At 39.6% G+C, this 72089-nt stretch overlaps 3 protein-coding genes across 3 annotated transcripts; all 3 read right to left on the bottom strand.

The window, feature by feature from the left end:
* Positions 1-1085: 1085 nt before the first annotated feature.
* rnf208 (ring finger protein 208) lies at positions 1086-9064 on the bottom strand. Its single transcript, XM_062435114.1, has 2 exons — positions 8323-9064; positions 1086-2976 (listed from the first exon to the last, which is right to left on the bottom strand). The coding sequence occupies exon 2, from the start codon at positions 1911-1913 to the stop codon at positions 1137-1139; it is 777 nt and encodes a 258-aa protein (XP_062291098.1). The 5' UTR covers positions 1914-2976; positions 8323-9064; the 3' UTR covers positions 1086-1136.
* A 5089-nt stretch (positions 9065-14153) lies between these two features.
* Positions 14154-23732, bottom strand: slc5a1 (solute carrier family 5 member 1). The gene is made up of 15 exons (XM_062434019.1): positions 23551-23732; positions 22960-23031; positions 22435-22539; positions 22158-22217; positions 21447-21551; positions 21225-21330; positions 20658-20738; positions 20341-20549; positions 18962-19097; positions 18735-18842; positions 18499-18649; positions 18251-18419; positions 16614-16829; positions 16376-16481; positions 14154-16286 (listed from the first exon to the last, which is right to left on the bottom strand). Exons 1-15 carry the CDS (start codon positions 23692-23694, stop codon positions 16072-16074), a joined length of 1983 nt encoding a protein of 660 aa, XP_062290003.1. The 5' UTR covers positions 23695-23732; the 3' UTR covers positions 14154-16071.
* A 20421-nt stretch (positions 23733-44153) lies between these two features.
* gnaz (guanine nucleotide binding protein (G protein), alpha z polypeptide) lies at positions 44154-54639 on the bottom strand. The gene is made up of 2 exons (XM_062434223.1): positions 53917-54639; positions 44154-44498 (listed from the first exon to the last, which is right to left on the bottom strand). The coding sequence occupies exons 1-2, from the start codon at positions 54637-54639 to the stop codon at positions 44154-44156; spliced, it is 1068 nt and encodes a 355-aa protein (XP_062290207.1).
* Positions 54640-72089: the final 17450 nt, after the last annotated feature.

Here is a 72089-nt window from a genome sequence, read left to right as displayed (position 1 = left end):
TGCTTGATAAATTATATGAACTGCTGATTGATTATCAAAATTCATAGTTGATTGACCTATCAATGAATCACTTAAATGTTTCAGATATGGAATAAATTCATAGATTATCAATGGATTATAATACATTTTTTGGTTTTCTGCATAGATTATGATTTTTTAATGGGTAAAAATCTTAAAACCTACCTAAATGCAAAGTATCCCTTACTTTGGACCTCTAATAAGTAACCCTCAGTTTTTAAAGCATTAAAGGACTAATGTTTAGGATTTAGTGGCATATAGTGGTGAAATTGCAGATTGCGACCAACTGAAGACCCTGCCCCTCCCCCTCTCCTTCCAAGCATGTAGGAAAACCTATTGTGGCTACTAAACTTGTGAAAAATGCAGACCCTCACTAGAACCAATATTTGGTTTGTCCCTCCTGGGCTACTGTTAAAACATGGCAGCCATCATGGAAGCGGACCCACCCGGCTCCCTATGTTGATATATGGCTAATTCTGACTTTTCTTAGTTTCAGTTGATATTATTTAAACAGACTTATTAATTTCTGCCAAGTCTGTTCCACTAAATGCTACTAAATGCTACACACTGCACCTCTAAAGCCATTAAATTTCATCTTGGAATTGAAAAAAATAAATAAATGAAGGCTTGGCTTTATGGTGATTGGTAGGTTTTAAGAGGTTTTTTAAAACCAAAATCCTTAAAACTACCATTAAACTGTGCTGAAGGACTCTGCAGCCATTATCACTCTGTAACTTAACATAAAACAAGTGCAGGCCACACAGGAGTACTTTTATCATTTATTTAATCTTTATTCACCTAGGTTGGGGGGATAGACCTCCCCTGGCATTCCCATGTAAAGAGATGTCAATGACAAACACGTCCAACCAAACGAGAGAGGGTGAATAGGATTCCAGTCCATACATAAAATACATTTATTTACTATTTATTGAACCACCAGCATCCGTTAGTCCCACACAGCATCCATCTGTGCTATTAAATATATAGAGATACATCTGTGGAGGGATTTATTTACTGTATGTGTGATAGAGGAAGGACTGGCAGAGAAAGGAGAGCTTATAGACGAGAAGAATGGTGGAGGAGCAGCATCGAGTCATGCCTGCAGTGTCCCCCCTTGTCTACATGATGCCACAGGAGGACAAGGGGTTGGCGATCTGGCAGGTGCAGGCTGACTGGCAGTATTGGCGCACAGTCTGGTAGCAGCTGCGGTCTGCCTCCCCGCCCCACTGCACGGGCCCGTTTGGGTCCGAGGGCAAGCGGCTCAGGATGCTGGTGTTGATGGCCAGAGCAGCCAGGCCATAGTCAGTGAACAGCACTGTCTCGCGCCGGCACGTGGGGCAGGAGATGAACTTGTACTTGGGACAGGACTCGTAGAGGATCTGCAGGCACTCCTCACACACTGAGTGCAGGCAAGAGAGGATGCGCGGACGCTTTCCGGCGAAGTTGTAGGTGTGGCCGCAGGTGGGGCAGTCCAGGGGCTCGCAAGGCATGACCGGCCCCGACGAGGATGAGGAGGACGTGGAGGAGGAGGTGGAAGAGGAGCGTAGCACGTACTGGTTGACTATGACGTCTTCCATCTTGTAGTGGAACTGGTGGTAGCAGATCTCGTTGGCACTGGTTTTGCGCTGCGCCAGGAAGCTCTGCTCCCTGCGCGTCACGGGGGCCGGGGATGACACCATAGGCCGGGGAGAGCCCGTTATGTCCAGGTTCAGGTCGCTGCAGGCCTGGTTGACAATAATTTCACCTTCACCTCCACCGTCCCACGCCACTCTGGGGGGCGGGGCATAGCGCGGCTGGGTGACGGGCACAGGGCACTCTCTGGGGAACTTCTCCGACTGGATGATCTTGACGGTGTCCATGGGGATGGTGACGGGCTGACGCCTGAGGCAGGACATTCACACGTTGTTGCAGGTGGAAAAGAGAGAGGGTGTGGCTCTTATCAGCGCTGGACGCCCCTGCCTGGTTCTGGACTTAGGTTCAAGGTTGGGCTCTTTCTGTAAAGTCAGCCATTTGAGGGAACATGAGGACGGATGGTTGCCTCCATGTTTCCCTCAGAGATCCTCCCTTGTTGGGCGCTACTGTCAGCCTGAGTCCTTATGAGGGGATGACAGATAGAGCAGCTTAGCCAGAGCACCTTATTCTGTCACACTGATATGTACAGATGATTCAACAGTCGAGCTTACAGTATTTGACCAGTGTTGACTACTTAAAGGTAGTTTTTTAAATGTTGTTTTAATTCACTAAATGCTGATGTTCCTGTGCTGTCTTTAATGGCTATTTGCAAACATATATTCACACACAAGGGCAGACAGAACTGTAGCACAACGTTATGTTCTCACTCAGTGATAACACCAATAAATAATCTCATATGCACACTGATGCACACCTATATACATACACTACAGGTTGTTGGATATCTGCATTCACAGAGTGGGAGGGGGGGGGGGGTTGAGTGCAGGTAGTTGAGAAAGGTCCAGGAGGTATTGTCTTAAACTATATCCTGTGGCCTGCAAAGGGAAACTCTTACATTCTCAAACTAGCCTTTATATGTTTCTTGTTTAAACGCCCCCGCTTGACTTCCTGTTTTTGGCTGCGGTTAAGTTACACCTCGACTTGAGTGCGTGAGAAAGAATGAATAACCTCCAGTCTTTCTCTCTCTTTTGTCCAATTTGGTCAGGTGACCCTGTTTGACCCTCTCAGTGGATTGTTGATAAGAAGGTGGGAGGAGGTCTTTTTTTGGGAGGTGTCTCCAGAAGGCTGCTGGAATGACTCCTTTGCTCCAAGGCTCCTGAATTCCTCAGAGGTGGGAGTTAGAGTTGTTTTTTCTCGTACTTTCAGACAGTCCTCCCAACTAAGCAGAAGAAGTGATAAAAGTCTGAAGTATGCGTCTGTGCTTGTCTCCCTTTTTCAGTTTGTCAGACTCATCACGTCTCCTCAGGTTTCCTTTGGTCCATCTACCTGTGAAAACAGAAAGAAATAGGGATATATAAATATTCTCTTTAAGATAAAGTAGATCTTGATACATTTAATATGGAAAGTAAAAGGAAAACAAATGTAGAGGCAAGGGTCAGCCTCTCGGAAATGATATATATTTATATATATATAATTAATGTTATATTTCGGCGTATGATTTCATATTTGTCATTGGATTTTTTTTTAATGGAGATGAAACAGCCCTGTACAGTAGCATTCACTCACTCCAGCTGTATAAAGATCCGTATCTTTGTGTTTATCTGATTACAGAGGCCGAGTAGCAAGGTTCACTCGGGGGTGGGGGTGGAGGTTTATAGTCTATTTCCTTTTGCTTTTTGGCTTTGATCCAGGTGTGTTTCTTTGAGGGTTAGATGATTATCATGTTGCCACTTGCTCGTGGGCACAGCACAGCACAGACACTACGCCTTTCTTTTGACTAAACACAATCAGTGTGCTACAAAGTCTGAAGATTATGGTGATATGTGTGGTGGCGTAAGAACACAGCACACCCACTGCTCTTCTTAAGTCTGAGTACACCAATTCAGAGCACTTAATAATACTTTAGAGGCAGCTAATAATCATGCATAGTAAGGCATTTATCTCTTTTTTAATCACTTATTTTATAAAATTGGACAGAATAAGGGAAAACAGAGATTGCATGCTCCTGGAGCTGCTGTCTTCCCACATCCAAACATGTTTCTTTATTGAATGTTGTAAACAACGTGAGTGATGTCCTTTGTTATGGTGCATACACTAATGCAACACTCAGTTTTATATAGACATATGAAATTAATACGAAATAAAATATACATAATTCAAGCTAACAAAATTTGCTTCCCATGTCGCTTTTCACTTCTTTAAATTTATAATATACAGATTGAGAATTTATTTCCAAAAATTCAGAAGAACTTTTAACATGACAAACAAACAAACAAAAAACTGCCACATTGTCTGGTCAGAGGCGGTGATTGTGACACTTTTGCAGTCCTGCTCTTGTCATTTCACGCTTCCTGTTAACACTCACTCATCTTTTCAGTTGCGTCAATTCGACTCTAACATGCGTAGGAACAGGTTGCAATCTGTACTGTATGGAAGGTTTGTGTCATACTGTGTGTGGGTTTTAATCAAAAAGAACAAGTGCATGGTTGAACATTTTTAGCTTGACCAAAACAATAGCTGCCAAACAGCAGAAGAGGGAGGATGACACACGGCTGTCGACAGCAATGATTCATTAGAAGTGGAAAAAAAAACTGAGCAGAGGAGGCGACCAACATGGTGAGGAGGAAAGAGAGAGAGAGAGAGGAAAATAAGAGGAGAGAGAACACAGCACTGGTCCTGTTTTCTATTTATGGTTTGTTTATCTATGCACCTCTCAGTGGTTTCCTGCCCCCAACCTCTGCTGAAGATTCACACTGAACATGGGGAGATGTGCCAAACAGGCGGAAGTGCTTTTACGTGATGCATGTGAGCCATATTCTGTGCAAGCAGGTAGACATTTCTCTCCTTCATCCTTTCTCCATGACTCTGTTGACACATTTGTTCACTCCACACTCAAACACACAGAGCTATTAGCAAGAATCACTCACAATCTCACCAAATGTGTCCCTCCAGCAGCTGCAGTGCTGCAACACTTTTCCCAAAATAGCCTCTGTTTCTTTCTCATCCTCCTGCACACACAGTAGATATTCATACATGAAGGTTGGACGTTAGCAACAAGATAAATTATTAATGGGTATCATACCTCAAATTCTTTCATTTGTTTGTTTGTTTGTTTTTGTGGCACTGTGTATCTAAAACTGTGTCGTACCACATGGTCAGATTCTTCGTCTCGCTTACTTATTCCTTGATCAGATATTCAATGATTTAAATAACAATGTTGACACTTATAAACCATGTTTTATGAAGGTAAAGTTTTGCTTGCGTTTAGACGTTTAACATTTGCGAATTTAGGCTAGATTATTTAATTAGAAAATGTTTTCTAGAAAAGCATCAAAGATGAGATTGCTTAGATTAGATTTCCAAGCCCTATACACATATACATGTTTTGAATGAGAGCTAAACCAATAAATCATTCTGGAGGATGTATAAGCTGGTATTAGCTTACTGCAGGTGTGTTTGTGTATATTTATATTGCATAAGCACTATATAGGTCAATAAGAAGAAGTCACAGTTCAGGCATACCAAACATATGTTTGAGGTTATTCTGAAATGCTGCTGCTGTTTGTACACAGACAAATCCAAGTAACACATATAAAGAATGTCTGTCCATTGCATGTGTTGATGCTAAAAGAAATCGGCCAATACATCATTATCAGATTTTTAAACGTATAAACTTGTAATATCACTGTTGACCTCACACAAATAATAAATGTACAGACTCATTTTGTGGTTTGAGAAAATGCTCTGGTCTGATAGCAGCAGGGGTCGAGCTGATAAAGCATCCAGTCTGCTTGAGGAGCTTTTGAGCCTGGGGGAGATGAAGCAGCTAAAATTGCCTTCTAATGCTGATGGGCAGGCTTTGGCGCAGCCTCCTCATAATCGACGGAGCCCTCTCTGGTTATGTAAGGAGCTCATCTCTGACCCAGCCAGCATATTAACAGAGTGTAAACTGCTGCAGCTTTCGCATAGTCTTTACATTTTGTGTATGTATGTGTGTTTTCTATGTGTGTGTATGTGTGTGCATAGCTTTGGGCCCTCTCCCTGCAGAGGAATTATGACACTAATGAAATCATGGCAGGCATTTGACCTCGTCATCACGACCAAGCGGAGGAAGAGGAGAGCTGACCACAGAGATGTCAGATGAGTCTCTGTCAGCAGCAAATTCCTCATTCCATTGAACACACGCAGAGTTGCATACACGGTACATCAAGTCACACACACACACACACACACACACACCCGAGAACATTCTCAGCCACAGACAACTCCCCATCATGTACACGGCACCACCCTTTACATTCCAGTTGATGCACAAACAAACACATAGCAGACTGATACGACCTTTTTAGATGTACATACTATCAGTCATGGTGTGTTTATTTCTGACTGATTAAACTGACACACACACCTGAAAAGAGGGTGAGAAGAACACACAAAGCTCCATCTCCTAGAACATTCCTTTTATCTCACCCTTTCATTAAGTAACTTCGTCTCTTTCATGCACGCGCACACACACACACACACAGGTCTGTCCGTTACCTCACAATCACACTGGATAGATTCCACCTGTGCAGATCGGAGAGCAGGGGAAGGGCACCATGTTCTGAATGAGTCATACTGTAGTGATCATGCGCACCAGTGTCCGCCAGTCTCTCTCTTCTTCTCTCAATGAAAATCTGTCTGTTTGTCTCTATCCATCCCTCCTTCTCGCTGTCCCTCCATCCATCCATCCACCCATCTGTCTATCTGTCTATCTGTCTGTCTGTCTATCTATCTATCTATCTATCTATCTATCTATCTATCTATCTATCTATCTATCTATCTATCTATCTATCTATCTATCTATCTATCTATCTATCTATCTATCTATCTATCTATCTATCTATCTATCTATATGAGCTGTCTGTTGCCCTGGAGAGCACAGAGGCTGTGGGTCTTTGTGCCCCTACACCACATACCAGCAGTGTGTTAGGTATGCCAGCTATGTTGAGATGTGTATCCACATTCATGCCTCGGCTGGTGAAAAAAGCATCAGCACATCTCTTCTCGGACCTGTATGGGATATTATGTTGTGTTTTGATTACATAACATATTACGACCTTAGCGTGATCTGAGGACAAATCCCCAGATTTACTGTATGTTTTCTGGCTGCAGCTTGCTGAGATGAAGTATGAAAACACAGTGCAGGAGGATTTGCTGTTGTGGTGTATTAAAGTTGATTTAAGAATGCTTTTTTAAAATATTCCTCAAGTCTCATATTTGTTTATCATATAGATTTATGCCATGATAATTAATCCTGAAATGACACATTTAAATGTTTTTATTTTGTATTAAATTTCATCTACTAAACAGTTTGCCTACAATTCCATAATATGTTGACATATAACATACTGATATAGTGGTTTGGTGTAAGGCTAACACAATTAAAATGTCAAGATTTAAGTGCATGTACTTTTCTCCAGGCTACAGGTCTGATATTTGACTCTAAAGGGCTAATTGCTATAATTAAAATCCGACTGTATGACGGTAGTCTGATGTATGTGTGTCTGTATGGGCAGACAGTGCTCGGCGAGTATGAGAAGGAGGTGTTGTTTTTAATAATTCAGCCCGCTGTCATTCATGGCAGACTTCGGCCATTTTGCCTCACAATTCATTACAGCCAAGTGCTCTTTGTTCTCGTCTGTGTAGCTCCCACGGCAACATGGCAGAGCTGCACACAGGCAGGAAAATAAAAGCAATAACCATCATCGCTGCACCTGACACAGACCTCATTAAAAATTTATGAGGGAAAGGTTCAGCAAATGCCTGCCTCTTCAATAACAACAGTTATTGATTAAGCCAATTTATTAATTTATTCATTCATTAAAGTGGGCTGTCTCAGCACAGGGTTTAGATGGATGGCATTGTTGATGTTGTGCAATGCTGAGGCTCAAGAGGTGATGAGATAGAGGTGAGCTGGCCAAAACATTTGGACTGTGTGAGATGGAGCAGCTTTGGTGTGTGGGAGGGGTGTGCTCAGGAGCAGCAGTTATGCAATCGCAGCATGGCGTACCCAACACTCTCACTGCAGCGCCAATGTATGGCCAATATGGAGATGCCTTAGTGCTGCTGACAGCTACAGAACAGGCCGTTCCTGCCCTGTCCCTACACCCCCCCCCCCCCCCCCCACAGACACACACCCGTCACCCCCTACCTCCCCCAACCTTTTCCCCCCTGCTTCCTCCTGCCCCCATTGTCTGTCTGTGCAGAGGTCTATTAAATGTCATAAACATTGAAGACAGTACATCCAAAACATACCAGCTATACCTCAACTCACACATCATCAGGGTCTATTCACAGTTTCTCAGCCTTGTTTGTGATCGATGCAGATAAGCAGTTGCGCAGGTGCATCTGCGTGGGTAGACATGTGCGTCTCCATTCATGCATCTCTGGGTTTGTGTGTCTGCAAAATGGACGGCCATGATGCAACAACTGTGTAAATCCCAGCTTAATGTAACAAAAGGCAAAACAGGCACCTCATACAAAGACTGTCATACAAAGAGAGCTAGCAAGAAGTGAATATTGTTGGGAACCTCAAACACTGGAGCCACACCTCATAGATCTGGAACATACAGACCTACATGCAGAACATATAGCTCATAAAACAGATGCAAAGCCTTTTCTCATCCTCACCTGTCTGTCTACGCACTTGTTTTGCTCCGGTCCTCTCTCGGCTCCTCGCTCCTGTTCCAGTTTTTTTGCGTTTGAGATGTTGTTGTTGTCGACGTTGTTGATGCTGAAGATAAACCAAAGCTCTCAGTCTCTTTGCCTCACCAGATGGGAGGATGTTCTCTCCTGTCCATTTGATTTCTAGCAGGGTGAACAACAAGCAGTGGTTAAGGGAGGAAAGATGGAGGAGATGTAAGATGGAGGAAGCTGTTGCAAGGTGTATGCGTCATGTCTTGGGCAGCTTTTATCCCTTGTTCCTCTCCTCCTTGCCTCTCTGGTACCTTTCGTCCTTCACTCTCTCACCCTTGCTCCTTCTCCTCTGAGATGTGGCTTAGCGTCTCTCTCTCGTATCTCTTTCTCCATCCCTCTCTCTCTCACCCTCCTGCTGAGCCTGTCAAATTATTCAGCTTATTCTGTGTAGTGACCTGAGTGTCTGTGCTGTTTGTTCTCTTTTTCTTCTGTTCTTCCTGCTCGGTTCCTTCTTCTGCTTCAGGTGAACATGTATCCTTCTTCTTCTTCTTCTTCCTCTTCTTTCCCTCTTTTCTGCTGTTACATTTCCTCTCGTCTCAGCCACCGTTCATTACTCTTCTTTCTCCTCCTCCGTATGCTCCAGTCAGTGCACCTCACAGTCACACATGCGCAGTGTTTTCACACATACATGCACACACACGCACACACACACGCTCTCTCGCTCTCTGTCTCTGTGCTTCTGGCTCCCTCCTTATGCATGTAGCTTGTTTTGCCTGCCTGCCCACCCTCCTCCTCTCTTCTCTCTCTCTCTCTCTCTCACTATCTCTCTCTCTATATATATATATCTTTATCTCACACACTCGCTCTTTGCTCTCTCGTTTGCTCTCTCTCGCTGCAGCACACACTGCAGTGCCTCTGCAGGCAGGATCACGTTTTCTAGTTGCCAGAGAAAATATTTCAGCCAATGAGAAACATTAACAATGCTCCCCACCCCCCACTCCCCTGACTAAACACACATATGCATACACACACACACACACACAAACACACACGCACATGCATACACAAATATGTGCACATCCGTCTGACACATAAAAGATTTGCACCCAGGGCCATGAATAATATTTCATATGTACAAACACACACACACACACGCACACACACACACACACACACACACACACACACACAGCAGCCAGGCACACAGGAAATACAGGAAGCTGGTGCAAATAGATCTAATCTACAGAGTGCGGCACAGCTCGGAAGGGAAAACAAAGCATAAATTCACAAATTAGTTTTCTATCAGGCTGCTGACTGGAGGCTTCACAATAACAGATCCCTCATATTGGACACTGATCACATCTCATTCATGTTTCCAGAAATGGATTCCTCACAAGCAGAGCCTCAAAGCGGAAATTTTTACAGCAAAGAGATGAAGTGCAAAATTGTAGAATGTTGAGTTTTTAGAAATTCACCCAGAAACTTTAAGGCAGCATCTTAAGCTCCCATCACTGATCTGCACATGCAGTAATGTTACATAATGAGGATTTTAATAAGTTTTGTATCTGCTCAAGCTTTCATGCTGACCAATAAATAATCCTCAGATCCAAATGAAAAAAAGAAGCATGAAGTGAGTTTTCATTTCAATCAAAGTAAGAGGGTTATGCTTACATAATGTGGGCATCAAAAGTATCATGTAATGAGAGGCATTGGAGCAATAAGTCACTGAGTATAACAGAAAGTCTGAACACCAAATAGCTCATATTTGAAGTAGTTTTAGCAGTGAGTATACCGCAATTATTAGTTCCAAATACTAGCTCTTCTGTAGCGCTTTAGACTTCTTAGAAAAAAGAAGTTTGAGAAAGAGATGTGGTCAACATGTCATTGCTGCAATAAAAGTTCCTCAAACTGATAATATTTGGTGTGAACTTTTGCTCTTTTAACTGGAAAATGGATGTGCATGTCATGTTCACCGTCAAGCCCCTGACAATGTGGTTTCAAATCTTAGAAGATTATCTCCAAAGAATTAAATATTCATGAATGTTTGCAGCAACAAATTAGCTACAAAGAAGGCATTACAGTAATGTGATATTTTGTTTCCATTTTTTCCAAGTACTGTAAGGGGTTATAATTTATGATTCAGTTTATGGGATGGGCTCATTTGTTGTCTTGATGGAGGTTTGATGTCAGGTTCTGAGCCTTCAGTGGACAGACAGGTCCCTGATGTGTTATCTTGGCACAGTAGCTGGAAATGTGGGGAAAATACTAGTCTTTGCAAATGGGAGAAACGCGCCTGCCGGTAACTACAAAGTCGTTTCATTTCAGTGCTCTGTTTTTAACTGGCTTGCTAACGTTAGCTAATGGTTAGCCTGCCAGTCAGTAAATACCTCAAAACTGTAGACTGGCTGCTTGTTAAACCACAAAGTTCCTCATCCTTTGACTACTGATGCTGTGTGTGGTTCGGAGTTGTTAAAAGTGACCTCTGGCAAAGCTGATGGCTGCTGTATTTAACTAAATGAATGTAACACATTATTTTTGCTGTTGAATATTAGGGAAAGGAATGAATTCACCTCTTTGGTGAGTTACTAGTCCACTATTTGAGGAATAGTGATCTGGCAATTTAAGTACTTAAATTGCATTTTTTAAATTCCATTCGAGACATAGCCTATTAGGAGTAGAGTTAGAGTGATTGTGGTAATGTTTAATCCATTTATAGATTGTGATGTAGTTTGTAGGCTATCAAAATCAAATCAGAATCTGCTAATCAACTTAATACAATGGTTCTGTTTACTGTCAGACATCTTGGGATTCTTTTGAAAGTAGTGAATCATTGATCTGAACTGGTTTTCTTTATGTGAAATTCTAGATCCTAAAAATGTATCATGAGTCACTCATTGAACATAGCGGTGTTCAACCTGTGGAAGAGCCATTATTTTCAGTGTGAGTGATATGAACAACACTTTGAGCAGGGCAGACCAAGAACTAGCATGCTGTTATTTTAAACCATTTGCAAATGTCAGGGCACAAAAACATTCTGTACGTGTGTGCAGGGGAGGTTTATGACTAAGTGAACTCAGCTGGCCATAAACTAAGGTTTATAGCAAAGTAAAGATCTTTGGATTGAGCCTGTTGTTTCCTCTTTGGAGGTGAAGTGCAGTTCAGAGGTAGCTATAAGGCACTGAAGACGTATATACTCGTAGCTGCTAGGACAACGAGACTTGTCACATGAAAAGAGCGCCAGGCGTGCCCTGAGGCAGACTTCACTCAACAAGGTCTAATTTCTACTTTACATTTTTCAAGAAGCTAATTGTCAGTTGATGGACAGACTAGGGAGGAGGAGAAATCATACTTTGTCATTTAAGAAAACATTTACAATAAGTTGTGTGCATTAATGAGAGCTACAGTTCTATGTTACAGATTTACTCTCAACATCCAGGTCATTGCATACAAGTTTGAGGACCATGACATAAGCATATATCTATAGGTGGAATATCTCAAGGGATAAGGAATATCATAAAACTGACACCAATACCAACTGATACTCCCGTCATGCCTGACAATACATGAATGGGCTAAACTAACATACAGTACTATTCGTCCAGTACTGACACAGAGATTAAAGGTGGAATATACGACATTCATCCCTGGTAGACGTCAACAAGAAACAACTTGTTAGGTAAAGATATAGTGATGCAATTCCTGAGCAGAGAATGTCTGTCTTGAGTAATCTGAATTACAACATTTAACAATTTACAAGGCATTAAAAAACACTTTGCTGTAAATCAACTTATAATGAGTGCAGGAGTGGGTCCAGCACCACAACATTTCAGTAAATACACTGTGCCACACTAATAACCATTAATTCTGGACAATTGAAGCCAAGATGTTATGTGAGATGTTACAGTAAACAGGCAATGTAAATGTCATCTCAAGAACTACATTTTCACAAAGCAGATGCATTTTACTGATGCTCGCTTGTCCTGATTTTTTTCTAATTTTTCTGTTAATAATTTTTCCTCATATTTGATTGAAATATTTATTCATAAGCTTTTTGTTTAACTTATGGCGCTTTTCCACTACACAGTTCGAGCACGACTCGGCTCGCCTCGCCTCGGTTCTTTTTGCGTTTCCACTAGGGAAAGTACCTGGTACCTGGTACTTTTTTAGTACCTGCTCTGGTGAGGTTCCAAGCGAGCCAAGCCGATACTAAATGTGACGTCGACACACTGCTGGCCACTGATTGGTCAGAAGAGTTGTCGCTGGAAGAGTCATGAGCCGTCCCACATAAGAATCAAACCCGGCATTTTTAAATACTGGTAACAGCGTTACAACCATACGGCTCAATTTTCTTGATTTGTGTGTGACAAAAAGCCTCATACAGCAGCAAGTACACCACTGCCTCAATGTCCTCCATTGTTTATGTGTTTTGTGTCGCGTATAAAACGAAATCACGGCAGTTTTGCGGATCGTGCTATGACGACCCCGCCCACGTTGAGTAGGTACTTTTTTGTAATGGAAAAGGTCTGTCCTGGAACCGTACCGAGGCGAGCCGAGGTGAGGCGAGTCGTGCTGAAACTGTAGAAAGCGCCATTACAGTAGAAGGATTTATCATTTGAAGTGTGTCTTGCACACATAATGGACTCCTGCGTGATGAGCATGCCACTGGGAGGTGTCTGTGTTGCAGCTATCTTAGCTTGTCCTCAGGTTTCACGTTTGGGGGTTAGGGTAAAAAAAAAAAAAAGACTTTAAATGTGATATTTTGTTCTGAAAATAACGCATAATTTCACTTTCAGTATTACTTCATCACTGCTTATAGGTATTCTCACAATATTACACCTGTACAGTTACATGATACCTAATGCAATAGTCCTGCCATAAGTTTTTGTGAACTTTTTTTGTTACATATTTTATGAGAATGTATCAAAGAGATTTGGATTTAAGTGGTGTACATCAAACACTTGGGGATTCATAGTGTTATTACATTTTTAAGAGGAAATGTTGTTGAAACTCTTGTCTGTCTAAATGGTTCTTTGTTGTATTTTACTTCTTCATAGAGATGTTTTGAAAGATACATGTTGAAAATGATTACGTCCACTGTGGCCATTGTGGTGTGAGAAAACTCAACTTCTTCCTCAGAAAGACTCCACTGTTCAAGTCCAACCTAACACTTGGTTAACAAAGCTTACAAAGAACATAAAGTACATGTTTAAAAAACAAAACAAAAAAAAAAAACCTAAAACTTCTTCATCGGATAAAATAACTTTATCATTATTAAAAATTCCATCCAAACTTTCATTTTATTTAAACTGTTCTTCTTCCAACAATAACCCATTGTCATACTAGAATAAACCACAATCAACAATTTCCAAGGAATTCAAAACATGTCTGATCTCATTATTCCTCCGAATGGATAAGGTGGATGACAGATGGTGTTTGGCACACAGCACTAAAACAAAAATGTCTCATCTGACTGTTGAGAGTGAGACAAGCCTCTGTGACGGTTGACCTCTGAATGTTTCCTCACACACCACGCTGGCCAGCAGAATATCAGCACCAGACAAAAAGGACATAAAGTAATATGCAGCTGGAGGAGAATCACTGAGTCAGGGATAACAGAGATAAAACTGCAGAGAACAAAGCCAGCAAGTCCAAGGCAGAAATCATAAATCATTCAGCAGTAGTGCACATATTCAAGGCCTACATTAGTGCTGTTCACTTAGTGTACATTAACCACAGAAAAGTGAGGTAATGCATCATAATGGAAATGACTCACTAGTCTCACACAGTATATTAAAAAGTGACCATGTTTGTTATTCAGCGTTTATTTATGAAGTCAATGGAAGATAGCACAAGATACCTCAGCAACAGTGAGCCACTAGAGGGAAGTAAAGACAGTCAGATGGTGCATTGTGTAATTCACAGCACTCATACTGTAAAGTGCACAGACTGAATGTGTGGCACCACACATGGACTCTGAGCACACATAATGAGAAGAATTTAAGTTTAGGTTGAATGAGGTAGCACACATAAATAATTATCTTCTATCTGCTCTCACATCCAGTATGCTTTACAGGTAATTTACAAGCATTTGTTTATCACTAGATATCTTTTTTTTCTTTATTATTTTAGGCAGAAATTAGAGTCACCCTGCAGCTCCGTTAATGAGCTACTCTAAAATATAAAGCCACCAGTGTCCTTTTCTCATCATGCTTACACACACTCATTTTGCTTATACACATAAAAGCAACAGTAAAGACTTAACACTGGAAGACCTACAAATGTGGAGTAGTCATGTGTACAGATGGGTGAAAATGTATGCACAATGAATACTTTCTTTGTGTTAATATATTAAAATATGACTCCGAATATGATTCCTTCAGAATTGAAAATGATAAATAAATTATATATCACAAAAACTCTAGAGTCTCATGTAAAGTAATGAAATGTCTTGGGAGTTTTAGATAGGCACAAACTTAATAGAAATATCATTTTTCAGTATGTCCTAGAAGAGTTCAATAGCCAAACATACATAATACATATAATAATAATAATAATAATAATGATAAGAGGCAACACTTCACAGGTTGCTTATTTTTATGCTCATTTTCTGGAAATCTTCTGAATAATTTTCAGGAATTTCATTAGTAACTTTCAGGACATTTTACTATGAGGAGAGGGGGGCACAATTTGATACAAATGATAAGAAAACAGAAAAAAGTGAATACCCAAACATTACACATAATACATCGTTTTCAGTGTGAACACTACATTATACATTATATTAGCATATTCAGAGTTTTTTTTAATTTTTAGTAAATTCGTAAAAGTAGCTGCTGTGTAACTGTCTTAGGATCTTTCTTTTAAAGAGTTATGTAATTTGGTACTATACAGGAAATGTGCTCATTATAGAAGTTTTAAGAAACAGCCTAACAAAACAAAAACTACACACTGAAAACTTAATATTTTCTATTAAGTTATTAAAGTCTTATTTATCAAGACGTTTTTGAAAATTAACTTTACACCCAAATATAATGAATCAGCACTTATTATAGTTTGGGGGTCTGAAAAGTGAGGCCAATGCGGAAGTGCCTCAAAACCTGCATTCTCTCGAATGGCCAGCAAAGGGCGATTTCACTGGCTCCAAAGAGAAGTGTGATTATATGGAAGTCTATCAGAAAATGACCCTCCTTGTCTCATGATTTATTACCACAGTAAACACTGCCCTGATGAGTTTATGGTCTCAATCTCTAGTTTCAAGGCTTCTTCAACATAGCATGATGTTCATTTTGTAAATTATAACCCCATTTAGAGTAAAATAGATAATACAGCGGGGCATGGTTTAGTGTGTGGCTATTTTGTGACTGAAAAGTCACTATCATAGCAACAATATTTATTATGTATCGTAATCATGCCATAACCCCAGATTCACAGAGTATAGGCATAGCTGTTGTTGCAATTTCAGTGTTTTCAGTTCATAAAATGTAATTGTAATCTTTTGGTTGCCTAAATAAAGTCTAAGCAAGTTCTGGCTGCAAAAATCAAAGATGTTGACAGTCAAAATGGCAAGCTGGACGCTTCGAAACAACCGTGTGTCAGTTACTTAATGACACAGAGTAGAAGAGTATACATTATATTCTATTTTTGAGGGTTAAGGGTAATAAGCAATTCTTCGGTCATAATATACATTAATATAAAATGCTGTTACTTAAATATAAATGACCTGAGAGTACTTGGAGTCAGTCTTTAAGCGTAAAAGCCATGACAGAAAACAGCCACGCAGAGGAGAATGATGGCGTTAGCGTTGACGATGTTCCTCCATAGAGGCTTCTCTGAGGTGTCTGTGAGCTTCTTCTGCAACTCCGCCTGCTCCTCTGGACTCAGCTGTGGAGCTTTCTTGTTCTCCAGGCCGCAGAAGCACAACAAGGCCTTCTTGCAAAAGCCTGGCTCCTCCTCTGGTTCTGATTTGGAAAAGACAAAGACAATGAGGAAAGTCTGCTTGTGCGTGTGTGACTGCATCTATATATGTTTTCACTTTAAATGTGCTTACCATCCACGTCCATATATTTGGAATCATCGTTATCAACCCAGTCGTCTTGTTCGAGGTCCACCCTCTCCTCCGTACAGTTCCTCAGGCCCCAGCACAGCCTATACAACTACACAAACAACACGACACATGGATGGGAACAAATTATTTATAAAGTTGGTTATGGCAGAGTCTTCCACTGAGTGGTCATATTTGCGTAAATGAATAATTAATCCAGCCTTATCTCACAGAAGCCACATACATGCTTGTCGTCGATGGGTTTGGTCATGAGAGAGACTGACAGGATGATGATACAGGAGATAACAAACAGGATGATGGAAAAGTAGAGGTAGTGAACTCCACATATGATGGTGGGACAGTTACTGGGGTTATTACAGCTGCCTGTCCCATATGCAAACTCAGCAATCATCCTGGACAGGCCGATAAGAAGGCCAATTATGAGTCCGTAAAATGCACCCTGTGGAAAGAGGAGAGGTAGGAAAAACTTGTAGTTTAGACATAAACACATAGACATAAAGGATAGGTTCACACTTCTTCAAATCTTTCTTAAAACAATAGGCAGGTGCCCAAATTAACATTGACATAGGTTTATCTTGTTGTTATCATTTCTCTTATTCATGAAGACAATTACAAGATCCATTTCAAATGCACTTACAATGTAAGTGATGGGGGTCGAAAATCCACAATCCTCATTTTTTTAGTCAAAATTTACTTAAAAGTTTTCTTTAAGATAATGTGTAGCTTAAGCTTAAGCTCTTAATGGTCAGCACACATAGGAAGAATGATTATAGCAAGAAAAACATGCCAATATTGGTTTTCCACTTAACTATTGTGCAACAAATTGGTTTTACAGGCATTTCATGATACATTAAAGTACGGGGCAAACTAAAACTGTGACCTGATCATGGTAGTAGATTAAAAATTGAAGGATTGGCAAAATTATTGAAATGAAAGTCTGAACCAATTTTTTGGCAATCTTTCCAATAGTTGTTGAGAAATGTAATTCTAAACCACAAATGTCAACCTCAAGGTAGCACCAGAGGAAAAGTCATCTAGGATTCATCCTCTGGGGACAATGAATATCTGTACAAGATCTCATGGCAATAGTCAGAGATATTTTAGTCTGGATCGAGATCTATCACTAAAGCCACATGCATCCAGACTAGTCAAAGCTAAATTGTAGTTAAGGCTGCTGAGGATTTATGGAGCAGCATCCAGCAAACATATATCACTGAAATATAAATTATACACAGTGGAGATTGCAGGACGGAAGTTGTGGCAAATGGTGGATGATTAACAACAATAAACTAGAGTTTGAGAATGAAGCACAAGCATTGGAGGGAGAAGTCAGCTCAGGCAGTAATGAGAGCTGCATTAGTGAGAGTGAGTTTGTCAAATCTTAAGAAACTTCTCATTGACTTGTTTGAATGTGAACTGTCATTGTATGAATTTGCTGATAACTGAAACTGAACAGCTGGTGGTGGCTATGACTTCAGAGGTTTTCCTCTGCTAATGCGACAATCATGAGTGTGAGAGGGTACATGTTCACACTATGTTTTTTTTCTGTTTTTTTTTAAATTAAAGGTACTTTGAACCAAGCAGCACTTTTCCATATCATATTACATGTGTCCATGTTGCCTTTTTAACTTTTTAACTATAACTTTACTGTCAGAAGACACACAATTACACAAGAACTCAGGGGAAGCAGTGAAAGGAAATGTGTTACCAAAGACCGTTGGCCATTAGTTACTTAAGATCCCTAAATTTAACTATATCTGATCACACTCAAAAGTTCACTTCACTGTTTTCAATTGTAAAAGGTGTTATTTGCAATGTGAAAAATTGCACTAGAGTGAGATGACTGAATTGGGAACTCACAGCCTCATTGACACGTTTGCAGAAGATGGCAAGCATGAACACAGCTGCAACAGGTGGTGTGAGGTAGCTGGTGATGGACTGGATGTAGTCAAAGAGCTGACCACTCTGTGCTGACTGCACCACAGGGATCCATGCGATGCTCACACCAATCAGAGCCAAAATGAACACCCTATACACAAACAAACAGACACATGAAAATAGTAGCAGGTATATATGAAGTTTAACAATAATCAGAAATCATGTTTTACCTGCCGGCAATCATGAGTTCCTTTTCACTGGCAGTGCGGCGAATCTTAGTGTAGATGTCCATGGTGAAGAGAGTGCTGGCACTGTTGAAGATGGAGGTAAGGGAGCTCATCAGAGAGGCCATCATCACAGACAGCATGAGACCTCGCAGACCTGAAATAAATAGAATAATGCATTAAAGAAGGGCAGAAGGAAAATTACAGATGAGCTCATAAGAAAAAGGTCTTCAGCCACCCACCATCAGGCATAAGATCCACCACTAGTTTGGGATAAGCGATGTTGGTGCAGCCCACGCTGGCCCCGCAGTATTTTATACATTCGTCTGGGTCCACACATGCCACCTCATCTGGAATACGGTAAGCAGGATATTAAGATTAATTGAAATCCAGCATTATCTCTGTGGTAAAAATGAGTTGCATCAGCAAACACAGGTCACATGATGAGCTTCAACTACAACACACTCACTAGGGTAGAGGATCCTGCTGATCATCCCAGGGAACACCATGAGGAACATGGGCAGCAGCTTCAGGTAGCCACACAAGATGCAGCCGGCCTTTACATGAGATAAATTCTTGGCGGAGAGGCAGCGCTGGACAATCACCTACAGAAAAACAACATGTCACTGTTGCATTGACACAATAAAAGATTAAAGTCATGGGCATAAGGATAGTATGGAAAAATTGATTGAATTCAAAATTCTATTAAAAGTTCAACTTCAAATATTTGTCGAGTCAATAAAACTTGAACACTAATGAAGCCAAATTGGGAATGCTTTCTCATAAATATTCTCTTTTACTTCTTGTGCAGGTGTAAAGTAGGTTGATCACATTGTGTTTATGTGCATGTTGAATGTCAGCAGTTCAATTAGCACCTCAGTCAGGGATAAAGCTGACAATATTCTACATTTTGTTATCATCAACAAATCCAAGACCAAGACCAAAGCCAATACTGTGTTTGTCCGTCTCTTACGGACAATATGTTCCAACCTCGTCAGCCTTTCTGTGGCTCCTTAGGTCCAATTGTTTCTACCGAGAATCAACTACATTGGCTAGAGGCTGAATTTGGGCCCTCTAATAAGTGTGCGTCTTTTTGGAAATTGGTACGATTTTAAGACTTATAGTAGCTTTGATGTCTGCCCTCCCCAGCTCCAGGACTTGAGTAAGATTATTGTCCCAATATTTTGCTAAGTTTAATGTTACCTGCCTTGTTAGCACAATTTAACTAAAGTAGTTAATGTTAGGCCAAGTGTGCACCCCTCACTGTTGCTAGTAACCGTTGCTTTGGTCCAAGGTGGCAGGGCGTGTTTCCAGTGTGTGACATGTGACACCATCTTTCAGTCCAAATTTCAATGCTTTGAAAGTTTGGAAGTTTGCAGGCTATCAGGCATTTACTGGAGCAGGGTGGTGTATGTAGACAGCATCAGTGTGCCTCATCGATGTGTTTTTAATAGTGTTTAGTCAACAATGGAGGTCTATCGCACAGTGGAATAAGCTACATCTTGCTTTGGTTACCTACTGGCTTAGGTAGTAGGATCAATTCAATTGTTTTGGTCATTCATGGGATTTGTTGACAGCAAGTAAACTATAAGAAAAAAGCAAGAAATCACTAGACTTACTATACTCTAATCTTATCTGTGTGTCACATTAAAGACTAAATAAAAACACATTTATGCTTTTACCGCACAGACCACTTGAGTGCTGCTTGGCAAAAAGAGGCAAGATAAAGGTGCATAAATGAGTGTACAAATATGTGGGGATCAGTCAAATGAGTATGTTTATGACTAGCACTGATAGTTGCTAACACAAGTATAAGTGACCACGCAAATGCCTATTTGCTTAACTGACCTGGTCAGTGCACCAGTACCAAGTGGCCTGAATGGTGAGTCCAAACACCAGGCCAGGCCATGGCAGGTCTCCTGTAATCGCATCCCTAAAAAGATGGAAGGAGTCTGCCCGAGGCTCGTAACAGCTTTCACTGATGTTAGCGGTGATAGCTGGGACGGCGTTCATGTAGCCATTCTGGAAGTTTTCATAACCTCCCACCTTGTTGAAAGCTGTGAACATGTGTGCAAGTTAGACTAATTTACAGTGATTTGCCCTCTCATAATAACTGATATAAAAACAAAAAAACTAAAGGCTAAAAAAGGAAAATGCTATATTACCAAAGCCCATAAGGATGAATGACCCGACAACCATGATGATGGTCTGTAAGGTGTCTGTGTATATCACTGCAGCCAGTCCACCTGAAATACAACATGTGATGGCATTAATTTATATGTTCAGCATGCAAAATAATTATATGTTATACAATGTACATAAGTGAACTTAATGGAGAGAATAAAATCAAATTAATTCTGTGCATGATCCAATCACAACAATGTAGGTATTTACTATACCCAAGTGGGGTTATGTAAGTGCTTTTTAAATGCTCATCCTGTAAAGCTAAAGTTCAGGTGTGAATGCATTGTTACAAAACAGCAACAGAAGGCCAATTCCTGCTTATCACAGTTCATGGGTAATTAACCACAACAGCACACCACTGATAAAGCAACCAGGAAAGGAGAGGGGGAGTGTGTATGTCTCTACTTATGGCCCTGAGAAGACTCAGGTGACTCAGTGTGCCATTCATAAAGTTGATAAAAAAACCTCTTGCTTTAGTTTACGGGTGAAATGTTGATCTGCTATTAATGTTGATCTGTGGAAAATGAGTTTATCCTAAGTGGACAGACCTGTGACAGTGTACAGTGCAGTAATCATTAGTAGCATGATAACAGCAAGGTAGATATTCAACCCAAGAGCCTGGTTGATAAAAATGGCGCCAGAGAACATATCTGCCTGAGTGGAGCAGAGAGGAGGAAACATCATGTCATGTCAGTCAGTAACATACAACACTGGTAAAAAAAAAATGCTAAAATAGAAATGTGGCATTGCAGAGTTAAGATGTGACTTACTGAGATCTTGGTGAACACATACAGGAAGAGGGACAGCACAGAGAGATAGATGCGAATACGCTGTCCTCCAAACCTCTTCTTCAGATACTCAGGCATGGTGACCACCTGAACACATCCATCAACATGAGAGTTTTACTTTGATACATGTTCATTTTGTTTGTTTTTTGGTGGGGGTTTTGTCTATATTTGTATTCTGGGGCTCTGCTGGAATATATTTACATGATTTAAACGTTTTTTGCTTTCTGAAACCGGCTGTTTTAGCTCCTATCTCTTCAAGGTCCCCGTCCCAATGAGCCCACTCTGTTTACAGTGGTTAGAAGCTGCCACTTGGCTCCAGAGGCTATGTAAACAAACCATAATAGTAATATTTCACTTCTTCTTCTTCTTCTTCTTTACTCAAATGGAAACTTCTCAAAAACAACTGTACAGATTTAGGCCAAATCCAATCCAAATTATGGACCTACTATAGCAACACACTTGGCAACAAAGGCTAAAGATGGCCAAAGATGGTCGTTTATAGGCATGCCCGGACAAAATAACAATATAAAAATTGAAAATCACAATATGAAAATCACAAAAGCCATGTTGTCCCCTTTAAAGATAACAAAAAAACTTAAGAACTCATTATTAAACTGTAAATAAAGATATAAATTCAGATTTGTATAAGGGTACTAAATATGTATACATAAGTATGAGCAAGGTGTTGTTTACCCCAGCTTTAATGTAGATGGGCACAAAGAGCCATCCCAGAATGACGACCACTATTAGAGCCTGAAACGAAAGGACACAAACAATAAATAATAAATAATCAGTGTCAGTATTTGTGAAAAAAGATTAAGTTGACTCCTGTCTTTGTTTTGTGTGAAATGTAAGATAATCTACAGATTTATCAGCTTACCTAACAAAGATAACTGATAATATATGTGTCACAGGTTATAAAGAAGTGATAATGATATAATTAACATATCAGACCACTTTGATTACTCACATTCCATTCAAATCCACCAATGGCCAATCCCGAAGCTGCAGCGGTTCCAGCTATTCCTACAAAGTGCCCGCTGCCAATGTTGCTGGCAAAGAGTGACGCTCCGATCTGTGGAGTTAATGGGTATATTTGTAAAAACATGCATGCATAATTAATAATTAATAAATACAATTATTAAATAATATGATACATAATAAGTATTTTTGTTTTTTTTGTTTTTTTGAAGTGAATTTCATTATGAGAAAGATTGATAAAAAAGATGGTCCCAGCTTTTATGACTATGCTTTTATGCTATGTCATGTGGTCAGCATAATAAATAGGCATATCATTATTTACTCACTCTAATAAAACCTGATGTTACACAAATGGCCTCAACCGTTAGCACAGAACAATAAAAACTTAGCATGAGTCATAATCCCTCACTGCTTCTCAGTTACTGTAGATCAGAATTTTATGGAAGAGCTTAGTCTGGATAAACATGCAATTAACTGAGCGTATGTCTGTTATTCTGAGCGGCTAGATACCCACTGGCCACCACACCATACTCCTCCCTGCAAGGAAAAAGCCACCAACTGTGGACCGGTTGGTGCGGACCATAGCCTGCAAAAGAAGGGGACATTAAATTGTCTTTGAATGCAATTATGCAAAACAGCACAGATTTTCACACACTGTTCCAACAGTCATTGCATATCTGTTAGTGATTGCATTTCAGCCACTCTAACAGTGAACAAAACAGTAAAAGAAAACATCATAAAAGTTTACATATAATTTAATATTATCACTGACTGCTCTGACATATACAGTAAATGTAATTTAAGTAAAACCTGAAATGTAAAAATCTGCTATCAAACATTTGTGAACCAAGTAATTGGTTCGAGTGCACAATCTATCAACTCGATTACGTCTCATTTATTCCAAAGTGCTGCTGTAAAGAGGCTAAAAAAACAAGTGAGATGCCTCTTTTAAATCATCATTAAATTTCCCCTTCTGGCTCAATACAAACAAATGTTATGTGTATTACTAAGTCTGAAAACAAAATGACAACTCTCATAACCATAAAATAATTTCACAGGCAAGAAGGATTTAGAGAATGGTCAACAGAAAAGCTGAACGACTCACCCATATTCCCACAGCCAAGACAACCAAAAAGTAAATTACAATAACGGATATATCCGCCGCATTGTTAAGGGCCACTGTTGGAGGTTCTGTGCCATTTCTTGCCATTCTCCTTATAGAGGAGAATCCAAAATAATCGTGAGACATTTTGCTGAGAGGATGACCCAAGAACAGTTGGTGTGTTGGTGAAGTTGCTCCTCTTTGACCGAATCACCTGTAAAGACGCTCAATGTACCTTTGGCCCTGCAGGCAGGTGGAGGTGGGTTTATGTGAGAGTGGGGAAGATGGAGGGGGAGGGGGAGGGGGGGAAACAAAGGTGTGTGTTTGCTAGATATTGTATTTGATTGAAACTATACTGTAAATAGTTGATTCATGAATGTAGATGTGAAAATGTGTGGTTTGAAATGTTTAACCTTCCAGCAAATAATGTTGTTAATGATCAACCCACAAGGAAATATGTTGAGCAAAGTCACAGGAGTTCCTGTAAAACAAAGGACCTACAGATAAACTCCAGTATCTGTGCAGATCAACTCATTTTAATTCAATTCCCACACATACAATCAAACTTTAAACCATTTCCAGTATATTAGAATAAAGAAAAGTTTTTATCAAACAGCAATTAAGAAATCAAAATATTTCAAATGACACACAATTGAATGGCCGCTTACTGGTAGAAGTAAGATCACGTAACTGGATGTTAACCCATGAAGCCTTGTTACATAGTCCCCAATTGCCCTCTCCCTGACACCTCTGTCAATCAGTAAAATTGGATTACACACAGTTGTTGATAACAAATCCCCCTGATGTGATAATGAGTGTCAGAGTAAAATATGTTAACGCTGTTGCAGAGTAATCAAGGAAATGTTAAATTATGAATACAAATATGATTATTCATCTTAATAAAATATTGATTTGATTCAAAAACTGCCCATCACTTTTTTAATTTAACATAGGTCTGCCAACAAGAAAATATCTCCTCCTCACTGCAAGTGTGTGACAAATAAAAAAATCCCTGATTTAAACTCACTCACAACAAGAATTAAACTTTTAATCCTTAAAACATTCAAGTGTTTATCTGTTTGTTAAGTATTATTCAAAGGGCCAATGTTCGAGGGAGGGTGGAACTGAGTCACTTCACCGTAATGATGATTCATGTTATACCACCTGCAAAGAAAGGCATTTATAATTTCTTGAGAAAAATTAATAAATAACGATACTCTACAGTGATAAAGGAAGCAGCAGCCACTAGGTGTCTCTATAGGACAGTGAAATTAATCTGAAAGGAGGTGACTAAAGCTTGTTAATAAGGTGACAATATTTAACCCTCCTGTTGTCCTCGAGTCAAGGAAGGAAGGGAGGAAGAAGGAAGGGAGGAAGGAAGGAAGGATGAAGGGAGGAAGAAGGAAGGAAAGGAGGAAGGAAGGAAGGAATGAAGGGAGGGAGGAAGGGAGGGAGGGAGGAAGGTAGGAGGGAGGGAGGGAGGAAGAAGGAAGGAAAGGAGGAAGGAAGGAAGGAAGGAAGGAAGGAAGGAAGGAAGGAAGGAAGGAAGGAAGGAAGGAAGGAAGGAAGGAAGGAAGGAAGGAAGGAAGGAAAGAAGGACAGAGGAAAGAAGGAAGGGAGGAAGGTAGGGGGAGGAAAGAAATAGAGAAGGAGGCAGGAAGGGAGGAAGGATAGGAAGGAAGGAAGGAAGGAAGGAAGGAAGGAAGGAAGGAAGGAAGGAAGGACAGAAGGAAGGAAGGAAGGAAGGACAGAAGGAAGGAAGAAAGGAAAAAAGAAAGAAAGAAAGAAAGAAAGAAAGAAAGAAAGAAAGAAAGAAAGAAAGAAAGAAAGAAAGAAAGAAAGAAAGAAAGAACAGACGGGGTCAGTTTGACCCGGGAGGACGACACAAAGGTTAAGGTAATCGCCTTAATTCCTCTCTACATAAAATCTCACTCAAGTCGAAAAATCCATTCACACAGATATTTCAACTGTCTTATTTGGCATCTTCTAAAGACTGAGTGAGCATGGGCAGAAATTTACACTGTTATCATTTTTATTACTTCAAAGAGTCAGGTGACATGGCATACTTCCCGGCATAGCTGCACCCAACTTCAACCTGACTAAAGGTTTAATTAGCGAGAGGAATTAAAAACACCTGAGTGGGTACACAAAGGCCTTTAACAATAGTTTTGCTGTACAAGGAAATACCAGTGAAACATGATGTGTGTACTGTCTGCACAGACTTGCCCTTAATAAGACATTAATATAAAATTGGTTATTAGAAGTCTACAGTCTACTATAAACAGCAAACCAGAAGAACAGAATGGTTCCTGAAATATTAAACTTTCACTAGTTTGGTAAACAAAACGAACACTATTCATGAAATGAGAGATTTTTACTTTTTTATTTCATTAGTGCATATGGAGGTTTTATAGGTTGCGTGGTAATTAATGTAATGATAGTCAGGGCAAACATCCACTGAACAGGGTCATATAAAACACACATTACCTGTAACAGACTGCACAGTTACAGGAAGATTAACCACATAAAACCACCTCACATCACTTTGAAATTAAACTGAGATTTTTAATTGAGCCATGTCTGTATATATAAACATGGTATTCATAATCATTCAGTGGGATAGGTGCTGGATACAAAAAAAAACAATTCAATTGATACAAGGGGTACCTGCAATCTGAGTCAGAGATCCCATCACTTCATTAGACGCATCTTAATTATAACCTGCTGTAATTAAGAATTGAATTAAGTAATAAACCAATGTTTATATGGCCTTAAGTGATCATTAACAAACAAATGATGTTATCTGATTTGCATTAAATAATTTGTTTTTGAATGATGTTGTATTGGATTGCTTCAAATGTATCTTATAAACTTGCAACTCAGTGTAGGCTACAAAAAGTGTTCAAACCTGAGTTTACTTGCCTTACTGAGCCCACTGTTCAGGGCTCAAAATCCAATTTATTGTCAACATTTGCATCATTCCTCACCACCTACTGTATGTCCCAGTGTTGCCAGAGTGCTTCGACCCAGTGAACCGGCTGCTTGCAGCTTTATCTATCATCATAATGCTGACATCCACGTCCAAGGTTATAGTGCTCTGTCACAGCTTGAAGCTATGAGGAAGGAGCAGAGGAGAAACTAGAAGGGGAATGAACATGTGTTAGCTTTTTTTTAATGAACTTGCATGAAGAAAATTAAGTGGTTATGTGATTGTTATACTGTATGGTAGAAAATATAAAATCAGGTATTTCATAAACATAGCTAATAACTGGATTAAAACATAAAGCTTATAACATTTAAAAAACCTTTGATGACAACATATTGAGAAATGTGTTAATGTAAAATGTTAAAAGTATTTAAGCAGTAAACCTAATATAGTGCTTTTAAAGGATAGACATTATAAGTCAGGGGAAAGGTGAGAATGCATGTGTAAATATTGTTATGTATGTTCAGATCTAACTTGTCAAACCATTACAGTGATAGGGCCACTAATACCACAGCTATCTATCAAAATACCTGGATGGTGAAGAGAGGGAGGGATGTAAAGGAGTGAGATGGGGGAATTATCAGACTGGTACTGTTACAAATGGCTGCTTGAAATCTCTAAATGGGGACAATCAATATTCACTTGAATGAGAATCAATCACTGGAATGAGGCCAGTGCTCTGCATGGATTAAGGTTTGGTCACACTCGCTGATTTCAACCCTGATTTTAAACCCAAGAGGAGACTCTGGCCTTCTAACGGCTCCTGGTGGGTCCAGACGTTTTCAGATGTTTTAGATTTTGCGTGCCTCATTTTACTTCTTTGTTCACCCAAACTGAAATCTGAGCATAATAATTTTCACAAGAGTTGGCAGGTGTTTAAAACACAAACACACCACAGAGTCGACTGCGTCCCAGCGCAGCGAGACCACAAACAAACACAGCTGATTAGTACAAGATATTGATCTCTTACAGGAGTTCATTGCCCATACACTAGTAGCAGCCTATGTAAAAATGTCGGAAAATATTGCATTTGTCTTCGGCAAACAGAGCAGCGATTGAATCTCCTGTGGTCAACACAGACACACTTGTGTCTTATGAGCTTCTCCTTGTGTCTACATATCCATATCATTCAGGAAATTCTGGGAGAGGGGCCCATGGACTCAGTCATGTAAACACACCCGCAGGCCTGGCCTGCAAGACAGTATATGGACAGTATTTATCTCATGACTTAGCACCAGTAGTGAATGCTACACACTGTGCTTTGTCCATGTTGTAGTTTTATTATAACAGCAACCTATTCAGAGTATCAAGCTGAGATGATTCTTTTCACAAGTTTCCCTATTTGTCTGTTTGATAACTTTTGAATGTAGTGATGTGCATTCAGCTCCCAAATTTTGAATGTTCAAACATACCACCACCATTACATGAGCATCCCAGAGGGCTATTCAAAATAACCTATGCATTTAAACAAATTCATGAAAAATAATGAAAATTAACATGTTAACCGGGATAGAAGTTTCAAGTCTCCGCTTGAATATGACCAGAATAGGCCAGTATAACATCTTAGCTTTTCAGAAAGTACAGTAAAAACACACACAACTAAAACAAAGGGGAAATGCTTATACTGTGTGGTTATTTCACAGAACAGGGTCAACATTGACATTATTCTTGACATTGGTGACACCTCTGGTGATGACCTGTCATTGTTCAGGTGTTAAGCACCTGGTGCATGAACTTGTTCCATACTATGACTACAACAATTTCATCGGTATCCAACTAATAAATGGCAGCCAAACATGATTTCCAATGGCCAGCAGGGGGCGACTCCACCAGTTACAAAAAAGACATTGTATGGAGGTCTATGAACAAATGCCCAGTTTTTCACTTTCCTAGTGAATGTGTGTTCTCAATAACTAATTTAAAGTGAACTTTAATCCAGCATGATTTTCATTTTATAAATTACGCTCCCATATAGTAAAACAGATCAAGCTAATTTGTGATTGACAGCTTGCTACCATGGCAACAACATTGATAATTTAACATAACCATGGCATAACCTGAGATTCACCAAGTGTAGACTTAACTGTTGCTATTTCATATCATGATCATGACAGTTTATTGTAACATTTTTTTCATCTAAAAAGAGACTCAGCGTTTGGTGGAACTTAAAGAAACTAAGGAGTTGGATGTTTAATTTTCTGGTAAATCCAATCTGTTGTAACGGTTTTTAGGTCAGATTTTTTCTAATTGCTAGCGTAAGCATTATCACAGTTAACCATAGAATGTAAATGCACCGTGCTAACCAAGCTAGCAGCTAGTGCTAGGGTCAGCCCCACCCTCTTGTCCAAATTTTTGGCTCCAAAAATAAAAGATGGCAACAATCAAATAGCTAAATACGAGGAATCAAATTCTCTTTTTTCTTTTTATTTTGACTGTCTGGTTAAATCATAAAATAGTCATGGTTGGGTTGCACATGTGGTTGTATAATCCATTTGGTTATTTACACAATAATACTTAAAATAAGTAACGAGGTATTGAATAAATTAAATTAAATATTTTATTCCACCTCTGGATGAACTAAAAGAACTATCTCATAATCTGCAGCTGGACATGAGTACCTACTGTCAATTTAAGTCTGGATGTGAGTTCTGTAAAAAAGAGAAAAAAATCAAAGGAAAAAGTAGAGATAAGTCTTTTAATTCACATCCTGATTTAAGAAGGCTCACTTTCCAAGTAGACTGATACATATCAATAGAGTGGCTAAATGATATGATTTATCTACTGTGTGATCAGTGAACAGTACAGAGTAGAGTTAGGTTGTAGGTCAGCATAACTCGTGTACAGTAATTCAAGAGTTGTAATCACAACACAATGTCTGGGCACTGTTCCATGTCCCAACAGAGGGGCATTGTAACCACAAGTCATGACAAAGATTGAAGGGTTTTCACCCGGGGAGATGTTGATTACATACAGGATAAAGACAAGAGTAAAGGGAGTGCTTCAGGATGATCAACTGGAACTTGCACATGTGCCCTGCAGTAGTCATTAGAGGAGAGAAAAGAGAAGAGTAAGAGTAAGAAAGAGCTTAATCTCAATCCAGTGAAATCTTAAAGTGACAAAAAGTTGGAAGAGATCATCAGACAAAAATGGGATTGTATTTACAAATGTGACCTTTCCTGGTGTTGTCTGCACTGCACAAGGAGAGAAATATGAAAAAAGTCACTTTTTCTGTTTCAGTATTTTAACGCCGTATGAGGAACTTTTTTAAGGAACATGGTATCCACAAGATGGCACAGTAGTACAGCACTGCAGGAATGGTGCGTCACTGATTTTAAGGTGTGAAGATATTGTAAGAGATAAATGAGATAACATCACAAGAAATACTTAGTTTGGGACTATATTTATGTGCAGTATATCCAAGTCTCGATTCATTACATGTGCCATATGTATGTTTAAATAGCAGGTAAAGGGCTAGTCTGTATTGTTGAGCAGCGATTCAGCATCAGAGAAAGTAAGTCAGATGTCCTGAATATCTTAAATGATTTTATGGCACATGCATTAGGCTTACCTGTGCATGAAATTCACATCATTTTTGCACAGTTCTTTCTGGAAACTGCCTTTAAGAGCTGTGAATTGTGTTATATTTGAAAGCATGTACCTCAACAACAGATGGGGTGAGATTGCACTTGAAGAGATTGTAGCTTTAATGTTGTTAGGGTACCAAGTTTCACTGTCTGTCTGGCTGTAGTCTGCTTGCTAATTAGTCCCAAGAGGGTTCAGAAAAGTTCATTAGTTAATTTACAGGGATTTTTCATTGCTGGCTTCTGTTTTGTTGCTATGAAGGAAATGAATTCCCTGTGAGTAGAAAGTGGTGGAGAATGCTGCCCGACATCTTTATGCAGAAATACCAAAGAGAGTCGACTGTTAGGTGGTCAGAAACATGCAACATATCCTCCCAATGTCAGAAGTTTCTAATGCTAACAGTAAGAGATTATCTTTGTTTCCATAACAACACTTCCAAAAAATAACCTGATAGAAAAGCCCACGAATGAGTGACTGAAAGACTGATGTGTTGAGCGAGAGGTGACGCAATTAACATTCATGGACTAGCAACAGAAAGGTGAGCTTTAGCTTATGCTTTATTGATAACTTATAACAATGACTTTGCTTTAGTATATATCTCAGTAACTCTCCAAACTCCAATAGAGAGCAGAGTAACATACCCTGCAAAACATTTGATTCCACGTTGCAGCTAAAAGCAACAACAAAGGAAAACTCTCCATCATAGTTAGGACACCATTTACTGCTTCATGATCATTGCCAAAATCACCCTGATCTAGTCTGTTAACAACAGTATCTTACATCAATTTCACTTCTCTAAATTTCAGGAACTTTTACTTTGCCCGCTTCTTTTAAAGCACCAACAAACCTTTCAAATATCACCTCATTTGACAGTTATCTTCGAGGTGTCTAAAACAACCTTTTAAATCAAGGCTTCTTAAGGCCTAAAACATACAGTATGTACCCAAACTTGTTTTTCACCTTCCATTCTAACTCTTCTCCTGATCCGTTTACAGGTTATTTCCTGGGGGAATTTCCCCAATTGGTGAAATATAATCTCCACTATAGTATAGCAACCTGTACTACATGTTACGATGTGGATCGCACATAAAAGGTGAATAGTTTGATGAGCCCAGCATCCTAAATTCAATGTGCTCTGAATGCTTGGTTGCACTTACACGATTTCTGTTATGATTTCAATTATGTACACATTCATAACAGTTGTCTTTCTGTAACAACCAGCGTATATATAAATTATAGTGAAAAAGGCGACTATGTGTTTCATAATAGAGTTTTCCTCAATATGCTGTACTTTTATTGTAATGTTTTTGTCACATTGTGAGACATCAATGTTCAGTTAGAGCTCCCCCATTTGCTAAATATGGAAGTGGAAATAGTTATATAAAATAAATAAAAATAAATGAAAATGTAAGAATATAATATTTCCCCAGAACAATAAATCTGTTTTGAATAGACAGTTATCACACATGGTCTTTACATGGCAACTTACGTTTTCCAGAGCCCAAGAACCAAATCAGTGCCTCTAATCACTGCTCCTGTTGCACCACATGTGCCATGTATTTGCCATGTATCAATTAATGCATGCACAAACCAAAATAATAAGATTAAGTGCTAATACAGAAGCCATTCTCACTGAATTGGCCTTCGTGCTACTTGTCATAGCACGAAGGAAGGAACAGCACAGCTGGAACTAATTCTGTTAACATTGTCTTAACGATGGCGATCCCCAAAGGCCAGGATGTTGAGCAAGCACACATAATAAGGAATGCAGCTGTCATTCATTTATTACTTTACACCTGTTCTCTTCCTGCCAAGATATATCAAAATGTCTGTTGTGAAAAAGGCTTATTTGTAATTAGTTATATTACAACAAACCAGCTGGCACACTGTGAACCTTCCTGGGGCTTTTGTGGTCCCTGGGGACCTGAGACCCCAGCACATTAGTTCACTTTGTCTTGTTGGTAATTCAGCCTTAAAAAAACCCTGTAATCCATAAATTCAGTTTGTTTAATTGTTTGTTCTAAAATGTCAGAAAAATGTCACTATTATCAATCAATATAAAACGATTAAATAATCAATTTATTGATCTGAAGTCTCTCTTTTACAGGTGACTAAATGACCTTTTTAAAATTACATTTCAAAAGATACTCATTGACATTCACAAAAGATCATTATAATAGCAACTGAGAATCTGTTACTTGGGAGGGGTTTGCAGGGAGCATTGGAGATGTGGGTGGGCTAGTTGTGGATCAGAATTTGTATAATTGGGCTGTGGTGGGAGGACAAGTGATAATGCTGAATATGGAGGTAATTAAAGTGCTTAACTGTAGGGATTGTAGATTAGAGAAGGTTTTCAGTGATCTAGAGGGAAGTGATGAACAGGTTGTGTCCCATGCCTTCTCCCTAATATATGCTTGGAAAGCTTCAGGCTCCCTATGAACCTGAACAGAATAAACAGTTAAGAGGTTGGATGGATGGATGGATGAGTGTAGCACATACAGAAGAAGTATGAAGTTGCTCAAAATGGAAATTCATTGGTAAGATACTTCAAAACTTTAGTTAAAGGGGAACTGCTCTGATTTTACACATCAAAGGCTGTTTACAGGTCATATGGAGTGCAACTACATATGTGAAAAAGTTATATAAAGCCCTTTGTTGCTCCAGAGGGAGCTGTGAGTCTGGTAAATTTATCAGCAGAAAATATGGGGGTGTGGAGTTGAAAAAGAAGTGAGGTTGCCAGACATCAGCAGCCCACTCTGCATCTCTGCTTTAGGCTAGCAGCTCAAGGCTACTTTAGCCTATACTATCTTAACATACCAGAAATCTCTAACTGAACTGTCCATAGTTGAGTTGCATTGTGGGTAATGTAGGTGCCATGTTTTGTCAAAATAAAATTTAAAAAGCTACGATATCGCTGGTTCTGGTGCATCAATTTTGAGACAGTCTCAAAAAGTCCAATGTAAGACTGACAATGCTGAGTGCAATGCTGAATTTTTGCAATTCTCTTTTATTAGTGTTGTACGTAGTGATGATGTCGGCTACTCAGGGCTTCAAAGGAAAATAGAAACAATTTATGAAATGATTGGGGGGGAAAAAGATAGATTGCACTTATGGCCAGAAAGGGCCCTTACAGACAAATCTGTGGTGTAATGAAGTAGCTTAGTAATGTTTTTAACCTTCGTGTCGTCCTCCCGGGTCAAATTGACCCCGTCTGTTTTGACTGTTCCTTCTTTCCTCCCTTCCTTCTTTCCTACCACCATCCCCCTTTCTTCCTTCCTTCTGTCCTTCCTTCCTCCCTCCCTCCTTCTTTCCTTGCCTCCTTCCTTCATTTCTTCCTTCCTTCCTTCCTCTTTTCCTTTCTCCCTCCCTCCTTCCTTTTCCTCCCTCCCTCCTTTCCTTCCTTCTTCCTCCCTTCCTTCCTTCCTCCCTCCTTTCCTTCCATTTTCCTCCCTTCCTTCCTTCTTCCTCATTTCCTTTCTTCCTCCCTCCTTTCCTCCCTTCCTCTCTCCCTCCCTTCCTTCCTTGTTCCTCCCTCCCTTCCTTCCTTCCTCCCTACTTTCCTTCCTTCCTCCCTCCTTTCCTTCCTCCCTTCCTTCCTCCTTTCCTTCCTTCCTTCCTTTCTCCTTCCTTTCATTCCTTCTTCCTCCCTTCCTTCCTTGACTCGGGAGGACAACAGGAGGGTTAAAGATCTACCTGGAGATTAGCTTCAAGAGAGTGAATTTCTAATGAAGATTTGAATTGGACTTTTGATCAAGAAAAAATAAGCTCTGTTTAACAAACAAAAACGTAACATTTTCAATACAACATACAATATAATTTTACAATATAATAACAATTATTATATTAAAGGCTGCGTTTGATATTGACGTTTAAAGTTATGTTGTGAAATAATAAGCATGGGAAAATCAGTTTCTTTTTTTTCAGCTCTACCAGATAATCCGTGTGAATATGTCAAAATAAGAAAGAAATGATGGGAGGCAATGAGTAAAGAAAGTTTATTTGTTTCAAGTGGGAGTCTTTAATGAATGCATTTTTTATTATTATTATTACAAGAGGATAAATCAAGACTTCAATGTTAAAAAAGGTCGGGTTAGATCATTTTAGTGATAAAGCATTAGAGGCATTTTTAGACTGGTGTAATAAAGTGTGGCAGGAGGGCAGATTGCCCAGAATTTAGAAGCCAGTAAGGCTATTAATTATAGGTGGACTGCTCCTCTGAAATCGCATCTTTGTGATCTTTGTGAAGTAATGGAACATATGACAACGAAAGGACTTAAAGAGCCTGGAACTGAATCATGTCTTTAAGTGGGGTCACGAAATGGAAGGTCACCATGGAAATGGAGATAAATAGAAGACAAATTGGGAAATGGTTGCAGCTGTGTTTATGACGTGGATGAAAATTAGGATTTTTTTTAGGGGTTAGTTATTTATCAAAAAGAAACTATTCACAATTCAGAACTAATTATATTCACCTGGACATGAGATTTTTATTCTGGTCACCCTGTTCAGGAGAGAATATGAAGAATTTTGATTGCTAATGTTAAATATAGTTGATCAGAGAGGGGTCCTGCTGCCAGGTCAACAGGGGTAGTATACCTCATCCCTCTTAAACTAGTCAATTACATTTTGGAAACACTGCAGTGCAGAAACAATAAAATAAGTTAAATTATTAACTCCTAATAGGCATATTACAGTGGTGGATCGAGTCATACATGTTACCTTTACGATTAAAAACTAATAAAAATAAAATAGTCCACAACGATTTCACTCTTTACTCCTGTTAGAGTAACATTTGATTTGACCTTTTTAACGATTTTATATTAAAACTATATATTTGTACGCCATTTTTTCAGTAGGAACCAGTGGGCTTGGATAGGGAAGTGAGAAAGTGTGATGGTTGTCTTATCTTCATGGGTTTGTTGATAATAGAGAAAGTATAGAGCAACACCAGATTTATTCTGTGGAGTGATGCATTGATTCAGTTGTTTCCAGATAGAAATAAAGCTGAATTAACCAAACAAAAAGTAAGATCAAGAAGAAGCGGATCAGGTCTTCATCTGGATGGCCCACACAGTTTCTAGAAATGTAACAACTAAAAGAGTGTTATAATATCTACCAGGAAATCTGTGATTGATGCAGAATAACTTTTGCCTCACAACCTTAACCAGTCCCTGTGCTGCAGAAGGGTTACAACAGCAGGCCAGTGAATTGATTTTATGCACATGCATGTCAATATGTCAGTCAGTCATGAAAATGATTTACTAGAGGACCACAGCAAATCTGGGTCATGTGAAAGTGATGTGACAATTGAAGCTCAGAGCCTCAAGTGCTGTCAATAAGGTAAATACGGTGTGTGCTTGTGTATATTACACAGCACAGCAAATGACAGGTGGAGTCACCAAAGTCAGTATATTTCTACTCACCCTAATAATGACTGCAGGCCATTTGGCCAACATCCACACACCTAAAAAGTGTTAGGAGGTGCAGTAATTGCCACTGACTAGCCACAAATTATGGCAATTACGTAGCTAGCATTTAGGAAATATGAACAGACAACACGTTGTTTCTCCACAGTTCTTAGAGCTGGAGAAGTATTGCAATTCATTAGAGAGCAAGCTGTTCATAAAATGACGGTGCCAAGGCATGGCTTTTTACAGCCTTTGCTTAACAAAGAGCAGACTGGAAGTGCAGGCATCATGAGACCCGATGGACATTACAGTACAGTAGGTGCTTTTCATTTATATAGCCATCACTACAAGAAAAGAGTAAGCCTCAGCTTCACCTCTTGAATAAGCTGAACAGGCACATGCCATGCTGTCCTGCACTGACTGACAACTTGACCAAAGGTAACAACAGAAAACAATGTATTAGTTCTCAGTACACACTAGGTGATATTTATGAACCCATTATCTACTACGACTTCTGCATAACACTGACACAGTATTACCTAATCTGCTATTTAGTTCATTCCATTATGGCAAAGCAGTACAGTAGTGCTCTTGGTTTCCAGTGATTAGTGTTACTATTGCCCATATTGGGTGTGTTGGTGTGACTACAAACACACTTTGAGCCTCTTTGTCTATGTGGACAGTCTGTCCTTTATATATAGTCTAGTTCAACACAGCAGATGGCACTGAGGTTGGACTCAGGCCTGATAATGTTAGTTTACGTATTTGCTTCTGTTGGTTTTCACGTGTCGGTCTTTATTATAGGGAAAATGTAGAATGTTGTTATTGAATAGTCGGGCACTATTTTAATACAAACAAACATTTTATGCTTTTCTTTGTCATTCATGATAGTAATCTGAATGTCTTTGGGTTATGGGTTAAGACATTTGAAGTTTGATGTCAACTTCAGCTGTGGGAAATTTTAATGGCTGTTTTTAAATATTTACAGATATTTTATAGACCAAACGAGTAATTGATTAATCCAGAAAATAAATGACAGAACAATTGAGAATGAAGGTAATTGTTAGTTGCAGCCCTAGTGTAAAGAACAGAGTCCTGTTAATGAAGAGACTGATTTGATTTTGCCTAAAAAACACTGCAACTTGTACATGATGGTATACAACTAGTTTTTTCTTTTGGTTTCCTTTTCTAAACTTTCTCAGCTGTTAACATCTCAAGTGAGCTCCTAAATCTAAGTGCCTGCTCACATCAGAAATTGGCTCCAGGAAATGTGCGTGTCCTCATAAAATAAGTGATGCTGAATGGCACAAGTTTATGTTTTGAAGGTTGAAAAAACTTGAACTCAATGCTTAAGCACAGTACAAAGTTTCTTTTTCCTCTGCAAGCGAATCCACTGACAGTAGGGATTCAATTAAAATGAATTGATTTCGGTCTGAAATGTATAAATACTGGTGTGACTGAGCCCTAACACTTATTTCAATCAGGATAGACAAGTGATAGAAAGATATTTATTGTGAATATATGAGAGAACAAAGTCTTAGTAAATGTACAAAATCTCTGGCTCTTGAACTCCATGAGGAATCATCCCGGAACAGCTGCATATATATATAGATCCCCCATTAAGTCTGGACACTGGTGGCGGTGATTGCTGATGAGTCTATATGAGAAGATGGCAGAATTGAAAATGGACTGCAGTTCCTGTGACGAATGGCGGAGATTGGGAGTTGGTGGGGCACACGAACAGCTGTATGACAGAACTGAAGCAGAGAGAAAGGCATATTTAAACAGACCGCAATGACATCATAGGCTAAGGCTGAAGTGTGGCGTTTTGCTATTGGTTGCTGAGATTGACAGGTGACTGACAACTCAAATAAGATCACGCCTCTTGGACAAACTAGGAACAAGAAGAGCATGCGTGAAAGAAGGCAGGAAAGATGCCTGTATGTTTTAGAGTCTTCCTGACTGAACTTTAGCTAAGCTTCATTTTGAATGATTCAGTCTATATTGGCATGCCATTCCATCCAACCTCTACTGCTGAGTTAGATATCAGTCACATTCATACCCTTTGCTTCAGCAGAGGAATGTTGGCACATGTCTTTATGCCCAAAAGCACAGAGATCAAGGCTTTAAGCATCACTAAAGGCTTGGTAAGATAAGCCTTTGTTTTCAGTACATCCAGGCTTCAGCATGGAGGGCTGGTTTGGTTTTGCTCCTCAGAGCCCCGCAACAAATTCTTGGACACAACTGTAGTTATCTTGCTAGGCCACACATTGTAGGAGGCATTTTCTGAGAAGTTGATTGAGATGTTATGTTCTATGTATTTGCCCATAGAAGAAGGCTGTAGAGCGTTCACTGGCCAGTCTGACTGCAGGGCTTGCAGTCTTCTGGCATATTCGGCTGGCACAAAACGAGGGCTAACAAAATGACGACAGAGACTGCAGCGAGGGCTTCGAGTTGGTGAAGAAATTATTTCTGCACAACACATATCTCTGAGATGGTAACATTCATGCACATATAAACCAGGAGGCAACCATAAACAGATGCAGCCATTTCAGTTACAGTTTGCAGTCACAAAATGCTTGCCAGCTGATTGGATGAACCATCTGTCCATCACCATTCATCACTGTCTTACCTAACGATGTTACTGTATTCGCAATATCACAAGATCACACAAAATGCTCAGTGGATGCTGAATGGCATGAACCGCTGATGGTTCGGACACAAGCGCATAACTTGAAGTATGACAAGATGGATTCTTGCATGATCTCGTGGTGTCATGAATCCAGATGCCGTTCAAGGTAAATTGATTTTAGGTGTTTATCCTCATTAGATGACTACTAGGATGCTTTCCTGTGGGTTGTTACATATTTTTAGCCGTAGGGTTGGTAATGTCAGTCTGTCAGTTGATCCGCTGGTCAGTCTTTCCACCGCTTTGGTCCTGAACTGAAATATCTCAACAACTAATACATTTAGCCATAAAATTGTGCATGGACAGTTAATTCTACTCACTTTAATGATTGGTCCCTTAACATTTCCTAGAGCGTCTGCAATAAGTTCACATTCATGTCCCCCTTAGGGTGAATTTGAATAACTTTGGAGATCCCCAGACCTTCTCATCTAGTGCCACCAACATGCCAAGATTTGAACCAATCAAATCATTATTTCAAAACTAAGGACATTCCCATCAGCAATTATGTAACTATTATGTGTTCTTTGTGATACGTGATAATTACTAAATGCTAACACACTGAACTGTATGGTAAACCATACCAGCTTAGCTACAGCATGTTATAGGCATGTTAGCATGCTATTGTTAGCATTTTGCTCAAAGCACCACTGTGTGTGTGTGTTTGTGTGTGTGTGTGTGTGTGTGTGTGTGTGTGTGTGTGTGTGTGTGTGTGTGTACAGACTCATAGTGCCATCTACATATCAGACTCTTATTCTGGGTATAATTTGAGAAATAATAGTTAATTCTTCAACTTGTTCCAACTAATTCACTTCAAAGACATGTAATGTGTGCCACTGTGTTTTTAGCACAGCTTCCTTTAAAAAAAACCACTAATCTGTGCTATCACATTGAGAAATAAATTCAGTGTTTGGTAATATTTAATTGTGTCTTTCATTGGCCTGGCTGCAACTGGACCTGTATCTAACAAGTCCAGTTTCTAGAGAACCAAAGAAAGTCTCGACAGCATTATATAATGGATGTCAGACGGGTCAAGGGACGGTTTTGTGTGGAGAACAGTGGCTCCAACTGACTCGAAGACAGATGGTTCACAGCCAGATGTCAGGGAGGGGTTGATAATATCAGTCAGGAAGTAGAGCAGATCAGCAGCGACCGTCCGGGAGAGAGAGAAGGGAGTGGGTTCAAGAGGGCAGAAGTTAAGTCTGCTCATGGGAATTTTTTTTTTGGACTTCATTTAGGATGGGTTAAGGGAGACATTAAGCTCATGTTAGAGGGGTCAGAAGAAGAGACAGTGACCAGAGGGCAGCCTGGAGGATGAGCCTCAGCTGTCATCACTCTTTTTGTAAAGCGAACAGAGGGAGGAGTAAGTGGAGCAGTGCTGAGATGAGAGGAGAGGATAGAGACAAGCTTCTGTGGGTCAGAGGCAAAGGGCTGGAACGTAAAGCCCGTAAATGGCAGATTTGCGAGCAGATAGAGGCAGAGAGAGAGAGAGGAGATGAGTTCCTAAAACTCCTTCCCGAAAAACAGACTTTTGGAATTTTCTCCGCACTGCCTGAAGGTTTGTGCATTTGAGTCACCAGGCAGTTTACAGCCAAGGAGCAAGTGGGAGGAGACACAAAAGATTTGAGGAGAGGGGTAGAAGGTCCAGGGAGGGGAACTGAGGACATGAGGAGGCAGAGAAATCACAAGATATACCTAAAGGTGATGGTGTGAGGAAACCACTTAAGAGGGGCTCTTATAGAGAGGAATAGAGAGGCGTGCAAATGCTGGTGAACAACACGCTCAGAGGCTAGTGACATGAGCACACATATTTCTTCTCTTTTTAAATGTCTTAATGATTCAGGAGGACTAGAAATAGAAAGGCGCGGTGGAACATGCCAGAGATTATAGATATTTATTGTTTCAGAACTGTCATCATAGGGCCAAGAATTTCTATTTGTGCCCACAGTTGTTTGTGAACTACTTACATAATTTTAAAATGCCCTCAATCCCTTTTCCTTATTAGATATTGGATGTCTCGATACTGATGACAAATATGATGTTGGCCCCATCTTGAGTCTTACATCTATGGACAAAGCTCCTCTGACGTTTCCAAAATGACATTCATTACAGCAACCTGTTTGAGATATATTATCACAGACTGAAGCTAGACAAGCCTTTTACCAATCCATATTTATGAATCTGGTGCTTATTTACTGATATTTATCATTTAAGTGAACATGGAACAATCCTGTCACCTGGAGATCGTATTGTATTTGTGTTTTATTTTAAAGTTGACCATTTCACCAGTTCAGTCATTTTGGAGCGTGTGGTACAAACAACCTATGTGGTTGTTTAATGGGGAGGACTTGTTGGTCTGCTACATTGCTTAATGTGAATTATTAGTCAGTAGTATTTCACAGTAGATGTTGTCCTTATGCATTTTGACTTTTACTATATATGTAAATATTCTTAATGAAACTGTATGTTGTCGTCTGTTCATTACTGTCACATGTATGAACTTTGAACTCTGCATTTATCGTACTTGGTCACAGTTTAATGTGATTCTGTGAGCCTTACATACAGTATGCACAGCGTGTCTGGAAGATGTCCTTGTACAAGTTTACTGCTTCACTTCAATGGTTTTCAGTGAAAGGCTTGTTCACATTTTCTTCTGATCTTTGTATAATACACCGTCCCATAGTAAATACTGTTACTAAGATATAATCCAGTTAAATTATATGATTATAGTTTTGCCCTGTTTAAATTGGGAATTGAATGTCATGGGAGATACAGTGTTGGCCGGGTTATCTACTGATCTATCTAATTATTTAACTCTTAGTGAAGATAATCTTTGCATTTACTGTTTGTGTTCATTCCTTGTATTTTCATTAATTGACCCCTGTGTGGATTTTCTCCCAGATAGTAAATTTCCAGTGTTATCAGTTTATGGATGTTACTTAAACATCAGCACAAAAACCCCTGTCCTCACCGCTGACCAGTTAGTTCTCAAAATCTCACTTAAAGTTACTTTCTGATTTATATGAATAATTAAACAGAGAATATATCTCCTTTTTTTATTTTGTATTAGCAGCTATTTTCCCATCCTGTAACTTAGTAAATGTTTTTATTATTGGCAACAACTCCTACAACATGACAGTCACAAGGCATGATTTCAGCAGAACTCTCCCTTCTCAGCAGTGGATTTTTTTATTTATGTTCATCTCTTAAAACAAACTCCCACTGTTGCTTAAATCAATCCACAAAAGCATACCTCCGTGACTTGAAGACGGTTTTTCACACAGTGATGTAAAATAAAGCTAAAAAATAAATTTAAAAAAACATAGGAAAAAAAATCATCAGCCACACGGTACTGCAATGGTAAATGTCTGATGTACTGAAAGCCTTATTACTGTATTTACATGTGAAAAATATTCATAACTCATGAATATAACAGAGTGGTAACAGGCTGGCCTGGTGGTTAGAAACATCATCATGTTACTTATCTCCTCTGAAAAAAACAAATATTTCAAACACGTTCATAACACCTACTCACTTTTTATGCAGTGGTTGAGGTTTGCCAAAACTTCACCGCATAAATATTGCATAAAACAAAAGTAATCTGTATATCGAATGTGCAATTAAACTGTTTAAAGATTGAAAAATGCAAATAAGCAAAGAAAAGGGAACCCCTTGTATTTGAGGACTATGACAGACCCATTAGCAGGAATTTGGGGTCAGTTGGGGTTTATACACTAATTAGAGCAGAATCTGTACATCACACATAGGCGTTGTACAGATTCAGTCAGTAATTTAATTGCATACTTCATGTCCGAATTATTCTCGCCCCAGCAGCTACATTGTATACCGGGGACAAACACTTTTTTATGTCATGATTTTGAAAAACTGTGGATAGAAGCAATGATTTCGGACATTGTTTTACTTCAAGTTGCAAATCATTTGGCGCAGCTTTATCATGAAAGAATAAGACAGATAATGGCAATGTTTCTGGCAACAGGAGTCCATTGTCTACGAACATTCCCATCCAAATCACATTGTAAGCACTTATGACACGAGCACCCAAAAACACATTTACTACACCATGAAAAATTTGCATAAGTTGTTTTATTCATAGTTATTATCCTTTTTATATTTCTTTTTAAATTGTTTTGTCTTTTTGTCGAAGTGGACATCCCGTAAAGTCAAGCCTGAAGCCCTTAGCTGAGTTGTTTGCGCCCTCGTAACTGAAAAGAAAGGGTAAGAGGAGGAGCGGAGTGGGGGTTTTCCTCCTTCTCTTTCTCTCGCTCTCTCTTTATCTCATGTACAGTATCCCAACTCAACCTTTATTTTCATTTGCTTGAACAAAGAGTGTACCTTACAGTATATTTACACATCATACTGACTCACTGTTTACAATTTCCACTTAGATAATGCAAGGAAGATTGAACGTTCCCGGTTTGCTTCTTCGTTTTTTATATTTTTTCTACAGTCTTGTTCTCCTTTGATCCACTATCTCGTCTCATGCTAGCTTTCAAGTGAGGTTTTCCATCTCGTCATTGCAATCATCATCACCGCTATCATCATCATCTTTTTTTTTTTTATCATCATAACATTATCATCACTGTTATATATTGATATAACTTTTTCAATAGATTCCTCTCTGACAACTGTACAATCGTACACAGTGTTTGACTTTTATATATATTTTTGGGAATATATTATTTAAACCTAAGAAAAGAGGAACATAATCCCAAAGAAAATATATTAGTATCCCAAAGTAACAAAATCATGCATGTTTTAATGTATTTGTCCATAAAAACAAAACAGAACAAAAAATTAACAGAATCGATGGGATCTGGTTTTATTTACAAACTGATCTTGGCACTGTTTTTGTCGTCTCTTGCTGGAAACTGGAATGATCATAAAGAATACTTTTGACTCTACCAAACATAACACTCTCCTGGTATTATTAAGTCATTGACCTGCTATAAAAAGCAGGTTTGAGAGACATAATCTTTTTTTTTTTTAAAGCACAAAAAAGATAAAGGAAAGAGAGGAAAAGAACAACATTAGAGAGTAGGTTGGGGGAGGGGGGGGGGGGGGGAGAACAGAAATAGTGTGTAGAAAACATATTTCACTTCAGTTTTAGACTGTGGCAGTTTCCTCTTTTTTAGGCAGAAACCCTGTGACATCATGTCGACTGACAATGTTTTTTTTTTTTCTTCCCAGAAATACAGGCTCTCCCTATGTCTCATCCGGTGCACTCACTGTTTACCATTGTTAGGGTGAAAATCCAAAACGAGAACATTGATTTTTTTTTTTTTGGTCAAAATTCTTCTTGTAAAGCAGCATTAATTTTCTCAGGCAAACAAAATAAAGGAGACAAAAGTAACCAAAAACCACCAGTAAAGACCTACTACTCAGTCTCAGGTTTGGCAGGCAGGTAGGGGTAGCTGTCTAAAATTTCCAGTGTTGTCTTGTCAAACAAGTGCTTGACTCTTGATCCAAAGATCTTGTGTGTGAGCAAACATAAGGATGTGTGTCCATGTGTGTGTGTGATTTTGTGTGTGTGTGTGTGTGTGTGTGTGTGTGTGTGTGTGTGTGTGTGTGTGTGCGTGCTTCTGTGTGTGTGTGTGTGTGTGTGTGTGTGTGTGTGTGTGTGTGTGTGTGTGTGTGTGTGTTTGAGTGTCTCTGCATACTCATATTCAGTGCAAACACATTGGGTAAAAATCCAATCTTGACCATCAGCTCTGTTGTTTCAACTGAAACAGCTGAATCATCCATCCCTGACTATCTCACTACCTCATTTGCTTTGCAGTTTTCTGTTGCACCTCTTCAAAGAGATAAACCATCAGGCAGACTGACATGCCTTTTGTTTATCCAGCCTGATGGCGGGCCAACTGCTGCCAAGCAGCCCGCTTTACCCACCTCCCCCCACCCCCCCAACCCAACCCAATGTCAGGTCCTAGCACAGCCCAATGTACTTGAGATTGTTCTGGATGATCACGTCCGTGACAGCGTCGAACACAAACTGGATGTTGCTGGTGTCAGTGGCACAGGTGAAGTGCGAATATATCTCCTTGGTCTCCTTGTTGCGGTTGAGGTCCTCAAACTGCCGTTGTACATAGACAGCTGCTTCCTCATAGGTGTTCTGACCTTTGTAGTCAGGGAAGCACACTGTCAGAGGAATGCGTTTGATCTTCTCAGCCAACAGGTCCTTCTTGTTGAGGAAGAGGATGAGCGACGTATTGGTGAACCAGTTGTTGTTGCAGATGGAGTCAAACAGACGTAAGCTCTCGGCCATGCGGCTCTGTGTGGATGTGGAGAGAAAGAGGGAATAAAAAAAGAGGATCAGACCAAGAGGATTTCACAGCTAAGAAAATGTAGTATTTACCTTGAGGAAACAGCCCAAATCAATCTAATTTATAATACAATCAGACCTCATTTGCACAAGCAAGATCATGTGATTTGGCACAACGGTAGAGAGAAAATTGTAGCATGTAAAGTCACAGCAAGATATTAGGATGGGAATGAAGACAATGAGATAAGAGAGGTCTAAAGTCATGTAGCACATGTCACAGAAATCCAGTTGACTAGCCAAAGGTATGTCTTATTTGTTATGTCAACTTGAGACTCAGACAGATGAAGGCCTGCGTTTGAACTCTCACATTCTCCCCTAAAACAGCTAATTCCTTTTTTTTCTTCCACCACTTATTTTCTCAAAGCCAAAAAATGTGAAGTTATCAGTCACACAGAAAGGAATTTGTATTGAATTATTACAGAAACATCTCATTCTGTTATGAAGTATAATGGTAAATATTACAGTAACTGAAATTTTGGATGGATCATGTACAAGTCAACAGAGACTGTGTGTTGACAGGCTGTTTACACTGAAGACAGACCGCTAGAATCTGTCATAACAGAATCATATGTCTATATATGTAATAATATAGAAAATATAATGATTCATTTAGATGCTTAAAATCTTAAATAAATATCTGAGCTCTTCTAAAAGTTGGTGCATTGTCATTTACAGCCCACATTAGTTAGTCATAAGATAGAGTAAGAGGAGAGCACAGATGAGTAGCTGCAAGACTTGCATCAGCAACAAAAATATGAACAGTGTGATTAGTATCATCAGCATTAAACCACAAGTTAAACACTGTGCCATAACTCAAATGTGTTTTTTAATGTAACTTTTTTATTGTTTAGCTTACCTGCATGTGCTCCCTATATATACACAAGACAGGACACTATAAAACATATATTTCGAAATGGAAATTAAAATGATTTAAAATATTTTTTTGTGTTACAGTAAATTAGTTGGTTGGCTAATTGGTTTTGCTACAGAAGAGGAAAATCTGTGCATGTATGCCTCCGTATGCTCCCCCACAGTGTGTGTGCTCATGCAACGTTTAATGTATAAGAGAAAAGAAAGAAAAAAGAAAGTTGATCTGTTCATGGCAGCTGCTGGCATGTGGCGACTGGCCAGTAGCTTGTGACTGGGAGGATGTCAGATGGAAGACTGTTGTTTAAAAGGTTACAGAAACAACATGATGCTCTGAGCAAATCACAAGATCTGCATGGCATGAAAAAAAGACACTGAGGGGAATAGCAAAGGATTAGACAATCGTAGTGCAGATTCAAAGTAAACCCTGATTATTCAGTGGTGTAAGTGCACTATTTTTGGATAATGATGAAAAAACTACAGTTGTGAGAAACCAAAAGTTGCAAAGTAACTCTTAGATGCAGCTAAAAAGAATGCTTTTACCGCAGGGAGGTTAAAAAGAAAAAAGAAACATGTTGGATTATTTATATCCATAAAAGCTGCCTCTTTATAATAAATTATCATGGGAGTATAACATATAAAATGCTTTCACTTGAGAATAATACCTTAATATACATTAAAGGGAAAAAAGGAATGTAAAGGAAAAAAAAGGTTCCCCACAACAAAATGGAAGTAATCTGACGTCTGTTGAACCCCAAATATTGTGAAAAAGACATAAGATACTGTATGCATTTTCTCTTAAAAGACCTTTTTGCTTTTCAATCAATGAGCTAATTGTTCGAACAGCTAAACAGAGACACCACTGAGAAAAGAACAAATGAGGTTTACTTCAACATAAATTGCATAAGAATGTGTCTGCAGATTCCTCGGTTTTCCACTGAAGGGTTAAAACTGTTCGTTCCATTTTTAGCCATATGTCTTGCTTTCCACTTCCATTTTCTCACATGTTACCCGATCAGATTGTAACATAAGCTTTCCTTTCTGTATAAGTATGTATCCCTGGGGACTGAGGCTGGCCCATAAACACACTGCATTACACAAAGTCTGACATACTGTTTGACCTCAGTCCTCCTCTTTCCAGGGTGTCAAAACAAGAGCTGCTGCTAAGAGAGTAGGACAGGAGACAGCCCAGGGAGTCTCTGGTGTCTTCACCTGGCCTCCACAGTGCTCGTACAGTAAGAGATTCTTAATGGGGAGCGGGAGGAGGAGGGGGGGGGGAGCAGCACCCAGGGGCACTAAAGCATGAAGACCCTCTTCCTTTGCTTCGAACACACACGCACGCGCACACACACACACACACACACACACACACACACACACACACACACACACACACACACACACACACACAAACGCGTACCCGCACACACTGGTTTCCCCTTCACCTCCTCCTGTCAGAGTACTCCAGAGGCGTAGGCCTTAATTAAGCTAAAGTATTAATGAGGAAGTTCATCCCAGTGTCATTGCTTTGTTTCCCATAAATACAAATCACTTAAGCGTGCAGCCACCCCATCGTAATTCATTAAGGTTCATTTTAAATGTCACTACCATATAAGAAGGGGCGCTCTGCACTTATCTACCCAGATGATTTTTTATGTTGCCATGTTTTTTCTGCCATAACTGAGAATTACATTATTCAGGCTGCTCCCTTTCCTTTCCTCCCCCTGCTTTTAATTACTAATGTCTCTGTTACTGTGGGCTGCAACACTGCTGGGTTTAAACATGAAAACAAACAAACACATTGCAGCTGTATGTCTGTTTTTCTTGTGCTCAATTGTCATCCGAATCACGTTTCATTTACCACATATAAACTAACTAAACTAATTTATGTATTTGTCTGGTTATGATACGAGTAATACAATGTCCATTGTCCGAAAACGATCACAAATAAAAGCCTTTTTATACTATGATGACATAAAGAGAGACTAGTATGGATGAGCTAACTTAATATATGTGACCTGGATAGTTGTGTGTAGCATTAAACCTTCAGACTGTGAAGTGGAGGTCACCGTGGAGCATTCTTGTAACACTCAACATTCAGTCAATACACTTGCACACAACAGTACATTGCTATTGCTATTTAGTATTACAATAGCTATGTATGAGGGATACAGTGAAACCAACATGAGTGTGTGCAGCCATGTAAGGAAATTACTATGGGGAAAAAAGCATGATAGGATTTTTTTAACTTTGTGTGTCCCTGAACAGTCTAATTCTGTTTCCTGGAAAGCTGTTTCTCAAAACACCATTATGTCATATAAAGCAAATCAATTACATGATAGTAATACCTTTGATAACAAATTAGCCGGTTAAGATTCTGCAGCTGAGCGAGGGAGAATATTCTTGAATACATGTAGCAGTCTGACACCTGCCTGTGTGTTTGTGAAGGGACGGCCTGTGTGATGTAGAGAAAGTCACTGTTCGGGAAAATGTCATTTTACATTTAGTGCATGTGTAATTTTCTAAATAGGAAAGGTGCACATGACAACCTTTGACATACAAGTATGAAGCACATTACATTAATTAATTTCCAGTCTTCTTTCATGTGACGGGTCATTAATTCCTGTTTGAGAGATTAATAAAATAATAATTTAAACAATAGAAATAGGGCAGACACTGCAGTCCTTGATGTTTGGCTAACACAAGCTCAAACAACCGCTTACCACCTTTACCACCTCACATATGCACAGAATTCACTGCAGTCGCTCAGCCTATAAATATAAAACTGTACTACACATTCATAGCACACCACAGGCGCACGATACATGCATGCATTCATATATACACCTCATATCTATTCTCTCCAGTGCTGCTGTTTGCTGTACAACTCCCCCTCCCTTCCTCTCCCCCTTCCCTTTCCCTAGTCACAGCTCACTGTCAACAGCGCAGGATTAGGAGCATTTGACTGGCCTGTTGCTAAGTAACAGTAACCATGGAAACTGATTCATTATGAAGACAGGGACGGGACAGGGAAAATACATCAGGGAATGGGTTGATGGGTAAATGTTGTACTGTAATTATTATGGTGTATTTTTCTGTCTTGTGTGAGCTGGCGCATTGAAACTGAACTGGTGTCGTTCCGGTCAGATGAACTTTGTTTTCTGCTTGTGTGACATTGAATGAAGGTTTGAAGGTTAATATCACTGAGACGAACACTGGACACAACAAGCCATCATTATAAAAACAACACCCTTTACTCTAATGAGGACCTACAAAGCACCTGAAACACTTTCGGATATGTATACAGACTATTTTCCGGAGCCATTAGTCACAGACCATCATACAGTTTAGGTATGACCATAAAAAGTGACGCATTTCTCAAAATTGGAACTGAATTCTTCAACAAACACCAAGCTTTGCTTCACCACCTGTGTGATTCAACTTCCACAATCAGTCAGTTTTCCATCAGATAAGACATAAATCACGGAGCCTCTATTCAAAAACATGCTCATCATCAAGCATTACGTTGCATTGATTCACAGACATGCAGCACTTGCAACTTAGACTAAGAAGATGAGTCAGAGTTGCACTTGAACTGAAATTGATGATGCTGGAGGGAAATGACCTCTAGTGCAAGACAGTTAAAACTAATTAAAATCACAGCTCTCCTTAACATTTAATTGTAAAAGCATCAGTAATTAGCAATAATTATATAAACTGTACAGCAGCTTTAGTGCTAATTGAGTTAAGAGGAGATGACGTATTTCATGGGAGGTTAAAACCAATCCATGTACTTTTCCTTTGCATAGGTCATGCATTCACAGTGTCTCCAGCTGTTAAATCTTGTGTATAGTACTTCCTAATAAATGATGGCCTTTTAGTCGGTGTTTGAGAGTAAGGTAATGATCAAGTCAGCCCATACTGAGTCAATAATGTGGTCAAATGTTTTACTCTTTATCAAAAACCTGCAGCGCTGTCTTCTTTTCTTACTGATAAGATGAAAATGTGACATGACATCATTTTCTTAGAAATATTTCCCCTGAGATCAGCATGCCTAATATTCTGTTATGAACTAGACGCCTTTTTGCTCTAGTTGATTGTCAGTGTCTGTTTCCTGTAATATGTCGGCCTGCTGCCTTGTCTTTGTTTGGAACATGTTAGCTGACTGTTTTTTTACTATATGCACAAGTGTCTGTGTGTTAGCTAATAGTATTTTTTGCACATATTTTATGTTTATTTTCTCTTCTAGAGTAGCTTGTCAGGATAATTAATTATATTCTTTGCATCTCATTGAGCGCCAGCTTAACTAACCCATCCTTCACCCTCACATTGTGCTGACCTAAATCATAACTGATGCATGATCCAACTTAACAGAAATCAAATTGGGTTTTACTGCAGTTATATCCATCAGCTGCTATGTGATTTGTAACCAGAGACACAGATACAAACATTCCTCTCTTTCTCACATTGCAGATGTATTGAGCGTGTGAAGGCTAGACTGTGTGTGAGGTAACAGCCGCTCAACAGTGTTGTGTCAGTTGACAGTTGTTACAGAGGCGGGCAGCTCCAAGATGCAGGAATGTGCTTTAGAGCCTTCTGTAGATGACGAAGGAACAAGAGAGACATACCTGCACTCAATCCAGTAACATTAAGATAAGGTGATAAGTGATAGTGACATTTAAAGTTGCTACTTCATTATGCTGTCTACCAGATGGTCCTGTAGATGTATGAGGGTGTTGTCTCATTTCTTGTATGGCCATCATTTGTATGCTAGTGCATCACTACTGCAACATCCGTCATCATCCGATGAGATAAGTTCACTGTTTCCATGCTGCTGTATGAGTACCCTTTCAATGACGGGTTCAAATGTACAAATTAATTCAGCATTATTGTGGTGTGACTGCATCAAACTAAACACAGCCCATGGTGATGGAGTGATATTCAGTTTAAAATATGTGTGACTGGATCTTCCCTGTAGGTTATATTTAAACAAGCCCTGAGATCTGACACACTTCTGCAAATTTCTGCTGTATTTCTGCTCTATTCATCCATTAAATATTTTGCATAAATACAATCATTCTTGTACAGAAAAATATGTATAAGAAAATGGGGACATACAGACAACAAGACCATCTATGAAATAGGTAATTACATAAGGTATAGCTCACCTACAAAATGTTCATTTTTCCAGCATCCTGGATTTGATGCTAATTTAACCACAGGCATCGTAAGCTTATGTGAAGCTTTTCTAACAATGTTCAGTTGAGAGGGACCAATAGATGGTAGACCATGGAAAAGTGTTTTAGCCAAAGAAAATTGTTGGCACACAGATTTGGCAATTTAACTACTAACTTGCTCATGGCTGTCATTTAAGGATATCTACATGTCACCCAGTACAACAGTGTGGCTCATTGACATGTTTTTAGGATCAATTAATTGTTGGTTTGGCTCTGCACATGAGATTGGTTGACAGTAAGAAAAATATATAAAATCAGTGCAATGCAACTTTGACTGTAACCATTTAGAAACACACGACCACTGGTTGAGTCATACATGGTATACTCTGTCAGGTGCATGTTCTCACAGTAGTAAGCATTGCCACCTCACAGAAAGATGGTGAAATGATAAGCCTGGCCTCTCGTTGCTTGCATGCAGGGATAGGCTCTAAAAGCCCTCATACTGAAAAGGTTAAATGGGTTAGATGCAATGCAAGAAAATGAAAGAGTATGTCTTCATGGGAGCAGCATCAATCTTATGATGAAGAATAAAACTGAGCATATGTGTTCATCTCAAACACACCAGCTGTGACTACAACATACAGACAACGATGACATATATAAAATAATCTAATATATATATATATATGTAATAAGATGAACACAATGTATCAGCTGGTCTTGTTCAGTTTGTGTTTGATGAATCTGTGTGTGAGTGCAGTTAAGGGGAACACAGGCAGGGTTTCTGAAAGATTTTCATCTGAATCACATCACGCAGCATGTCACAGACTGGTCACTGAAAGTCACAGCGAGCATTACTGTCATATACTGATGTCTTCTTATCTTATTTACAAGTTGAACATGGACTAACAAATGAAACTCTGTGGTTGTCTTCACATAGATTTTTAGCTTAGCTTGAAAACCAACCACATAAAATATCAGCGTTTAGCATCTTGCATTGCGCACTTTGCACCAGTGTGCTGCAAGCCTCATTGACAATGCACATTGTGACATTCAAGCAGGACGGTTGCTCTAATTTCAGAATGTCTTTCTTTCTGATAATTTTGAAACCCTTGCTTTGTTCTTCCTCTCCTATCTGCAAATCATAAAAGTTGTTTTTTTCCGTGGCACCTGTGAACTCCCCTAGCTACACAGTGCCTTCACAATCTGCTAATTCTCACAGGTACAACCTCACACTTTATTCTGTGAACTCAATTAACACCACACTGCATTTTTCTCCTCAGACTTTATTTTTAACCTATACAACTAATTGATTTCATGTTCCAACCTGGCACAGTGTACACCCTGTTTTATCCGGGTAAGCCATGAATTATCAGGCCAGTTCAGTTACAGGAATGACAAAGTTTCCTCTTTGCTGGAGTTATTTCTTGTCAAGACTGTTTAAAGACATGAAGGTGAACATGGATACCGGAGCATCTCCATCAAAATAATGTAATGCCTGTGGAAACAGAAAATAGCTGACCCCTTATAACTGATCCAGACCAAGACAGTAAAATAGTATCTATGTTGACCTTCCATTATCTAAAAGGCAGATAAACAAGCAATAACTACACCAACCATTCCAAAACACTCAGATAAGGAAATGGTCATGCTATGGATAGGAAATCGTTCAAATTCCAAAACCATGAAGAAAAGATAACAAATACCGTCCACTCTCTTCATTCAGACAGATTTAAAATAGCTTTGTTTGTTTCTACATTAAGGCAGAGTGAATGCATTTCATACATTTCTACAAGAATCAGTTTGCTCATGCCTCCAGCTAAAGAACTTTGGATAAGGACCATAAAATTTGGATAAGGCCTTCCAAATTGTTTATTAAACAAAACTGAATGGATTGTAGAGGAATTACAATATGTCATTTAGTCATATCATTTAGGAGGAGAATAAAAGGATGGGAAAAAATGCACAGAATGGTCTCAGATGGATGGCTATTAAAAGCTTGTTGCAGTGTGAAAATTAGAGAAGAAGAAAAACATGGTTGGTAAAATAGCTGTACTGAGCAGCTATTAATACAATACACCAGATCAACAGTTAGTCTATGTCATAATGAATAGCTACCAAATAAAGGGTGGTACAGGGCTTCTAGCTTTCTTCCATTACCAATCCTCCAAATCAAAGAGAAAAAATCATACTCACACATACAACCTCTGGCCTAAATTAGACCTTAATAAGTTTTACATACTTGCATCCTACACTTTTACACTTAACCTTTGTAGCTTTTTCTCAAATCTCAAAAAAAAGCTAGTAAGTGGACCTTGAATCAAGATTATTTTTGCCACACTACTGTTTCCAAGGTCAAAAATGAACTTTACTCTGTGCGTATTTGTTCAAGCCTTTATGTTTTCTTACTTGAAGTGATAAGCTGTTCAGCAGCTTCGTGGTTAAGGAATCTATCAGTGAGCTAAAAACTGTGCACTTGTTTCCACCAACTTGTCTCCATTAGACAGCTCCATGTCCATGTGTTGAGCGAGCTTCTATCATTTATTAGATAATACTTGAAACTAGGTGGACATACTAGATTTATGCAATGCAAACCTGGGAAAACAATTATATTTTTAACTCCTAATCTTTGATGCTGGAATAAAAATTTCATCTCTTTCCTCTGTTGAAAATAACATAATATTCCAAAAGTGATTTTGAAAGTACCCCTTATTACTTTCAAACAGCCACAATCTTGAAAAAACTAACCAAGCCAAGTGGCCCCTTTATATGTGTAACCACAGCATGGTTGTATTGTAGACGGGGATGTACAGGGAGGAAATGACATTGCAGAACTGGTTTGTCTTCTCACAACCATTTGTTACAAAATCACATGAGGTGCTGCTTGTGTAAAAGTTGTATATCATGTGATATATTGATACCTCTCTGCATTTTGCCTTTATTCATTATATGAAGAACAACACATATGGTGAATATTTTTGCTCTTTGGACAGCTCATGTTTGAATGTAACTGCATTGAATAGATACCATGGCATCTAAAATGATCAGATTAGTAATTGTGTCTGTCGCACGAGGAGACATATTCTCACCATTTATATGATCTAATCCAGCGGTAGGAAATAAGTGGTGCACGCCTTCTCACAAATGCGTAATAAAGCATGATAAGACAGACTATTTATAGAGTTTTTGCCAGTTAGGTTGATATCTTCCTTGTCCTTTTTCAAACATGTTAGTGTTAGTGTTAGTGTGCATATGCATACATAAACTGTGTGTGAAAATATGAAATATAAGTGTGTGGGCACTTTAAAACAGACTTTTCTTACCGTCTGGTTGTCCTCGTAGAGTTTGAGGTCATAGCCACTTAACTCGACACAGAAAATGATTGCAGTCACGCCCTCGAAACAGTGGATCCACTTCTTTCTCTCTGAACGCTGCCCACCCACATCTACCATCTTGAAGGTGAGCTCCTTGAAGGTGAATTTGTTCTCTACAATGCCGGTGGTCATGTCGCGGGATCGTAGGATGTCCTCTACAGTGGGGATAAACTCAAGTGCAGAGATTCGGTCCAGGTCATTCAGGTAGTAGGCAGTGTTGTCCTCTAAGTGGTACTCATTGGATCGTTGAAAGCACTCCTGGACCCCTGAGTCAGCCCACAGACGTTTCATGACCCCCTGCAACTCTAGAGTGATCTCTCCCTTGCTCTCAGCTGGCCCTGTGAGGGCAAAGAGCTGCACAGCATCATAAGCGCGATCAGCATTGTGAAAGTCGATCTTAAGGGTGGTGAGGGCACGGATGATGCGTGTGAGCGAGTCGATAGCATTGTACAGGATGAGGGGCTTGTACTCCTTGCAGGCCTCCAGGTTGAAGCCTCCACTGTGAATAATCTTCATCTGTTTGACAATGGTGCTCTTGCCAGAGTTGCTGGTGCCCAGCAACAATAGCTTGATCTCACGCCGCTGCCGCTGACTCTCTGAGCGCAAGTGGCGGTCAATCCTCCGCGAGCGCCGCGCCGCTTCCTTCTCCTCCGAGCTCTGACGGCATCCCATGGTCCTCCACCACGTGGTAAGCACAAAGGAACTCGTGCTGCTGCTTGATGGGAAAGCAAATTATAATGAAGTGGTGACAGAAAAGGAGTTGGTGGAAGAGTTGGTGGAAGAGGGTTTTCGCTAAAGGTTAGGGGCTTTTTGGGGAAAAGGCAGACAACACTTCACAACAGCTCAATTTAACACTAGACAGGAGAGCCACCTTGCAGAGGAGTGACTCAGGAGTATTTCATTATTTTTGTTCAGGGGCAGTCTGTGAGTCCTGTGTGAGCAGAACCCAGACTTGTGGGATGCCCACACAGCGCCTGGCACTGAGGTTGGACTGCCTGCTGAAGCCAAGGGAACTGGGGTTCATAGCAGGGGCTCCCCCTGAGGAAGAGCTCTGGAGGAAGGCTGAGGAATGTTCAGCGTATGTCAGCAGAGAAAGTGTTTGGGCTTGATGAGTGCGAATAGGAAAACCCCCTCACTCTCCTCCCACATGGCTCTTGTAGTGCGTCGCCCTTGTTTGGCTACTGCAACCATCCACTTCAGTTCGATATTTGGCCTGTTTCGCTCAATCTTCCTGATGAATTCTTTTCTGTTTCCTCTGCAGCGTGATGTCTCCCAGACAAGTGAAGGCCTCTTAGCCTGCCAACACATAAGACAGAAGAGAGAAATGAATAACAGTTTCAAGACACTTTCAGTCCCATCATTAATCTGTATGTCAAAAGGAATAGTTCAACATTGGGAACATATACTAATTTACTTTCACTTTAAGAGTGGGATGAGAAGAATGATACCACTTTCATGTGTGCAGTAAGTATGGACCTGAGGCCAGGAAGGGAATTAGCCTACCTTAGCATAAAGACTGGAAGCAAGGGAAAACAGCTAGCCTGGCTAGCAATACCTAGGTATACTCACTTCCTTGAATCTTGTTGCCACAGTGAAGTTGCCTGGTGTGTTACTATTGTGCCTGTATAAAGACCTATACCAAAACCTGTGCTTACCAACTGAATCTAGCAACCCTCTGTATAGCTGGAGGAACTATGCACAACACATTTTCATTTTTGCACCTCTATTTGTGTGCAGATTAAACAAACATGATACAGTGTTTTAATTAGTGAGCTTCCGAGGTGCTGGTAGGTGTAATTTAAATCTGGAGAGAGCCAGGTTAGCTGTTTGTTCCTGTTTCCACTTTTTACGCTAAGCTAGGCTTATTGCCTCGTGGCTCTACATGACCACAGACATGACATCACTTTAGAAACTAATAAGCGGAACTGTTCAACTATTGCGAAACATACCAAATGTCATATTTACCTTTCTTCGTCAAATGGAAATTGACTGACTGGTAATGACAGCATATAAAGTCCCATGCCTACAAGCCTGCACGCTTCCCATTCAACCATTGCCATGCTACAGTTATTCTGTGTACACAGGTTTCTGCTGCCAACAGTCACACACCCCAACTCTCTCCATCTGCAGTCCTGTGTTACCATAGACTGAGCCAAAGTAGATCTCAGCTGACCACGCCTATCCTTTTAACACCCCCACGAACACACATACAGTCATTACATACACAATCAAGGTCAAACATACGCATAGAAACAGGCTTAGGAAAACAAACTCCACAATTTGAAAGGAAACCAAAGCAGGATAAACAAGATAAATGTGTTTCCTTGTAACCAATAGCATCTTTCACTCTTCACACTACAACGCAGTGTTTCTGGCCGTCCTCTTTTTGATCTGCCGTTCTCTCTGAGCTGTTCAACAAAACAACATCAGGTGAAATGCTTATTTACTATCTCAGTGGAAAATAACAGGCTCGAGCCAGCAGGTGCCTCTTATGCCTTCATACCGCTGTAAAGCCCCTTCTCCTTAACCAGACATCTGTGTTGATATCCTTTAGTTGCTATGCTGTGATCAGAAACAGAATAAAAATATATCTGGGAGTTCTTCAGAAGGGAGCACTTATTTTATTAAAACAAATACTGAATTCTTACAAATTCTGGAAAATCAATAAAATACTGTCTTAAAGTATGTGATGCATTTAAAGCAAAAGAAATTTGGTGCAGTGAACGCCTGTGGGATTCTGTGATAAATAGATGCACATTGAAACAGACTGCATGCGATTGGCTGAGTAACAAATGTGAAATCATACTGTGGCCTAGTTTTGTTGGCGAAACTATACTCTGCAGACCTGTCAGAGAGAGAGAGAGAGAGAGAGAGAGAGAGAGAGAGAGAGAGAGAGAGAGAGAGAGAGAGAGAGCATTTGTCAGAGCTTGGTGAGTGAGGTCCACTCTTCAAAGGACTGAGAGGACAAACAGAGCAGAACAAAGCCATAACAAAGCATCACAACACAAACAGAGTGGAGAGCATTGTTTCCTGGCTTCAGGCACCTGACTACCCTCTCAAAATGGCATAGCCAGCCAAACTGGTTAATGCACATCACTGATTTTGAGAGCCTATGAAACACATTAAAGCTGCGTGTGAAGTCTTTTCAATTTGCTCTTTCAAAAAAAAATATGCAGCACTTGCATTTCCGCACTTTTTGAAGTTACGCCACTTTAGATAATTGCTAAGGAAGTAGTGTGCCGGGAGTGCAAAATCAGTGTATATTATTATCACATTAAATTCTTATTAATAATATTCCCAATGCTATTACACTACATAGAAAGAAGCTTACTTATATCCTAACAACTAGAGCATAACACAGCAGGATGAAATGCCTGGAAAGTTTAAACAAAAAAATAAACAAAAATTAATTAAGAAAGCGCCTACAGAAGGAAAGCATGCTTACTTTATTTAAAGTAACAAATTAGTTTAATTCAAAGTTGAAATAGCCCTGAATGCAAGCAACAACAAATTGATTCCTGACTCATATATAAAATCACTGATAATAGAGTTAATGACAATGTAAGTCCAACAAAACAAAAAATCTCACCATCTTTACTCAGTAATGGCACATTTCCTGGCTTACCACCTCTGGTAACTCGTATCTATCCATACATACTCCCAGCCATCTTCCAAAAAAGAAGCCTTTCAATTCGATGACACCTGCGCTATCACACAGTTGGCTCTGGTACGAAGACGAGGCATGTGGCTTTAAGAGTAAGTGAGTGGAGGCAGAGCTATGGGAGCCATGGAGAGAGGCCAGCATCTTGATGTATCATGAGAGCTGAGGTAATGTGATAGACAAGATGAGACCGAATCATGTCACTCGGCTGCCTTTCCTTCACAGCTCCTGCTGCACACGGCCTCTCAGCTCTCCCACCATCACTCTCCCAGGTGCTTACCTGCTATTATTAATTTACCATGCTGCAAATAATTACCATCATGCTCTTTATTAGAGATGAGTACATGTAGTCACAATGTGTTTCTATTGTATAACATTTGTTTCCCTGCTGCGGCTGGTGAGTGCACAAAAATGCTATTAAAATTAGGGTCAATCACATTAGATTGAGTGGTGATTTAATCCATCAGAGGCTCAATGTTACTGCAACATTTTCTAAAAGAAAAATGCACAACACTGTATTTACAGATATAGTAATAGCTTAGATAAACTGAACAGACACACACACGCACACACACAGATAATATCAAACAAATGAATCGCAAGCAGGCAGTACGTGTATTTAAATAATGTGGATTCATTTTGGGGTTTCTAGCCACTTAACACATGAGAGGATGAGAAAACTAATTCATTTCGTTTAGGTAGTCAGTGATGAAGTGTCGTTACAATTTTATAAAAAAACCCACTTAAAATACAACTTTAAAAAATAGGAAATAATAGATAAGTTGACTGGTGTGGTCTCATCTGTTTGGAGGCTCAGTGAACACATCGCCCACTGAATGGTGACAATAAACCAGATTTTTTTTCAGGTCAGTACAACCATTGTAAAAGCACATAACATTCAATTTTATCTCATAGCAGCCAATTGAAAAAGTCACACAAGCATGTTAAATCCATTATGTGTTGGTGTGAAATTAATTCCCCTGCGCTACTGAAGACACATGATTTAAATCAAATTAAATTAAACCACCTATGATGCCAATAGAAGAATGGGGGAAAACCAGATGATGCTTTGGCGCTTTGATGTAATGCGCAACAATGGGATAGATGGACGTGTCGGAGGCCAGCTCGTGCTCAGGTGTGTCAGAGGTGAAGAAGAACATATGCAGAGAAATGCCTTACTTTTATGAATGAAAAGCAAAAGTGCATGATGCTAAAAGACAGGTGAAAGGCACAGGTGTGCTTTTAGTCATCTTACAATGGTTTATGAATGAGGCATGCAGGTGTGTGTGTCAGTGCTGTGGTCAGCAGGTTTGCATTTCACAAGGGATCAGATGAGATGTTCCACTTCGAATAAACCTGTTGTGGACAGACAGCTGGAGGAATATTGCGCTTCACAACATCTGTGTCATAAATAAACTGTTATCTTCAGCGGGGGAACAGAAAGCAATCATATTTCCATTTATGAACCACTTAACCAGTACCCATTTACACTGCAACTAACTTAAGCAAGAAAATAGCCCAATTATCACAGCAAGCAGACTAACGACTTTTGAGAGGCAACCTGGGGATTGGCACCTGTGTGACTGAAAACATTGCTGCTGTTACATTCATTATCCTCATTGGGATTATATAGAAAGGCACATGTATGGCCAATTTAAGTGTGACTATTCAGAGCAGTATGGTGCTAAGGAAATGTGACTCTTTGATGACCGTACAGTAATTCATATCCATATGCCCCATGGGTTAGCAGGCCTACTGGATTTTGTGTGTCATCATCATTTATGCATTTTGGCAACAGGCCTTGTACTGTGTTATAAACATATTCATATATATATGAATGCATCAGTTACAAGGGGAGAGTGCAGTATCCCTAAACGTAGGACTTTATTTGGTAAATCATCTTTTTCTTATGTTGCCATAAATCAATGGAACACTCTTCCAACAGAGTTGATTTTCATGTGCGGATATTTATTAGCTCTGTGATGGTTGTAAAGACTAATATGTGAGTTTTCAGTTCTGGATTGATGAAATATGATTTGCGCTGTAAGTAACTAAAAGCTGTATAGAAATCAGCAAGGATATGCTTTAGTAATTCAGTAAATTTTTTAAAAAGACCGAAAGTTGCCCAGCCGAGCAAAGAAGGCCTCTAAGCGAGACAAGAGGCTCTACTGGAGGGACATTATTAATTTATGTATTGCCACAGAGGCTGTGAATAAGCAATGCATTAGTGGGTTGATCAACATGCATGCTTTCTTCAACTACTATTGTCTTCCACAACTTATACAGTCACAAGGTCACAGATGAGACTGTTTAGTATAGACAGAGCTGAGTTGTACTGAAGTTAAAAAAATGAAAAAATAAAAAAATGCATGGAAGGTTTTAATATCTAAATGAAGGCATATATAACAGAAAATCTGGTAAACGGATGTCAGAGCAGACTAATCCTCTTTCAGGTTTACATGATTGTCGGCATCTTTCCCACACAGGGCAGTGATTTGAAATGTAACGGAGAAAAACAGACTTAAACAGAAACATCATGACTGTGATGATGAAATTAAATGATTAAAACTGACCCTATAGTTCAGGGTGACATTCACAGTTTGTGAAAATCGTTGCTGATGAAACGGTCGGGGGTCACAGCGGCGTGTCGGCGCTACACACCTGCTGGAAGTGTAGTGAGATTTCCACGGACGTTTGCATTTCTTTGAAATGGATGGGAATTTTAAACTGTGGTAATGACATTGTTGACAGTTGAAACAAACACTATGAGTTTACCATCTGCAACTGCAAAAATGGTAAACACACAGAAGACACTCATTTTAAAAGTGCAGATGTAAGTTTCATTTCAGCCACCTATAAAAAATATTACAAAATTATGTCTGTGAGGGTAAAATATTGAATATTGATATATATTAGTGCTGCATGGTTGGTCATTGACAAAGCAATCATAGTCTCGAGTCTGTAATCACAGGAGGTTTGTAAATATTTAATCAGGAACAGATATGTTCTAGCTGTTCTTGCCTCCTCAATGAACCATTGCAACCATAAATATCCCCATAACTTCCAATATTCAATTTGAATATTTTGAAAGAAATCAAACCCCACAAAAACATTCTTTATTGCTTAGTGACTGAAAACTGAAACAAATGGTTCAACTAATAGATTCATGTGCAAAAAAAAAACAACCCTGAAACAATTTCATGTTTCGAAATACATTAAAAGCAAAATGACAATAATTGTTGTCAGGCTATCATAAAATGGACAGACAGGGTCAGTAATATCTTCTGAAAGCGAGAGATTACAGGCTTACATACGTAAAAGTCCAAGAATTCTTGTATTTTACTTTTATTCTTGTAATTTTAGATTGAAAACATGAGGTTTCAATCTTTGCAGTATTATGCTAAATACCGTGGACCACAACATATTTGTGGTTGATGAGCTTCACATGACTCAAATCAAGTCTTTAAAGCTCAAACTCACTTTTAGCTACTCTAGTTTGAGATGCCAAGAAAATGTTGGTGCAAGGTAGATACCCATATGAAGGAAATCTGTTTGGATTATACTGTATGTCGTCATAGCTACAATGTGTGTACATGATAACGGCCACTGACAGATGTTCTCATACTAATTTATCACCATATATCTATAAGTTAGTGTATGAGACATGTTTCATATAAACATTTTAGTAAGGACTTTATATCAGCAACATAGCATATAGCTGAGAAAATGACAATGAGAGTTGAATCAGATTCTCAGCGACAGTGTCAACAAAAGTTAATTATATTGTTAAAGTCATTAAAGTTATAATAAATATGACAGATTAAGGATTTATTGCAAAGTTATTGTATTGAATTGCAAAACATACCTCATAAACTGGTGAGTCATTGTATTTCGATTGGTTGTCAGTGTCAATATTGACCAGTTTGACAGAGCGTAGGGTAATTAAAATAGATGGAACAGTATAAACACCCATTTTAAATTGACTGTTTTTCTTAAATTAAAAGAGGGGATATATTGTATAAATCTCACCGAAATATTCTCAAACATCCATAATGTCAGCTCTGTATATAATTCTTGATTATTGCAGCTTTTTTGAAGGGATGTCGCTATGATCCAGACAAGCAAGGACATTTTTCATCTCTCCAAAAAGTTGATGGCTTGCGTTAAAACTTCTCAGTCTACTCTAAGCTTTAAGTGGGTTATGTGACTCTGAAATAAGAAAAAAATATATATAATAAAATAGGCCTTGTGGAAACAAAGAAAAATACTTTACAGACAGCACTATTGACAAAATAGCCAGAAGAAAAAAGTTATATAAGCCAATCTAACTTTTTTCATATAAGTATGCTTTTTAATCATACTTGCTTCTTTGTGTACTCTCAGTTATCTCAACTGCATTCTGGATACAGCAGGCCTACTGCCTCAGAGAAGAGTCTTACAGTAAATCAGTTCTGCTACAGCTCCTGGAAGGACTGCTGGAGATGTTACCAGTCAGGCGAGGTTTCCAAGAATTCTTACATTTCTCAGCTAATACAAGATAAGACTTCCTGATAAAAATGGAACTGGTTACTTCAGTGATAATAATCTTAATCTGTCAAAATCCTTTTGCCACCCTTAAATCGGAGTGGTCCGTAAACAAATAAAATAGGGATGTTGTCCTTTAACATCTTATCAGCATATTTACTGTACTGTATCACTAGAGGTTTCACTAAGAAGAAACGGGTAATGACATTTGGAGCTGATTAGTAATAGCAGTAAACATGTTAGAGGTTTCGTTCCAGTTCCGAAAGCCAAAGACAGAAAGTGGGATTAGCATGAATTGACAGTAACTCTTTACTGTAATGAGTACTGAATCACATGCAAAGTGAAACAGTACAAGTTATAAAGAAAATACAGCCTAACAACACAGATCCGGAAAAACATGGATGTGTTAATGGAGAGATTTCTGATTTGTCGAAGGATAGACGGAAGCTGGGTGTGTTATGGGTGTGTGATCTGTACAGCACTCCACTGAATGGCTTTTCAGTGCAATTCATACACTGGATATGCTACAGCTATAACATTATGGAATCTGGGACAAAAAGCAGACAGTCAATTTCATGCTTCTAGCAGCAGAATGATAGATCAATGTCACCCCAATGCCAGTTGCTAACACAGATCCTGTAGATAACCCTACATCATGTGATGCTGCTGAAAAAACATACAGTGTGTCTTGTTGCTAGTAAAAAAGCAAAATGCATGCTTTGCTCAGTGGAACGGACTGAATGAAGTACTCCAATGTTGAAGGGCTGCTTCTCCGTGATGAGTCAGAGCTTTGTGTTCGTCCCGTTCTACGTCAGAATCATATGAGATATAGGTTGCACGCGATACTAAGCACCATTCTCAATACATTTACCTTCTGATCCTTATACAGCTGCGTAAATATGTCAGACTAGCTTTCACGTTCTCATAATAATCCAGTCCATAATCCCACACTAATAATGACTACCTTTATGTCATCTTTTCCTGAGAATTGATTGGACTGTAGAGTGAAAACCGAGCAAGCAAGAACAAGGATTGCTAGTTGACCACATGTACTGAAGACAGATTTAAATGGGCTGTCAAGGAGTCTCAAGAATGAGCCTGTCAGCAACTGCACACTTGGGATTTATTTACCAGACGACTCCCGGGTGGAGGTGTCCGACAGCCTCTAATGGCAGATTGCAGCTTTGGTTCAAAATGTGTCAGATGACACTGTATCTAACGGGTTACCCAGGATTCTTTTGACAAGCAGTGAAGCACTGAAGTTTTGTTTGATTCTTATGGGTAAATTAATCTACAGCCACTCAGTGCCCTCTTGTTCAGTCATTAAAATTGAAGCCATTTACTGTATATTGTTGTTATTGTCATTATTATATTAGAGCTCTTGAGGTATACATATAATAAATTCAAAAGATTTGTGCTTAGAGTAAAAGTGTCAATAATAGTAACAAAACGAGCAATTCGATGAACTCCAAAACTTCTAAAAGATCTGTTCTGTACCTCAGTGAAAATGACCTAAACCTACTTTAATCAATCTTTCTTGATATTTGTATTGAATCAAAAATGAATTGATTCTTTGTCCTGTGTGGAGAAAGTTGCTCATTGTGCTCAAATCAGGGAGAATTATCATCCAAGACTACAGCCCAGCTGAGGTCTCATTGTCTCCTCCTCTCCACAGTGACAAAAGTAATCTGTGCACAATGCGCAGCCAGTTACTACCTGTCCTTCAAAGGTATTATTTATAAATGCAGTTAGCGTCAGAAAAATTACCTTCAGGTTTGGTAAATCACAATGCGCGTGCTAAATAACATATTTGCATTTTTTCCTCCCTGTATTTTGCACACTGGGGTTGAAACGCTCCATATTACATTCGTTATGGCAAACGTACTAAATGGACAGCGCGTACTATCTTGCACAGTTGAAGAACGCAGCGTTAGTAGATCAGCTTGCACACGCAAACCTTTAGTAAATCAGGCCCTAAATGTTGCTCCATGTCTGCTGGACAGTGTTTTAGTTTATCACATGTCCTATAAAATGCATGAAAACACGTCATATATCACGTGATATATTCATTATAAATGTATCAAATGATGTGGGAGTTGATGCTAAATCCATTGTAATCTAGTAAACTGAATAGTCTGTCAAAAGGTCTATATATGATATGATGATATGTTCTGTAACTCCTAATTTAGTTCTCACAATTGTTTGTTCAACATTTCGTGTTATCACTTCCTGTTATGCTGTTCTGAATGCGGACTTCAGAGAAAGATGCCTGTATACTGTACACATGTGAGGACACTACTCATTCATTACGGAAAACAATGATGGGCAGTGTTCTCCTTTCTACTCTTCCAAAACAGTGGGCTGTTTAGAGGGTGGAGACGGGGTAGGATGTTGTTGGGGGGGAGTGGTGGGGGTCTCTGTATGCTAGATGCTTTTTAGTGATAATGCTGTGTTTAACGTTCCTGATCTCGATGGCTGTGTTCCCCCTTCTCCAATCCAGCGGGTCACACTGAGTCACAAGGCCAGCTAGTGACAATGGCAGGTTTGTGCACAAGCTGAGCTATGGGTAGGCTGTCTGATGTGAAGGGATAAGATGGCACAAGGTGGACACTAGAGTCTCGTGTGTGTGTGTGTGTGTGTGTGTGTGTGTGTGTGTGTGTGTGTGTGTGTGTGTGTGTGTGTGTGTGTGTGTGTGTGTGTGTGTGTGTGTGTGTGCACTCACACGTGTGAGACTCTGGATGTCTGTCCTTTATATATTTTGCCGCTGGTGCATAGTTAACAGATATTTTTCTGCTTTTGTAAAAAAGAACTTCTCTCACAGTAGTGTATATCACGTGGATCAACACAATTCAGGTTAGTGCTGTAAGCATTCTAATCTGCTTTCAGACACTCACTCCAGTGTAATATTCATTTGAGTCATGACAGATAAGATAAATGCTTTCTGCAACAGAAGGAAATTGTGGGTAACGGACACTTTCTGCCTTCTACAACCTGCAGACATTATCTGCCCTTGGTGATTTGATATCTAGAACAGGAAAAGGAAAAATGTCTCATTCTGCTGTCGATGCAACAATATAACAGCCATCTGATCAACACCATAAAGATGATCAGTGAAATAAATGACTTACAGGATTATTATTTTATTGCTGTGGGGCGGTTGCACCTGCAGAGACTATGCAAAATGTAAAGCAAATGATGAAATCACCTTCCAATAAAGCTAAATCTATCTTTTAATCTATGTTTTTTGCTTTTTTCCCAAGCCTTTAATACATAACAATGCCAGGGCAGTTTGCGTTGTGTTTACAGGATGAATGTGTGGGTAGGGAAGAGATATGAGAAAAATGATGAGAAAGTGTCACCTGTTCAAACACACATTATTCTGCATGTTAAAGACCGGAAATATGACAGGAAACCAGAATTGACTTCTCTAAAAGACCATCTATTTAGTATGAAATTTAACGGTAAAAGCAGATATGTAGGATGTGGTGATGTACATCAGTTACTTCATAAATAACTGATGTACATCACCATTTTCATCCCACTTTTAAGTATTTTCTTGAAAAAGCAGACCTGCACACCCTTATCAAAACAAGCTAATTGTTCTGCTTTATTTTTGGTTGTGATCCAAAAGCCTGCAGCAATATCACAAAATGCATGCAGTCATGTACGTGCATCCATGCATGCATGTACACACACACACCCCTTTTATTTCGTTCCGTACAGACCAATCTCCCTCACCAGTGCGTAGCAGGCCATAGCACTCCCTCATCATCCCCCCTCCCTTCTCCCCTCCTCCCCTCCCTCTTTCTCTACCACCTCCTTGTTGTCATATGACCGCTGTTATGTGTGTGCAATGGAACACAAAGTTGCTCTGTTAGTCCCCTCTGCTCTGCCCTCTCAGATTTGAGTGCTGGAAGTAAGGCCCTCTTACTCGCTGGCCTCAAGAAAACAGACAGGCTCCTGTGTGTGACTACCAGCAAAGATTAGAAAGGAGGGCAAAGAGAAAGAGAAGGATGAATTGAGCTGATGTTGTTTTATGTAACACCAAAAGATAACTTAATCCTTACTCATTCACTGAGCCCCGCCCTGAGATTGTGTCTGATTCAACAGTGTTCCTCGAGGATGCTTCACTGTTAAAACCCACTGGAAACCCAAATCCACCACAGCCTTCTAAACATGTAATTTAGGGTTTAATGGTAAGCATCTAAAAAGTGTTAGAGATTAGTTTCGATCCAAATTTGAAATATTATCAGTTCATAAACTTCCGTGATATGAGGTTTGGATTGGGTGTGGTTATGCTCGGTTATGCTTTATTACAAAAATTATGCAATTCATTCCATGAACCAATCATTTTGCATTTTTCCCCCCCTCACTTCATGTTCTCAGCAATGTATTCTGAAACACAGAGAAAGCTACTGAACACATTGCTCACAAATGGCTCACAAACCTCAGATCAAACTGTCAATCTAGGTAGTGCTGAGCAAATATCAGATTCATATCAGAAGATCCAACAGTCAAGATTTCTGTTTCTGTCAAGATTCTGCATTTCTTATTTCTTGCCTCAAATGTTTTCAGAAATATATTTTAGTGTAATGTTTAGCTGTAATATGAGAATGTTTTTGACCTGGCCACCATGTTGAAAACGGCTGAGCCAAAACCAAGCGCCGCCCAACTTGCAGTACCTGACACTAGCAATGGAGATGTCAATCAAAATGTGATCTGCCGCACCTATGCAGTCTTGAGAAATGGTTTAAATAGCAAAATGAGCTGAGTTTCTTTAACTAGGTTTTCCAATACTTATGAAGGTTATTTTTCACAGTATCTTGTGGATGCTTATAGAGACACTCAATTTTGATATCACCTATGCATTTCTACTATTTCAAGCCAAATTTCTAAAGGCTTTAAGTATTAGTCCTGTCTACTTACATCAGCCTTTCTGAGAGAACTGGCTGCCAAACAGTGTCTTACAGCCGTTTGTGTGGAGATGACACTTTGTCCCAGTACCTGGCAAGGCTTAAAGACCCAAAACAAACACAAACGCTGAGCCAGCTGAATCAGAGCAATGCCCTGTCTGAAAATACAGAGTGACAAAGCAACTGAGAGACCTGGACTTATAAGGACACGTATTCCCTCTGTGGATTCGTAGGATATTTCATCGCCTGTGCATGCTGTTAAAGATCAAATTTTCATGTGAATGCTTGCAAATACTAAAGCAAATGCATAAGAGTTATGAGATAATTCTGCTGCTCCCTCCCCGGGACATAAATTACATCTTAGATTAATCATTTTATTAAGTGGACTGCTGAGGGAACTACAGTTGGCCCCCTCAGTGCTACATTGTAATAAAGCTGAGTTTAATTGTCCAAATCAGTGGTGTGCTCACCTACATGGTTAAAGATGGCTGAAAGTGCACCGGACGGTGACATTGGAGCAGAGCAGCCACCTCAACAGCCACTGTCACTTTAAAACCAAGTCTGCCCCTGCTGTCCCCTGCCATTATGTCACGCAGTGGAGTGGATGTAGCAAGTAACAAAAGAGGTGGAAGGAGGTCAACTCAACATAGGTTTTGTCACACTATTGCTCCCGTTTTTATATGCAGAAAGGTCACTTGAGTGGCAGCACACTGCATACTACCGTTTCTGCAAAAACACAAAAAATAAAGCATTTTTACTGTGCAGATGAGGCCTTGTGCGTCATTTATGTGATGTGTATTCTGATTTAAGATTTCATGTTGAGGGTTGTGTATTTATATTTAAAAATACCTCATCACAACGCAATGGGAGCAGTTCTGTTTCTGATGACATTATGATCAAATATTCTGCGTGAAAATTATGGCGACATTTTTCAGTGTGTGGAACATGGTGCCAACAACATTAGGTAAGCATGTGATCAGCCTATATGTTTCACACTGGACCTCATCATCCATGCTTTGGACGCTCTGTCATTTCGTAACATGCCGCAGAGCAGAAGTGAGAATTTCAGGGCTGAAATGAAAAAGGAATCAGATGTTAGTGCAGCTTGCAGGTCTGATTAACTTTTGTCACAGTGAATGTGATCTGGGTTAGTCTTCTAATGGTGTCCAACCAGAGACTCAGACTGTAGTGGTTGATATTGAGAGGATTATCAAAGACTCTTTGCAAAATCAGAGCTGCAAACTACTCACCTTTCAGAGAAATTCACCATTTTGAGAAAAAAATAAGTCACCTACGACATTTGTGCAGATCTGAGGGGAATAGGTTAATTTTAACTTCTGCAATACAAATACTCGGTTTGGAGCACAGAATTCTAATTATGTGGTTTTGATCCTTGTACTCATGCAGACCCCAAGGACCTCTAAGGCACGTCTTGAAGGGTGTCTCCTGCGTGACTATGACTACATCAAAACAATAAACAACAGTAAAATGACAAACGGTTGGATTTCTACAAGTGCGAAGTCAGTGGTTTTCATGGTAATGCTTATTTGTTTACCTCAAACCTCACACCAGGATACTGGTAAGATTAGGTGTTACGGGCAATAACAGACACCTTCAAGTATTTAATAGATATTTTAAATAACAGTATTATGGTAATATTCTGATTATTACTGTAATATCATTGTTTTTTGTTATTGTTTTATTTTAGTTTTAGTTAAAAAAGACAAATGTTTGCATTTGCGCTAGCATTTTTAATTATGCATGTAGACTAGATAAATACCAGATAGTGAAAGAATGATAATAAAGAAGTTACTAATAGCAGATTTCCAATATACTTTTTGATCTTGTTGTTGCCGTCTTGTTTTTGTCTTGTTGATGTATTCAGCTCCCACATCTGTTTTTAGTGTTTTACGTAGGGTTGTTTTACCCCATTATGGCTGTTAGAATTAGTTGCAACTATAAATGAGCATGTAAAGCAAATATATCCCTGGACACTGTAGTTGTGGCTGGTTTCTTCTCACCTTTTTTACCCCTTACCTGTCTGCATCCCCGAAAATATTGTATGCATGCACAACATTTACTGCCGTGCACCCCTCAGTAACTGACATAGCAGCAACATGACATTTTTCATGATACCATCTCTTGTGATGGTATCATGGAAAATTAGGAATCTGCAGGCTTTTCTTACCTCCTTAAATCACAACTCAGTCTTCTTAAATCTTTAATGAAACCAGTACTGCAAAGATTTTACTAACGTCAAAATGCTTTAACCATTTATACGGTTTTTAGTCATCTGCTACTTGAAAAATACAGAGATATTAATTTGATTTGTCATCGGTGTTAACATGAAAGGAAGTAAATGAAATAGTTGCATCATAGCTAATGACAAGTTTCTCATACTGAAAAAAAATTCTGAAAAATGGCTCGTATGTTGCAAAAATGACTCCATCTGAATCCTTAAATGTTAAACATGTACTTGAATAATATACACATACAGTAGGCACAGCTACCCATAGAGGCTTATTGCAATCCATCAGCATCACACTATGACAGCAATCAATATTCTGATCCAGTTTAGCTTTTTCTCACAACGCCTAACCAGGCAACATTAAAGGGGAGTCAGCAAAAGTATCAATGTGATATTCCTGATTCATTTTGGAATTAGTAGCACTGAAGATATCAAGGCATTGTTAGATTTATCCACCATTTTTTCCCTGATTCGCTGATGTCTGAGGGCCTCTGTATGAGCTGCTGCCGGTGGAACTATCACAGACACATCCAGCATTCTTTCTGTGTCACATGCTCCGAAAAGCGCTGTCTTTCTACCGCCGTGAAATTATCATCACGGTCTTTTCCCCCTCTTTTTCATCCAATCTGTTCCAAATCTTCTCTTTCCCTCTTTCTCTCTCTCTTGCTCTCTACCGCATCAACCTCCGCCCCTCTGCCCCATCTGCCTCCCTACTGTTAAACCCCCCTAGCCCCTCGACCCCTCCCTGCACTGGTTTTCTCTCTCTCTCTCTCTCTCTCTCTCTCTCTCTCTCTCTCTCTCTCTCTCTCTCTCTCTCTCTCTCTCTCTCTCTCTCTCTCTCCCTCTCTCTCTCCCTCTCTCTCTCTCTCTCTCAGGCATGTACCACAAACACACATAGAGTACACACAAATACACATGCTCTCCTGATGCTACACAACCGATCCCAACCCCCATTGAAAAAAAACTACAATAATACCCTGTTTAAAAATATCAGATTGTAGAGACAGAAAATGTCACAAATCATCTTGTTTTGCCTGCTGAGTAATGAACGTGCTCCTCTCTGTCTCCCTCTCCCTCTCTGTCTCTGTCTCTTTACCTCCCTCCCCGTTAAGATTTACAATCATAAACACACATAAACAGCTGGACACAAATGAATCTAGTTTTAAATTATTAATCAGTGTCGATGTAAATTTCCCCATAGAATAGCAGACAGAAAGCTTTACTGGCAAATCCTACATCGTTCCTGTGCTGCTGTCGGGCCACAATTTGCCCGCTTATCCCAGTGCCTGCAGAGCCAAGCGCAGTAAGATTTGTACACCTCCCACTGCACATTCACATTCAATGTCTCGTAAAGCCAGCACTAAGTACTGAACACCTGATTGTGTGTGATGCTGCTTTTACTCTCTCATCTACCTCTTTCCATTTTGTAGCTTATGGCCTGAACAGAGCACAGAGATATACATTCAAACACACACACACACACACACACACACACACACACACACACACACACACACACACACACACACACACACACACACACACACACACACACACACACACACACACACACACACGCACACACAAACACACACGCATCTTTGATGCATCACTTGTCCTACAAACAGTAATTAAATAAACTAAGCACTGCATTCAGATAAAAGCGTTCTATATGGATCGAGGATGCTCTGGGGAGATGATGAGTCAAATATAAGCAAGCATAAGATAGCACCGTCTGTTGGCACAGAGCTAGCAGGGTGGAGGAGGGGACTGGACAAGCTGCCTGCCTTGGTGCCATCTCTAAACATCACCTTCCCTATTTTACCAGGAAAACACACTCGAACCCCACAGATATCATCATATCATATCATGAAATAGCGTCTTGCTCCTTCTCTGTATCCAAAGCAGGCTAGCCTTGTGTTTACAAAAAAAAGGAAAGAAGAAGCTGTGTGTCTGTTTGAGAGTAGTCAGGCTTACCGTGTTCACAAGCCAGCATCCATTTACAAAGGATACTGCAGACAAGCCCTTGCAGGGAGAGAAAGGCTCTGAGCAATCCACCTTAGTCCTGCTGCTTCATCTTCACATCTTCCTCATATTCACAGGGTGACACAACACATGTACATCTCTCTCTCTTTCTGTGTCCCTCTTTCTCTCTCTGTCTTATTAACGTCTGTGTTCTATATCCTCTCTTGTTTGCTCCAAGGCAGTTGAGACACTGCAGCGATGGGGGTGGAGGGCGTGTATATATGTGTGTGTGTGTGTTTGAGTGTGTCAGAGACAGAGAGGCAGAGAGAGGGAGTGCAGGACAGAAATGGAGGGAGGAGTCAGCCCGGATAGAGAGAGAAGGGGGAAATGGTCAGGATTAAATCATGAGAGTAACAGAGAGAGGGAGAGAGAGAGTGAGAGAGAGAGGGGGGGCAGGCTTTGATGGAGGAGCTACAGCATCCAGTGAATCTTTATTTCATGCTATGATGATAAAATATACATTGACTATTAAGGCATCTGAACCCTATGGGCTAGAATAGAGGTGATATAGTGAGTAGATGTGTTTCTTGAGGTACTGTGTGCTCGCTGACAGGCCAGCAGCAGGATTGGTTGTGATTTCATTGATGACTGATAAAACATACAAGATAGGGAGAGAGGGAAGAGGAGGGCACCAGAGAGGAGAGGAGAGGAAGGGAGGGGAGGGGACAAATGACGACAAAGGAATGGGAGGGGGATTGGACGATGGTGTAATGTGCTGTTTCCGTGCCAACTGTTTCTGTGACAGTGGGAC

Source organism: Scomber scombrus, chromosome 15 (genome assembly GCF_963691925.1).
Source record: "Scomber scombrus chromosome 15, fScoSco1.1, whole genome shotgun sequence".
NCBI lineage: Eukaryota > Metazoa > Chordata > Actinopteri > Scombriformes > Scombridae > Scomber > Scomber scombrus.
This window is presented reverse-complemented; position numbering and strand designations above follow the sequence as displayed.

Bases quoted from the DNA above. Each gene is read 5' to 3' on its own strand.
- gnaz (XM_062434223.1), bottom strand. From the start codon at position 54,639: ATGGGATGCCGTCAGAGCTCGGAGGAGAAGGAAGCGGCGCGGCGCTCG. The intron at 44,499-53,916 runs GTAAGAAAAGTC...ACATCCACACAG, and splicing joins TCTACGAGGACAACCAGACG to AGCCGCATGGCCGAGAGCTT.
- rnf208 (XM_062435114.1), bottom strand. From the start codon at position 1,913: ATGTCCTGCCTCAGGCGTCAGCCCGTCACCATCCCCATGGACACCGTC.
- slc5a1 (XM_062434019.1), bottom strand. From the start codon at position 23,694: ATGTCTCACGATTATTTTGGATTCTCCTCTATAAGGAGAATGGCAAGA. The intron at 23,032-23,550 runs GTGAGTCGTTCA...CTTCTTTTGCAG, and splicing joins TCTTGGCTGTGGGAATATGG to GCTATGGTCCGCACCAACCG. The intron at 20,739-21,224 runs GTCTGTCCACTT...GTTGTATTTCAG, and splicing joins TGCACTGTACACTGTCACAG to GTGGACTGGCTGCAGTGATA.